Source organism: Genypterus blacodes, unplaced genomic scaffold (genome assembly GCF_046128005.1).
Source record: "Genypterus blacodes isolate CSIRO-AG114 ecotype Tasmania unplaced genomic scaffold, CSIRO-AGI_Gbla_v1 ptg000021l_1, whole genome shotgun sequence".
Taxonomy (NCBI): Eukaryota; Metazoa; Chordata; class Actinopteri; order Ophidiiformes; family Ophidiidae; genus Genypterus; species Genypterus blacodes.
Window position 1 is genome coordinate 4989209 of NW_027466834.1, and position 69931 is coordinate 5059139.

A 69931-nucleotide genomic window follows, 5' to 3' on the forward strand; every position below is an offset into this window, starting at 1 on the left:
CTGATCATCCATATCCAGGCAGCAAACTAATAACGTCTCTGAATAACACAAAAATATGCAGGGTCACCTGGCCTGGATGCATCTTTAGTTTACACACACACACACACATACACACACACGCACACGCACACGCACACACACACACACACACACACACACACACACACACACACACACACACACACACACCCTGTTCAATCCTAAGAGAAAGCCCAACCAGGACAGAACAGGAAGGAGGCACACACTCCGCGCCCCTTACTGTCCACACAATTGTGGCTGTCACATGCAGGCACACGGACACACACTAAGCCATACTCGTTAGAGAACGACCCAGTTATCTGAAATAGAAGGTTTTGTATGAGAGAACAATCATGAATTGCCAGTTTCAGACATTTGTCCGGTTGACTGTAGACGTTGCCGCCTTCCCTCTCTCCCTTGTACATCTCTCTCCACTCCTCTGTCTATCCTCAATCAAAAAGTCTAATGATTCGTACTGCAGGGAGACAGGCACCACTCTGACACACTGAGTCATTCTTTCAAAGTAACCCCTTGTTAATGTGTGCATGGACACACACACACACACACACACACACACACACACGCACACACACACACACACACACACACACACACATACACACACACACACACACACACACACACACACACAGGAGTTCACATTCATGTGCACAAACACAAACGGCATGCAAGTCTGCAGCCGAATTTCAGCTTGTATTTCTCTGCATTTCATACACCATTTTCACACACCGACTCAGACCTCGTCGGTAAATGTCGGCATCTCCCACACTCACTCACACACACCCCAGCATCCTGCCTATTGCCCCTAGCAACGCAGGCAGCTTGGAAACTTCTCAGCTCGAGTTCTAGCAATCACCACGGCGACAGCAGGATTAATGCCGTCGGTCCAGCAGCTCATCTCCCTTTGCCGTGCTCTGTAATCCCCATGGTAACATACCCGCGTCCTCATTGGAGACAGCAGTCCCTCCATGGTTGATTCGGTTGGTTCCGCCGGGCTCGAGTCCCCTCGGCTGTGTCACCGTATTATCCCGGCAGCAAATAGATCCTGTTAGAAACGCTGTCTCATCCTCGGAGCTAACATCTCCTCCTCAGCGCAGCTCCCTACCCACCCAGAGAGCCCAGCACACTGACACACACAGAGAGAGGGTCTCTGTGTGTGCATGAGTGTGTGTGTGTCCTCCCTCACTGACACACAGGCACATCGACACACAGAGGGGAGCCGGGGGAGAGAGGACAGTGCCCAAATCCCAGCGCTTCTCCTCTTTCCTCTTTCTGTTAGTGCGTGGTCTTCCTCCTCAAAGCACTGTGGATTCAGTGTAAAGTGTCCATGGAAGCTGCCCCCCCACCCCCCTCTCTCTCTCTCTCTCTCTCTCTCTCTCCTCTCTCTCTCTCTCTCTCCCTCTCTCTTTAGCTGCTCGTTCTCCCTCTCTTCTCTTCCAGTCCCCTTCTCTAACTCACTGCCTCAAGCTACATTTGTTCCCTTCCATGTGGCAAATGATTGCAGGTCTGTTTCAGTGCCCTCCTGCTTGTATTCTAGCTCTACTCTCACACTCCCCTCTCTCGCTAGTTGCCCACACACACACACACACACACACATACACATACACACACACTCTCGTATCTTTTTTCCTTCTCCTCTCCGTCACCTCCCTGTTCCCGCCCAAGCCCTAAGCTACAGGGTCAGACAGAATGTACATTTAGTGTCTCCCTCCCTCTCTCTCTCTCTCTCTCTCTCTCTCTCTCTCTCTCTCTCTCTCTGTCCATGTGTGTGAGAAAGAAATGGAGAAAGAAAGAAGGAGAGAAAGGGAAGAGAGGGAGCTCTTGGGCCACTATTGTCCTTACAAACAATAGTGGCTGTTAATCGCCTAGCAACCCGATCACCCTCTATTCTCCTAAAAGACAAGGCATGAGTCACCCTCTCAAAGACACACATACACACACACACACACACATACACTTTGCGCCAGAACCTACATATTCACACAGTGGGACAGGTGAGACTGCTGGCCGACACTGGATATGCATCTTTGTGTGTGAGTGTGTGCATGTGTGTGTGTGTGTGTGATATCCTGTCTTCTATGGATGAAACGTGGACACGTCGTCACCTCTGCTCCGAGCTGCATCTCGCCGTTGCCAAGGCAACAGTATCCATTAGGCGTGGTGCACAGAGCTCCTCCAAGCAACGAGGCCATTAAGAAGGGAAATAAATAAATAAAGTCTTTGCATTCCTTTGCCTGTTGACTTTCACAGCTGCAGCGATGTGAAAGGAGTCCAGCGGTGGCGTTCTGACTGCAGGGGTCAATAGCAATAAGATCTGGAGCCTCAGACGCTGTTTAATATTGTAGTGAAATGGAAACTCTTTCTCTCCTCTCCTCTCCTCTCCTCCCCTCTCCTCTCTCTCTCTCTCTCTCTCTCTCTCTCTCTCTCTCTCTCTCTCTCTCTCTCTTTCTTCCTTCTTTTGTCTGTCAAAATATTTTTAGCCAGGCTTCTCTCTACTGTCCCAGATAAGGTTTGCAAATGTGAAATTCAATTAAGCACATTGCCATTACCGCTGAGGATCCCTCATCAGCATTCCCATGAATATATAAGAAAGATATGAAAGCCTATCTCCCTGCAGTACATCATACTACAGTAGACACCAAATGCTCCAAGCATAAAATAAGATATGATCTGTCCACATATATATTCATGCATTAAATACAGATTGCACAAACTGACACACATCATCTTCTCTAACATAATTGTTTGTGATGATCTGCTTGTACAGGATAACGCACCTCCGGATCACTGGCCCTGGCTATTGACTGGTGCTGATGTGTTGTATGTGTGGGGACAGGGCAGCAGCATTGATCCCAGGCTGGACGACACAGACGTCTCGGTGCAGCCATGTATGGACCAGATCAATAGCGCTCAATTGGCAGCTTGCACACCCACTTTAGGCTCTGCATTACGCGCGTGCTGTTACAGAAGCAATGGTGGCCTCAAATTGTCTTTAAGGTTTTTTTTACACACACACGCATCAATGTTGTGGCGATTATGTCATTTTCATGGAGTAATTACACTTTCAAATGGCTGCCCCCTGTTTTGGATGGATTGGTACACGATGGCTATAAATAGAATACTTTACAGCTCTGTGTTTTTGTTTTCAATCTCTCTCAAGGGCATTTACATTTGTAACTGCAATTGCAGACGCACAGGTAGGATACAATCAGCAGCATGGAAATTGGAATTCATGTCGTATTCATAATCGCAACGCTAATTAAAATGTAATTAAAATGAACCTCTACAAACAGGGTTCATACTTATGTGTTTCACTCCAAAAGCACATTTAAGCACAAGATTTCCCTTGGGAGCAACGTTGCTCGGTCCACTTCACGTCAAACAATTCACCCATTACCATGAGCATCGTCATCAGACCATATGATTACATCACAACATGTGCAACACACACACAAACACACACTGAGTACATAAACTAGATTCAGGCTTACAAACACACACAGGCATATTAACACAGGATTTTCAACTCCTAATCCTCCCAAGCACACTTATTGATCATGTGAAGATTGGATAAGTGATTAGGTTACTATAGGATATGCAGTAGGAAGAGCTCAGATCTCATTATTCTAGGCTGCTCCCAGGTCAAAGGTCAGCACCTTTGACCTGGGAGCAGCCCTAGACCAAAGGTGTCCTCTTACTGTATATGTTGCCATATAAATAAACCCAGACCAGCTTTACCCCTCACAAATCCCAGCTTTGTACCATTCGTATTTTTGTTCCTCTTTCTCTTCATAATGTTAACTGAACATATGTTTTGTTTGTGTAGGGCAGGACTACGTTGTAATAATTGTAAAAACATGATTTTGGGATGAAGCAGGGTTGGAAATGTGCTTCTTCGTCTTCTTCTCACTGAACCTGGATGTGTTTGTGTCTGGCAAGGCCCAGTGACATACGGCTTCATACATCACCATCACACATTACTGCTGACAGTGAATGTTAACCTGTCAGCGAATCCCACACCCACACACACATGCACGCACGCACACACACACACACACACACACACACACACACACACACACACACACACACACACACACACACACACACACACACACACACACAACACGAACACACACCTCGTCCCTGCCCCCAACCCCTCCCAGTCTCTATTAAACCTGCACATAACCATACAGAGAGGGAGAGAATGGGTGGGTTGGGCATGGGGGTGATAACCATAACAATCACAGGACAATACTGCACAGTGCAGACCGCAATATACCGCACACTGCCCCTCAAAGCCATCCCGCCACCTCCCCATCCCCCTTCTCTCATTCCCCCTCCTCCTCCTCCTCCTCCTCCACCACACCTCCCTGTCACCTCGGCTGGATCCCCAAATGAATCCCCAGTGAGATTTTCTCTCACATTATGTGGGGACTGACACATCGCTGCTGCGTCTTAATTTATCATCTTAACATCTCCTGGCTGTAGCATCTTTCCTGTCTTTCTGAGTTCTATAGTCTTCAGCATGCTCTAACTTTCTATGTGTCGCGTACACGCCAAATGCACTGAGCACACACTGTATACGGAAGCCACATTGTTGGCAAATGTGGAAATAGAGTGTAATTTTCTCTAACTGTTTGTGTTTCTACTTAGGGCTGCAATTACACTAGAAAAAGCAGACATCCAATGGGCTGAGGTAATTATCTGCTGCTAAACACACTGCAACGTCACAGGGAGGCAAATGGAATTAATTGCAATGATTATCAATTACACTACATCACAGGAAGAAAAGGATCATTAAAGGTTTTATTCTTTGTTTCAGAGGCATTCCAGCTTCGTGCTACAACCTGATGCCTTTTTGTCTTTTAGTCTCTTATCCCATCTGCCACTGTAACTGTTCCAACACTCTGCTCTGTTTTTAGCTGTTGTTTGTTGTTGGTCTTTCCCCCCCTTATCGTAAATGGAAACAGTTACCTGATTCAGTAACATGTTGGCAGCACAATGGCATATCACACAAGTGATAGGGAGGGAAAGAAAGAGAGAGAAGTCATATTCATCGTGATTCACTGTGTGTGTCCAGGCGTCTGGCTGGGAATAGAGGGACTCATGAGTCAATGTGTGAACGTGTCAGAGTTACAACTAAATCAATGCCACTAGAGAGAGAACTGCTGTTTGCTCTCACACGCTGGATTGGGCCTTCTGCACTGCACGGACCGATATCATCGACTCAGGAGAGAGTCGGCGAGACACAACGTGCGCCTGTTAACACTCACTGTCAATACCATGGGTGGTCTGATGGAAAAAATGCAGTAAAGTGTCCTCAAATTATAATTTTGTTAATTTGGCATTCATTCCTTTTCCGTTTTGGCAGAATGAATTTATGCTTTGCACAGGGAGTGTTATCTTGTTTAACTGTTCTTTAAAATTATAAAAGGTTTTGTATGTGGAATTTAGAGCTGGTTTATTATTTGTTTTACTCGTTATACCCTGATTAAAGCATTCAAGAGAGCAAAAGAACAATCCACTAAATTAATATTGGCAGACCTATGCATATGTATCTGTGGGATTAAAGTGGTAAACCAGAGAGAGTCAATTACTGTCTAAATCAATTAGCCACATTATCATCAAATATTTAAAATCCTCATTGCTGCAGGAGACCTGAGGTAAACTGTGTTAAATGTGTTACTGTAATCCAGGAATTAGCCACATAGTGATATCTTACAAACTGTCATGCATACATCTTAGACGTGAGAGAGTTTAGTGTTTCTGGCACCCGCAAGAGATTTCAACAGAACTGGTCACTGCTATCGGGAGTCCAAATCATGGCCAAGGCTGAGATTTACTATGATGTATTAGAGTGTGACAACTACTTTAGCTGCTACTAGAGCCAAGGGTCCAGGCTATGTTTGAGAGAGCTGGGCTGATTATTGCCGGAGGGAATGTGTGTGACATCCAATCTAAAGTTCATTAAACAGCCATCCCAGGAAACATGCTGCACATGCACACTGATACAGACACACACGGGCGTGCGCCCTTTACAAGTATGCACATACTGTAGATATACATTTGCTATGGGAGGTTGCCCTCATTGGTCTGCAGTCCCGAATGCAGTTTAAGAGAGAGAGCCCTCGTCCTGCTCACTTCACCACAACTCAGAGGGAAAACATCTTATCTCACAGCTGCAGAGAGACAGAGAAGAGAGAGAGAGAGAGAGAGAGAGAGAGAGAGAGAGAGAGAGAGAGCGAGAGAGAGAGAGAGAGAGAGAGAGAGAGAGAGAGAGAGAGAGAGAGAGAAGGGGGAGAGAAAGTGATGCAAGCAGGGTTTGCAGGAGGACATAAGGGACAGAGTGTGTGTGTATGATAAAGAGAGAAAGCATATTTAATCAATCTCATTTCCATAACTTTCATCTCTGATGAAACAGCCATTGTGATCTCACTCATTATAAATGAGTTGGTTTACCAAGATTCTAGAAACACATTGACATCTGATTTACTACATTCACAGATGCTCATAAGAAGAAGAAAGATCCTATGGCAGCTCAGACGAGCATTGGTATTAAACATCTTCCTCTTGCAATCTATTTATTTTGTATTTTTTTGTATTTATATGTGTACAATGATATCATACAATAATATCTTTCTATATAAAACACATTTTTCTGAGATGGAATTGGTTTTATTTCTTGTGAGCCATGGAGTAAGTGTGCCCAATGCTGTGAAGTCACTCCAGAATGGTTTCCTAGCAACTGTTGTTAAGGGCAACCAACATTTTCTACAGACAGCACACTGAGCTTTGCAGTGAGGGGGAGAGACAGTCGTGGTGGTAGCATGATTGAATGTTGGCCACCGTTAAATTACCATGTGGTGTGTCTTTATGGCGTTAATACCACAGCCTCTACACATCCCAGACGCCAAATCCATCATCTGCCATTTTGTGTCATAAAAAAACCCATTCATGCACACACTACATATGAAATACGCAGTGTTTTCAGACCTAGATATATAAGTATGTCAAGTTTCTATTCTTTTGTTGTTGTTTTTTTAAATTATATATTATTTTTCAGACAAATGCTGTATAGTCAGGCTCAAACCCTTTCAACCCTGTGAGACAAAGCACAAGACTGGTGTAGAGCCAACACACATTCACACACTGCCCTCTACTGTTTAACCTACAACAAAGCAGGCAAGCTGCCACTTCATAAAAGACTTTAAGTTGATTTTATATTTTAATAACCAATATATAAAAATGCATACTGCTAAAGTCTCTGTCTTCATTTTTGATAACATGTGATCACCTTGCTTATTCATACAGAGAGATTCAGTATTTATGAATTATTAATTTAGTTTGATCTGACTGTAATTTGATTCTTATCTGAACTATCATGTGTGTATGTTTCATGCCTCCAGTAACTCTTAAAGCACTGAGGATACTGACATAATTTCTTTGAATAAAACCTGACAAAATTCAAAGCTGAAGGATTTAATAGGTTTCTCTTCTGTAAAATGGTATATACCGTGAAAAACATCCTTAAATATTGCTAATTCCAAATTGGTGACATCTATAAACCTTTGTAGACACATAGAAACATTAAATATACAGATATATGGTAATAATTGGGTGCAAATTGGAATAGATGGGGACCAGCATTTACAAATTTCCCTTTTATACATCATGTGAACAAATGAACAGAACAGCAGCCGGTAGGGAAAGCATGACAAAATAATTACTGAAGAAAGTGCTCTTTATTGCAATAGACTCATAACCACACATAACATAAAAGGTATGGAAAAACAGAGTGACCGATGAGTGATAACAGTAAACTAGAAACTAGGGATTGGACACAGACTTTGGACCCACCCAGAAGGTTATCAGGTTTGAACTGCCCTGCCTCTATAAAGGCTTCCGTGGGATGCCATGCAGGTTCAACTCTACACCGAGAAAGTAGGAAAACTGAATCTCCTGTACAAATGTAATAGTATATTGGGAACAAAAGCAATACACAGGTGCATATGATGAAGCTGTAATTTGCAGCTTCATCATATGAGTTACTGTAAAAAAACATCATTCATTCATTCATCATTTCACAAAGTTGAGTGCGTACACTTTTAACTGATGAAGCAATACTTACACAGGCTCAGGCTGGTGTGTGTCCTCTGGGGTTACACAAAATGCACTACAGCAACTCCGATATCAGTTTTTCAAAATCAGATTAACCACTTAGCCTATTTATACAGCCACAGCCCGAATCAACAAACGAACAGTAAACCCACAAACTGATTTCCGTGTGCGTGTGTGTGTGTGTGTGTATGTGTGTGCAAATGTGAAGTGACTCATGTAGAGTTGCCCTTTACAGTCACATGCTGAGGAGAGACATCTGCCGCTGACCTCCCTGCTCCATGACCTGCTGAATGACTGTAGGGGAGCATTTTGAATAAACAACTCTGCGCAGACTGAATAAGATGGGACACACTGATATACTCTGTGAATATCAAGCACCAGCATACTGTTCTTGAAATGGGGTTCCCCCCCTCCCCCCCACCCCCCCAGAAAAATCCCGTTTCCTGATTCAACAGTCTCCATCCCCCTCTTGAGGCAGACAAGAGAGGAAAATGTCCCATGCACACTGAACGCCTCACTTTGACACCAGTCCAGTGTTCAGACGACGCTAACTGCAGACATTGTGTTGAGCTAAACTGTACTCCTTATCTGACACACAACCAACACAACTGTACATAACATTTCTACACAAACTAGGAGTACTGTACTGCATTACTTATACTATTTTAATACTATTTTAAATTTGTTTTGTGGAAATGTGGTTTATTATTTCCTCTGGTTTCCATTTATTCATGTTAATGGGCCTTTATTCAACAAGCTCTTGTACTTTTCATTGGAGGGAGGAAAGAAATGAAGAGAAAAAATAAATGGCTGTTGCTAGGACAACCAAGGCCAAGCATTTCTGTTTGTGGAAGTGAGGGAACCTACAGAGAAAGTCTCTGTTATGCACGTGCTTAAAGCCTCTTTGCAACTCTATGTGGGGAAATTCTCACAAGAACATTCTAAATGTGACACCTAAATGTGATTTGCTTGCAATCAAACTACTGTTGCCTTTGCTTCATGTACTGTATCCGTTACTCATTATCAACCCTGTTGCTTTCCATTACAAATAGGATGTTGGTTTCAAAATGAATGCAGTTGTTGTCATTTCAGTCCTTCCTCTTTTCTATTCGAAAGAAGATTCTGACAAAACCATGACTATTTGACTCCAGCCAGAAAGCAAGATCAACACAGTGTGTTTTTTGTTTTCATCAATATGTATGTATTTTTATGCGGGTGTGCTCTCATGCCCGTCTGTCTGAGAGTGTACATGTGTGTCTGCGGCAATTAAAATGGCAGCTTGCAATTATTAGTGACTTTCCTGTTAATCCTGACGGACAGGGTGATCACGTGGGCAATTAAAACCCCTGTAGAGTGTGAGAGGTGAATATATGAATGTACACAACAAAGCTGCTTTTCATTTCATCCGTCTCATTTTTTGTCAGCTTCTCTCTCATTAGTTTGGCAAAAAGACATTTATTTTGGCTCACACAGTGGCACATGAGCCCAGTGAACGTCCACACTGATTTGTTGCTTAAAATACCACTAACAAGACGTCTCTTCATTATGACGAGGACCTGCTCGTTGGTAACTCACTCCATATGGAGGGGAATCAGGGCCCATGAGACAAACACACACACACACACAGACACAGGGGAGAGAAAGTGAACTAGGAGCAAACGTAGCCTGGTCTCACCACTCAGACATCTGCTCGGTCCCAGAGACAGATGGTGAACCAATCAGACCGCCTGGCGCCGCTGATGCCCCGCCCCAAAAACCTACATCCTGGCACACATCGCAGGTGGCGCCTGACTAATATGATGCTGCAACCACCTTGAAACATGATTTATATATTCATTACATTAAAAACTAGCCGGCCGCGCATCCCAACACGGCTTCATCTCACTATTCACAGTAAATGATTACTTCTTCTTGCAAAGAATTTATTGTGATTATATGCAAAAGAACAGGGGTCTCAGTGACTTCCTATGCCTGCAGGGAATGTTTTGCAATCTAGAGACTTGCTTCAGATTCAACAAAGATTAATTAAATGGGAATGCACAGCACTTACTGCATGTAGCTGGCAAAAACCCTCATCCATCTTGCCTGAAGATGTGTTTCCATTGTAGCTTGACCTTCAAAAAGAGGCAGCCATCACATAAAGGCCATATAGAAGCTTTACTGTAGGTAGGCTATAAATGACTTATGGGAATAGGAATCTCCTGAAGATGCTGTACAAATGTTTTGTCATCTTTCCATGACTGGACTAGCAGAGGTCACGTGTGTGTACGGGTAGTGTGTAAATGTGGGCGTGTGTGTGGGCGTTAAGAAAGGTGAGAAATGCGGCTTCGCTCACATGCGCTTCTGCTTCATCAATGAAATGGCCAATATGCTCAACTGCAAAGACACATCTCAGCACACTCTCATGAACTCACACATGCAACGCAAAGGCAGACAAATTCATGATTTCAGTGCGTGGTGATGCACTGAAAGACTGCAGATGTCAGAACGGAGACGGAGAGTTGTGATAAACAGCAAGAAGATGGAGCCAGAGAAAATGAATGTGTAGGAAGCGCTGGCAGATTTAGTTTGATGACCATCTGCTAGGGCACACACTCACACACATGCTACTCCTTAATGACTCTGTCATTAACCCCTTCATCACGTTACCTCCACAAGCTAAGCTGGGTTGATAAACTCGAAGCTCACCGCCAGTCGGGGCATTCGACACAAAGAAAGAAACTCCACTGAGACACTGTCGCACATTAACATGCAGGAAGGGTGAGCCCTGCGTTGTGGGCACACACACACACACACACACACACACACACACACACACACACACACACACACACACACACACACAGACACAATACACAGTGCATACACATTATGTATTCACACCTGAGACCCTCCCCTGGCTATACAAATACACAAACACACTTGAGCACAGGCGAGAGAGCAGATACTTGCAGTCAATTAGAACTGCGGCACCTTCACCTCAGCAGCTCATCAATAGTCCTTAAACAGGCTGCAGAGTAAACAGCTCACAAGATTTAATGCTGTGCTGCGGTTTAATGCATACTGTGTGTGATAAAGCCATGCCACAGACACACAGACACACAGACACACACACACACACACACACTCTCTAGCCCTCATACATTTATGCATTTGAGTCTGAGAAATGGAAACTATACCCCCCTCTGTCACTACTCTAAAAAGAAAGTGTAATTCTTAATTAATTAGGCAGAAACAAAACCTTTCTAATCTTGAATATTTAACTAAAGATATCATCAAATCCGCACGGGAATGGAATCAGCTGATCTAAGATTCTGATGATGAACTGTTGATGATGGTTATATCCAGGTTATATCCAGATCACAATGAGCTACATTGACAAGATGTACAACATAATATGTGTAATATACTACTCAACGTTTCAGGTTTCAAAAGTGCTCACCATGAGGCATGAAAAGACCTCTGTTTAAAGTATGAAAGTTGATTTGCAGATCACTTACAATCATCCACATTTCCCTGTACAGACACTGCATTGCTTGCAAGCTCAGTCAACATTAATGAAATCTTAATAATAATTGTTCATTGACAAGTGCTGGGTGAAGTGAATTCTTTCATTGTTGGAAGTGAATGTGTTCCCTTTGCCCTGCAGTAACTCACAGACATTCACACACATTGGTTCGCTGGCATCAGCAGTGCAGCTCCCAACATCACTCAAGCGTGACTGTACTGCAGGAGGGAGTCCAGCGTTGTGAAACAGCTTTAGAGAAATGACGAAGTGGAATCATTGTCGCTCCTTTTCATCACATAAACATGCATGAGGCAAATGAGCTACAGAAACTAGCAGAAATGCGAACAAGGTACACATTGTTTCAGGGTATAAATCCATTGGAATAGTGCAAAGGAACGTAACAACAAATGATACACAAAAAGTATATTCTGTATAAATCATATATTGAGGTGAATTACACTCCAGTTACCTTTTTCTCTCAGACACGTACACAAACACACACACACACATGCATGCACAATTTTATCTGCATGGCTGTTCCCCCCTCTGCCGTTGTTACTAGGCGCTGATCAATTATCTCAGTATGATGTCATTCTCTTAACCCTCCCCCAACACAGTTCAGTCCTCCCCATCCATAACAGCTGCTGCTCTGTTGTTTTGTGTATCAGACATCATTTACACCTGATCATATACAATTTCAATCATCCACCCACTGTCTGGACTTCTATACTGACATTCTTGAGTTTGGGGGTGAATACGACACAGACACACACACACACACACACACACATACACACACAGGCACTATGTATGACATCATTGAGGAGTGATTTGATTTACACTGACTGAATTACACTGATCACACCGAGTCATCTGGTCTCCATCCTCAGTGACAGGATAATTGAATGAGGGACGGTAATGAAGAGACGTGGTAGACAACATGAAGGACAATGTAAGGTCTTTGTTATGGGGTCACCTATAACTATAGTAGCTGTAGTCCGAGTATAAATAACCTTTCTATTCTGAAGTTGTCAACATTGCAGTTTGTTTGGCAGGGGAGTGATGGTGTAGCTTGGATGTGGACTGAGAAGAATACACACAGCATGGAATGAATGAATGCATGAATGTGTGGTGTGTGAGGTTCCAGATCACCGAGGAACAGTGAAGCAGCTGTATGACCATAATCCACTTTACTCCCGCGTGTGTGTCGAGATAATGACTGGCTCTGATGTTTATCAGCAGACAGCAACATTCATATTGTTCAACTGCGATTGAATTTGATGGCAAACTCCTTGACCATTTTCAGGATCTCAGGCGTCATTTGAATCGAAATAGTATTGACGAAAAATCACCAGAGTCTTCCTCTAACAAAGCTGTAAGGCAGACCCTTGTCAAGTCACTGTGGTAAAGATCCCAGCAGCCGAGCCAAAGTATACTGCAGGTGGAGACTGTCCTAATGATTTTAACCAATCTATTCCGATATCATATAACTCATGTCTCTGTGTGTCTTTGCTGGAGACAGACTTGTTATTGATCTCCACATCCTAAAAACAGAAGGCCTTTAGACCAATTACATTGATCTATCTATCTATCTATCTATCTATCTATCTATCTATCTATCTATCTATCTATCTATCTATCTATCTATCTATCTATCTATCTATCTATCTATCTATCTATTCCTGTGTGACTGTGACTGTGAGTATTTTCTTTGCTGTCAGTGCAAATTATGAAATGCAGCACCTGTAATTACTGCAGGAGATAATCACCTCGTCAAATATTAATATAGACAGAGCCTGGAAGCATAATCAATATTGATCTCGACACACACGGACAAGCACACACACTCTCATTAATAATTAAAATAGGTTCAAACTCTGAACCTGTCACTGTGAATACAGCCCAGGGCTGGGCTGGGCTCTGAAATGAGTAAGCAGGCAATGAAAGGACAATCACCACAGAGAGCAGAGTTCAGTTTTGTTATGACTTGACTGTGGTAAATCTCTCACCAAACACCAAAAAGACGATGTCCATTTTGAGCTATGTTTCTCTGAAAACAGCAACAACATTTGGTAGCTCTGGTTTGACAGTAAGCTGTTGTGTTGCACAGCTCTCCGGGTTGCTCAGGAACACTTGCCCTCTAAGCTCATGTAACATATGCACAGCTGTGTCAAATGATGTCAAGGGTCACATCTATTCTCCAAGCCATAAGTGGTCAGAAAATGACCTGAAAATGAATCCATTTTGGTGAGAATAAAGCTGAAGATGACATCAATTGTTCTAGGCAAAGTGGAAATAAAACCTTTTCTCCCCCAACGCTCTCCTCTTTTTCTCCTTTCCTCCCATTTCTGTTGTCGCTCACACTCTCCTTTACGCTTTCCTGCCTCTGCCGCTGTCCATCATCCCTTGCACTTTTTGTTCACCCTCCGTCCTCTTCTCCCTCCAGTCAGGCACATGGCCTATCGCCATAGTAACAGACAGCCATGACAGGTGGAGATAGCAGGTAGTGCGGCGATGCATGACTCCCTGTGGGACTGCAGAATGCCGACACTATAGAATGAGAATGAGCAGAACATGCTCGCCAATACGAAGTCACCCTGCGGACAGAGCATTCAGCCATTCAGTAAAGCTTATCATACAAGAGTCTGTGCCTTCTTCTCAGCGCTCCTCACGTGCAGCAAAGCCATGCTGCCATTGTTTTACTCTTCTTAATGGCTTGGGGGGGGGATTCTGTGGATTTAGGCATAATCATATGTTTCTATCTCATCGCTCTCTATGGCCAGACCTGAAGCCAAGCCAAACCAATCTGTTTCATGTCAGTGAGGGGTTGTGCTGTATACTAACAAGACCCTCTGCTACGGGCTGCAGCAAAACCGCTCTCCCCAATAAATCCATTCTGAATATTGAAGCGGAGAAGTGACCTTACGCATCCCCTAAGCAACCCATTCATATTGTATAAACCAGACACGCAAACAGATGTGCATGCTAAATGAAAAACACTAATACTGATATATGTTTGAAATAACACCTGCCTCCAGCGCACATACTGTATGCGGGCATATGTTGTGCACCCCACCCGCTTGCACTAGTCTGTGTGGGATTCCTCCTAAAGCGGAGCACTGCAGTGTGGTCTCGCTGTGCACGTGGGTGATTCAGACAAAAGCAAGAGGAGGATGTTTCCGTGTTGGATGTAAAAGACTCATGTTTCTGTGGGGTTTGAAGTGTTTACTGATTCTCACTAGAAAGTTAGTGGATGATTTCACATTGTTAAGTGTGTGAAGGGGAGGAGCAAACAAGCAGCATCCTTTTTTTTTTTAATGATCACAGTTCATGACATGCTTTAGAAGCTAGTCGTATGATATGAGGAGAAAGGTGAGACAGACAGTGAAGGAAGGAAACATGACGGCAGACAGAGACAGGATATAGACATTATTCTGTACTCCTCCAAGACTCACCATTAGCAAACACACGGCTGATTCAGGCATGAGTTGGACCGCCATGATGGGATCCTCTTACGGATTGTTGCCCCACGGATTGTCACGGGTATGTTAGATGGGTTCTTTCTCTTTCTCTCTCTGTTATCCTCTTCTTCCTGCTTCTTCACTCAGAAGGCAGCATTCCCTCTGTCCAAAAGAAGTCCTTCCTCCTCTCTCTCCCTCTATGTCTCTCAGTGCTGCTGACACCCTCCACAGTCTCTGAAGAGACTCCCCAGACTCTCTGTGACTCCGCTGAGAGTGGGAAGCCCTCCTCCTTTCGTCTCCTTTGATCTGAAAGGCAGTGCGGACCAGCCCCCCACCCCCCACTCCTCTTCTTCACTTTTGAAACACTGCCTGCAGACCCCACGCCCACCTCTTCCGACTCCCTGTGACTCTGGCACCCCCTGGTAAAATTCTCCCCTCCCTCTGTTGCAGCCTCCCTTCCCAGTCTCCTCGCGTTCACAACACAAAGCACAGCGCCAGGTTTTCAAATACTCTCCGGTCATGCACGTGGCTCTTCTCTCTGTCTGCTTTCTCCCAAGGCTGTCCCGCTCCAGAAGACGCAGCCCGCATCAGTAGTAGCACTCCTCCTCACTGTGGTGGGAAAGACAGAAGCTCACCTCACCTCTCCACTCAGAGATCCAGCGGAGAAAGCTTCCCCTTACAATAATCTCCTGCCTTGTTCTCAATTAGCTCAGCATCAGACGAGGGGAGAGAGAGAAAGAAATAAATGAAATAAGGACTGTATGAAAGACAGTTTCAGGAGGACATACAATGAGGTTAGGGCAGCTAGGAGGGGAGATAAAGAAAGAGATGTAGTGGAGAGAGCAGCCACTGGTAGCAGAGGTCCTCACTGTGCCGAGCATAAATGAGGATGGGTGGAGAAGAGGGAGGGGAGAGAGTAATGGAAACGGAGAGCGCAAGAGCAGACTGCGCCTATTGATGGCGTCTGGGAGCGCGTCAGAAACAGCAAAGGAGCATGGGATGTGAGTAAATGGACCCCGGCTCCCCTAATGAGAGGGGTGTTAGGGTGTGGCACACACACACACGCTGACATCTCCTACAGCCGTTGTGTGCTCAGGCACCTGCGCTCCAGACTGAGAAGCATGAGGCATTAAAAATTCAAATGGAAACAGCCTCAGTGGCTTTTGGCTAACATGTGACTGGCAGACAAATAGAAAGGAGACATGCAGACTACCGAGATTATAATAATGCTGTCATGTGTTGTAGCAGTAGTGATGTGTGGTGCAGGACTTCATGAGATGAAGTATACTGACACACATTTCAGCTTTTCCACCTGCTATTGGCTACAGTTACATTACTGTTAACTACCAATGTACTGCATCACAAAACAGCACTGCAGCTAACAGACTAATCTGGATATTTTTGGAGTCATGGAAGCATATTTTCTAAGAATTTGCATCCAATAATACATTATTGATTTTTAATAAGAATGACAGCAAAGGTTTACAACTACAGATTGCTATATGATTCGGACATTCATGTGTTAAATCTATGCATATGTCTGCCCCCTGTGTGTGTGTTGTGTGTTGTCATAAGCGCACGATATATTTGCCATATTTAAGGAAGTAGACAGCAACTACCAGCGGAGTCTCCGCCTCTTAAGCGCAGACATTCTCAAACACAGGAAGAGAATCCTACTGTCCCAAGCTGTGCCGTTTCGTTTCCATTTTTCGATTACTTTCTTCTCGATCGTGGACACAGTTTGGTGAGTAGCAGTTGGAAGACTTTAGATGGCGAATTTGCTTTTTTGTTTAAAACTTTTTGTAACGGAGTAAAGAGAAGAGAAACTAAATCTTGCACGTAAACTGGTCGTGATCGTCAGTGCGCTAGTGGACACATCACCAGCCACCGCCGTGTATGAACGCGCGTCACAAGCAATAGGGCTCTCGTTGTGCAGTGTTGTAAGTATTTTCATCCTTTTTTTTGCCAGATTGAACCGTTGCGCTGCCTAATTACAACAAGAAATGGCGCTGGAGAGCCACGAAGTTGTGCCCATTGAAGAGAACAGCATGGAGAAGCTGCGGTGCGGCTATGGAGGCTTTGGGTCTGTTTTTAAGGCCAAACACAAAGTTCTACAGACTGACGTGGCTATTAAATTTCTTCATTCTGGGTATGGCTCAATTCATACATACTGTTCTGTAACTTTTTACTCCCTCTTAAAAATCATATTCATTCATTTCTTTTTAAATGTTGCTTCATTACAGCTCTGCTAACCGCGAAGCATCTCCGCTGTTAAGAGAAGCAATCCGCATGAAGAGATTTACCTGTCCTTTTGTGGTGCTGATTTATGGAATGTATGAGGGCTGTCCTCCAGGCACTTCCTCAGTACAACTGGGAATAGTCATGGAGTTTATGCAGAGAGGCTCCATAGAGTCACTGCAGCATGACCTTAAGGGCCCTCCGCCCTGGCCCCTGGCCTTCCGTTTTGCCCGTGATATCGCTACAGGTATGAATTATCTCCATGAAGGGGGGTTTCTGCACCAGGACCTGAAGCCCAGCAATGTGCTGCTGGATCAAGACTTCAATGCGAAGGTAGAAGGCTATCAAAACAACCATTTAAAGTTAATACATAATTGATCAAATTAATTGTAATTGATCTCTCTCTCTTTTGTACCTATGGCGTGTTTTTGATTTTACTCTGCAGATAGCAGACTTTGGTCTGTGTCGGGCTTCCTGCAGTGTTATTGTGAACAGCGGCATGGAAACACAAGAGCTGACAGGAGGCACAAGCACTTTCATGCCGCCCGAGGCTTTTGAAAAATCCTACAAACCTGTCCGTGCCTTTGACATATACAGGTTAGCACTTAAATGAACTAAATACAAACGCTGCCAGAAACGTAAAGTATTGAAATACATCACATCTTGTGTTTTTCAGCTATGGTATCCTTCTCTGGTACATATTAGTGGCTGAAGAGCTCTATCCAGGTAATAACATTAATCATGGTTTACTTCTTCTATGGTGCTTGCTGTCCTGCTGTTTTCCACCAGATCTCTGAAGACACTCAATTACATTCTGCCTTAGATTACATGTTGTTTTGCTTGCACCGTATTTGTGATAAGAATTGTTACCTCATTAATTGCTACCCAACTAAACTAAACTAATGATGTAGTTAGAGTGACTTCAATGCATATACTTTTGACAATTTTACAAGACAAAAACAGTGTAAAGTTGCATTTGTATAGTGAAATAGTAATATGTCAAATCAGACATTAAGGCATTGGGCAGACACTTTTACACAAAGCGACGTACATTTGAATGCAACACAAGCAGTCCTTGATCACTGCTGACACCTGCAGCAAAAAACCTGCCTCAGCTGTACCACAGCTGCAAGATTAAGTGAGGTTACACTACAACACTGGACTTCTGCAGACTCTATAACCCCTTGATGCAGCAATGTTAAAGCTCACCTGTATTTTTTGGCTTGTTATTTATGCTTATAACTCTTTAACACGTCACAGAAACATAGCAAAGCTCACAATTATTCTAGAATTCACCATGAGATTCTATGTGATCAAAGGAATCCTTATAAATGAAAATACAGGTACAAATCTACCCTTAATTTTATTATTCATATTATTTATTAATATTTTATTGGGGTTTTACTAAATTGTGGTCATTTGCTGTGAGTTGGTGGTGTAAACTATTCAGCAAGGCTAAAATACGTTCTCTCAGTCATATATTTACCAAAACAAAGCTCAAATATATATTGAGTTAATTTTCACAGGAAGACCACCAGTGCTTTTCACAGGCCTCAGAGCCAGTGTTGCCAACTTCTCACTCATTTGCATAATTAGAAATGGCATGTAATTGTAATGGACGGAGTCTTCCCATTGGTCAGGAGCACTCCTGGCGTCGTGTTTCCTTGACGGAAGCAAGGTATCCATCTGAAGCTTAGAAGCTCTACTATTGGATAAAACCGCTGTCTATCAAATAGGAGTAGGTGGGACGGAGTAGTATTTACTCGAAGTGATTGGTTGTTCTCCTTTGGCGTCAGAGGTTTCCGAGTTGAATGACGTTGCTTCCTACTTTATATTACGTGAAAGCGCTCCCATCTTTGTGGTGGTCGTTTTAGGACCTTATATGCTTCTGAATGCCGGTAAGATTGATAATTTATTCGATATTATGGCGGAGTTCTGGCTAAGAAAATGATACTACGGTTTGTGAAAATTGAAATGCCCAGCTGGGCAGAAAGCTGATTTCTGGTGTGAAACCAAACACTACTTAGCCTGATTGCTGTTGTGAAATATAATGTTGAAAGGCTTTTATGGCTGTTTTATGGAAGTTTGTTGTGTGTTGTCATAGCAAGGGAAGAAAAGTGGTGGATATTAAAACTTTTTGTGCATTATTGTGGCACTAATCGATTATTTGAAATAGATATTGAGGTGGTACATCTCTGTCCCACTAGAGGGCGATGGGGAGCATTATATTTTCATTTACACATGGTGGAATATCATGGTGAAGATCTGGAACTACAGTCTACAGTTACTCTATAAAAAGTAATTATTGAGATATTTGATGTATATTGTTGTCTTTTTGTTTTTAATGGTATTAATTTGTCAAAAAAAATGACAACAGAGGTGTTTGAGCACAGTGGTGACCTCGATTTTCCCTCTCTCCCTGCTTGATCACTGAATCATGTGTGGGTAGAGCAGGGGAGGTTTGCCTATTCACCACCAATGGATGATTATATGTGTGTATCAATGTCATCACTCTCTGACAAGCAGATGTCGAAGACAACTTTGTTAGATGCGTGGTGACCGTTGACAAGAGCAGACCCGATGTTAAGAAAATTGACCAGAATGCAGCGGAGGGGTTAAAAGATCTTGTTGACCTGATGCAAAAATGCTGGCACGAGGAGCCCAAACACAGGCCTGGATTTAAAGGTAGCCGTCTGTTTAATTGCAGTCTTACACACATTGAAACATTTGCTACACTGTGGGGTTCAGCACCTAGAATGGGCTCGTGTGCTTTTAGCATCCATATTGTTTTTAAAAGTAAATTGATTTCCATGTCTTTGCATTGACTCTCCAGCCACAAACTTTGATCAATGTTTCAGACTTCCTTAAGGACACTCAGAGCCTGTTCAGCAAGCACGAGACAAAAATGCATGATGCCATCGGGGAAGTTAGGAAAAAAACGGTACAATCATTGGCATTTCAGTTTTCTGAACCACTTTCAATACGTTCCTTTCTCAAACATTCAGCCAAAAACGCTCTTTCTCCCTCAGGATCCCACAATGATTTCCAAGCCAAACACAAATCCGCCACCTGATCCACCAAGTGTTCACCTTCCGCCATCAGGTACATGTTCTACTATCTTCAAGTCTGTGTGTGTGTGTGTGTGTGTGTGTAATCTGATCGCGTCTTTCCAGATATCTTTAATACGAGAGCACTGCTAAGTGTTATGAGCACATTCTCTTCTCTGCAACCATGGTAGTTGTTTTACACATAGATATTCTTTTGAGCTTTCTGTTCCCGAGTTTACGCCCTCAACATTGTCTTCGCGCTTGGTTTATTTTCAGACCCTCATAAGTGACAGCAGCGCTCTGTGTATTAGAGATACCTATCTGACACCATATATCTGTATGTCATTGAATATTACCTTACTTTCCACAATATGACATAATGAAAGGATATACATTTCTTCTTTTCTCCTTCACCAGAGGATACAGTGGATCTTACCCGAATTCAAACAGGTTCCTCCAAAAAGGTTAAGCCTAATGCACTAATATCTATTTATCAACTAATACATTTTTTGATGTGAATAGTTGTAATAGCTTAATTGTATTGGTGCGGGAAGGGAAACAATTGCTGTAACTACTCACAGGAAACATTCAGCATTTATTTTTTTGTCCAATTTAAAAAAGAATATTTGTATCAACAGGAATGTGTCCCCCCAATCTCTGGAAAAATGAGTAACGCAAAAAAAGGTGAGTATATTTTGTTGTGTTAACTACAGTGACACAGATACGAAACTGAATTCATTGTAGTTGTGTGATTCTTTTTGCTGTCTAAACAAAAAAGAAACACATATTTTGTTTTTCATTCGAAAACAGCAGAGTTTGTGGAGGACAAAATGGACGTATTAGTTTGCCAGATGTCCCGGGTAATGATCATAGTAGATGCACTTAAACGCAGGATGAGCGGTGAAGACTACGACAAGATTCGAGCTGCGGAGCCAGATCAGGAGAAAGTGAGAACACTTTATCGGATGTGTCTTCGCACAGAAATGGACAAAGCAGCCTTCTACGACGTCCTCATGAAACATCAGAAAGAGCTAATGGAAAGTCTTAGCTAGGAGGTAGGATTTTCTCTTATTCAAGCAGTAAAACATGAAACGTGATTCGTTATAGATTATTCATGTTTTTATTTGGGCTTCTCATCCTCAGGTGACTGCTTCAGGATGTTCAGAACAACACAGCTGCCAGCCGACGGCTATTTCATGCACTGATCATGATCGGTGCTGTCGACGAGTATTGATTTCTTACATTGTGATTACTATTTTTTCTATCTTTTGTCCCAAATTTGCGTAATGGATGTGTTTGCTCAAGTGGATGCAGGAGAGGAGAGGAGAGAAGAGAAGAGAGCGAGAGAGAGAGAGAGAGAGAGAGAGAGAGAGCGCAACCTTGTTTTGCTGTGGTGAAACAGAGAGGGGGGGGTAAGAGGCTTTTCTGGTTCAATCCCTCGGTAACTGTCACAGGCAGTCAGTCAGTCAGTCACCTGCAGATGATGTTGTCGAGGCAACAAAGTTACTCTTGTTTTGATTTAACGTGCAGTTTTGCTGTTTTTTTTGTATGCTGCAATTATCAAATTACCACCACATACTCTATATAGTAATATAATACAATACAAAGTACTATTAAATATATTCAACAATGTTCAAAATTGTGTGTGTATGTGGGGTTTGTCTTACAATATGAGGACACACAACAATGTGGGACATGTGTGGGAGAAATATTTGTTCACACTATTTTCAATAAATAAAGTAATCTAGAAGTCTACACATTGTTGCCTTTCATTTTAGAAATTGAGATTTCTCCTTACAACCGACACACGTGTACACACAAGCAAACAATTACACACTGGTCTCTGTCTTAAAAAGAGTGTAGGCTAACAGCAAACGGTATTCTGGGATTTGATCTTTTTCTCGGGCACAGCACTGTCTCCTTGAGCACTGCAAAAACACATACGTTCACACCATGGTAATCCTCAGAGGGGGAAAGTGTGTTTAAGTGTCATCCTGACCCCTCCTTCTCTCTCTCTCTCTCTCTCTCTCTCTCTCTCTCTCTCCCTCTCTCCAACCTACCACCTCACTCCACCCAACAAGCCCGTCTCACCCCACCCCGTCCTGTATTAATGCTTCCAATCCTCTTTGTGGGAGAGTGACGTCTGCTACTGTCAGAAACAGAGTTAAGCTCGGCAAGCGGCAGGAGAGCTCCCAGCCTGAGGGATGAAGCAAGCAGCGCTGCTTTTTGGGCCTCAGAGGGGACACACACATCTCTGCAATCAACACCTGACTCTCTTCGCTCAGACGGATGCACGAGCAGGGGCTGGGGTATTTTAATTCAGGGATATTTTGAATTAGGTCGTTCAAAGATAGGCGACTTCATTCACAGCTAAAAACTGTGTCCCCCTGCCTAAGGGCCTAAAACTCCAAGGATGATGAAAGAACAACTGGGAAGCAAACTTTCCTCCAGGCAAACAATGAGGAATGTTTTAACGCTGATGATTGCACCTTTTTAAAACCTCGGAAATACTTTTTTTTAACCCGGTGAAACCATTAAGCTGTGACAGGAAAGATGAGCTTGTAAAAACTTAGTCTTGGCTAATTATTGCCTTGGAGACAAAACAGATGACAAGACAGCTTCTCCCCATGACAGGTGTGTCTGAAGGGTGTTTGTGTGAACATGTGCTCAAAGCATTTGATGTGAGCGATTACAGCCTGTGTGTCTGTCAAGAAACTCTGTCCGCTGCAAGGGTGTGATTGTGTATGTGTTTATGACAGCAGTCAAAAGTGCTTGAGGTGTGTGAGCGAGGTGGCGAGGCCCTGTAGCGATTTGAACTCTGGATTTCATAGAGATGGAGGGTCATGGTCATGACCGGTTTGGGGATGGGGACAGGGACAATTATCAGATTGACTACCGGAGGATTGTTGGGGACATGGAACCAGCACGGCCACCTCTCCGAGATGGGGAACAACCCCACCCGTACGGAGCATATGCCCACCCAACTCCTCATGGAAATGGACGGGGGCACGAGACGGCGGCACAACGATACAGCGCCACACGTATCCAAGCCGGATATGAACCAGAGAGGTCAGTCTCTGTCAAACTGCTCCGGCTGTGAGGTCATGGCCTAAACATCACCCCAGATCATCCATTAGGTAGTATGTGTCTGTCGTGATAAAACTTGTAAGTCCCTCCAATAGTCACTGAGGTATTGTCATGTCCTGGTGAGCTTCTAGCTAGCTGTGAGCCCGTCAATCAGCTTCCTGGGCAGCCAAATCCTCTTACCTGCTAAGCTCCATGTATGGAAGGAGTTTCCATTGAAGAAAAGGGATAACTGTTAGCGTTTCCTGCCTCGGCATCAACATTTTTAATCGGATCTTGTTGTTTGTATAGGAAAAATGGGCTCAGAGAAAGTGGAGCAAGACAACACAGCACCTCTATGACACACACTTTACAGTAAATGGTTGATCAGATATGGTTACCAAGTTCTCAAACTGGGCCACGAGCAGTTAGCTGTGCTGCATTAACCAATGCGTTCATATTTCAGCATGGCCGACTACTTGATCAGTGGAGGCACAGGTTATGTTCCTGAAGATGGACTAACTGCACAACAGCTCTTTGCTATCGGCGATGGACTCACATACAAGTAAGAAATGCTAATAATGTACAAATGTATTTTTTATATTGTAACACACAGGTGTACATATAGAAGTACACGTAGAGACACACAGAGTTATGCAACATCTCCCATGAGATAAGTGATTTCAGCAATGACACATCTGCTGGGATTTTATGTGGAGGATTATTATTCATAAAAGTAGTTAATGCCGACTTTGTGATTACACAGACATCTTCCATTAAATTGGTGTGTGTGTGTGTGTGTGTGTGAGTGTGTGTGTGTGTGTTTGTCAGTGTATTAATGGGCGTCAGTGTACTTTGTTTAATGGAGAATATATGCAAGCTTTATCAGCTTGCAGGGGATGAAAGAGAGAAGGCTTTGCAGATTATTCCAGATCACTGTTGGTTTGTAAAAAAAAAATTGGGATATGTACAGTCCACATAAACCACTACAGCAACACAAGATTTGTTTTCAATCATCTGTTTTATTCACTTTGTGCTTTTCTATTCCCCAAGCATGATGTTGTCATGTCTGTGTGTTTTTCTCTACCTTCTCAGTGACTTTGTGATCCTCCCTGGTTTCATAGATTTTACTTGTGATGAGGTGGTGAGTATCACACACACACACACACACACACACACACACACACACACACACACACACACACACACAGACAGACAGACAGACAGACAGACAGACAGACAGACAGACAGACAGACAGACACACACACACACACTCTATTACTCTTGTGGCTGTGGAAAAGGGTGTGTGTGTAGCTGGTGTTTATCAGTGTCTGGGCTCAGTTCTCTTGGTTTGGGTGCAAGGCCTCCCCAATAAATCTTTACTTTATATAAAATATTGACACTCATATTGTCCTTGTATGTTCATATTTCCCAGCCCTGACAACCAATACAAAGCAAAGACAGTATAGGCTTACATGCTCTCCTTATACGCAAAGCTTTACCATGTTGCTATGTTGTCAAGTGAAGGGTGCTGGAGCACAGAGTTGTTTATTTGACTTGCTTTGTTTTCCTCTTGGTAAGCTCTGCTGGGACTTTAATTTCTCAGTCACATGGGCAATATTGGTGGAGAGCAGGTGTTCCAAACAGACACACACGCATGTCGTCTCATGCAGAGCACAGGATACCATCAAATGAGCTTGGATTTTAAACAAACAATCTGCAAAAGACGGTTCTAAATGCATAACCATTGAGTTTGCAGCGTGTGTGTATTAGCTGCCTGATATACTTTGTGCACCTTTTACTTTACACATCCACACTGCAGTGATAAGAAGGGGAACCATACTACCTTTTCCCCCTCATCATCTTCTTTTTGGATTTATTTTATCTGGTGCTACAAAATGATGAAATGTTGTGTCTGTCCCTACACTCTTTTGCCAGGATCTAACCTCTGCACTGACGAGGAAGATCACCCTGAAGACACCTCTTATTTCATCTCCCATGAATACAGTCACAGAGTCCTCGATGGCCATCGCCATGGCAGTGAGTACAAGCACGTCGCAGCCTGGAGCTAACCTCCTCCCTGGCTCTTTACTTTGTCTGTTATCTTGCTAGTGTTGACATTTCTTATCATTGTCAGTATTTAGTTTGGGGTGGCTTGGTGACCTTTTCAGTGTTAGCTCTGTGAATGCTCAGCTCTTCAGCCTCTGACTGGTTGCTTTTGGTTTCAGTTGATGGGTGGAATTGGAATAATTCACCATAACTGTAATGCTGAATTCCAGGCTAATGAAGTGCGTAAAGTCAAGGTAAGAGGGATAAAGTCATCAAAACATCAACTTACAATTGAAATGAAAAAAAAAATCTGTGCTCATATCACACCCCAGACCCCTGACCACACAACCTTTGTGATTTCATTTGCAGAAATTTGAGCAGGGCTTCATTACAGATCCGGTGGTAATGAGTCCACATCACACAGTGGGCGACGTGTTTGAGGCCAAGGTGCGACACGGCTTCTCTGGGATTCCCATTACAGAGACTGGCAAGATGGGCAGCAAGCTGGTGGGCATCGTCACCTCCCGAGATATAGACTTTCTCTCTGAAAAGGACCATGACAGACCCCTGGAGGAGGTGTGTGTATGATTCATGTGTTTATGTTTGCGCAGCATTGACAAATATTAGCTGTGCAGTGAATGTATGATGTAAGACTATTTTGTCCAGTGTTTGAAGCTATTCCACCTCCGTTTGTTCCAGGCAATGACAAAAAGGGAAGATTTAGTTGTCGCACCCGCTGATGTCACACTTAAAGAGGCTAACGATATCCTGCAACGCGGCAAAAAAGGTAAGACTGTAGAGTATATTTAATCAAATACATAATCTGGCTTCATTCTCCTTCTCTGAGCGTCCTATTTCACACTCCCTTATGTTGCTCTTTAGGTAAGCTCCCCATAGTGAATGACAGTGATGAGCTGGTTGCCATCATTGCCAGGACTGACCTGAAGAAGAATAGAGATTACCCGCTTGCTTCCAAGGACTCCCGCAAACAGCTGCTGTGTGGAGCTGCCATTGGCACCAGGGAGGATGACAAATACAGACTGGACATCCTCGTACAAGCGGGGGTGGATTTGGTAGTGCTGGTAGGTTTTGGCAATGATGAGATTAAGCTTTTATATGGAGGAGCCATAATGACACTCATCCTACCATCTAATTGTGTGTGTGTGTGTGTGTGTGTGTGTGTGTGTGTGTGTGTGTGTGTGTGTGTGTGTGTGTGTGACTGTCATGAACCTTTAATAATGTTGCTGGTTCATCTCTCACTAATTATATCTCACATTTGATTCTAGGATTCCTCTCAAGGAAACTCTGTGTATCAAATAAATATGATAAACTACATCAAACAGAAATACCCCGAACTTCAAATAGTCGGGGGAAATGGTAAGCTCACCTTGTTCCCTCCACCGAAGAGCTTATGGTGTCATGTTTGTCTGTTTGTGTGATTGTTTGGATATGATTCAGGGAATAATCCGTAAACTGTATGACTGATGGTTCTGCTGTAGTAAACACCTTTACCTTTGGGCCCATAACAGTGTGTTGTAGAATCCAAAGGATCTCATGAATGAATTTGTGTACTGTTGGACATGTTGGGTAGACTACAAAAAAGAAAAAGAAAACACAGAAAAATCAACTCATCTAAAGATATTTGTCCATAATTTTGGAGGCAGACATGGTAGAATTAAAGAATGTTGATTTATCAGTGTTAAATGTCATATTTTGAGGAACGTTTGACCTTGGTGGAGGTATACTCTGTGTGCCTGTAGTTTCTCTGTGTTTAACCTCTGAATTTGTGTTGTTGAAACTCCTCACCTTAACATTCACACAGCACTTTCCCTGCGCCTCTGTCTCTCTCTAAGTGGTGACGGCCGCCCAGGCTAAGAACCTGATCGACGCTGGCGTGGATGCACTGAGGGTGGGCATGGGCTGTGGATCTATGTGTATCACCCAGGAAGGTGAGGTGAAGAGAAACACGCTAAAGGCTCCGTTACTTACCAATAAATCCAAAATATCACATTCTGAGGGGTTGACAGAAATATGTGTCAGACCAGACAGTTTTATCCAAAGCAATGTACATGAGATTTGAATACATCGAAAACAAAAATCTAGTCCAAGAATACAGTCTGGCTAGAGGTTCAGGGCCTTGTTGTGTTGGCGGCACCAAGCACCGTTTGTTGGCAGAGCGGAATCAGCGTGAAAGAGCATAATCAGATAAGTGGGTGCCAAACTGGACGCTGCTTTGTAGGCTGGCATCAAGGACTTGAATCAGGACACCCACATTCCTGGCAGAATTTGTAGGATCGATTTGAGAGGAGTCAAGCTGGATGCTGATTGGTGGTTGTATGTAGGTATTGGCTGGGAGGTCAGTTTTTGATACATGGAGCTGAAAGTGCAAGTCCTTCACCCAGGCTGAAGTATTAATGAGACATGTTGATATCCATGATGAGCTTGTACAGACTTCTGGCATATTGTCTTGTTCCCCAGTGATGGCATGTGGACGGCCCCAGGGAACATCCGTGTACAAAGTTGCTGAGTATGCTCGACGTTTTGGAGTGCCAGTTATCGCCGATGGAGACATCCAGACTGTCGGACATGTGGTGAAAGCTCTGGCCCTCGGAGCATCTACAGGTCGGAAAAATCCCAGCCAGATCTGTTTTACACATCAGCATTCATTTTTGCTCATTTGCTGCTTTTGTCTTTTTGTAGCCCTCTGCACTTTGCTTTTGTCATCACTTCATCTATAACACATAACTTAAACCCTTTTTTTACCTTTGACATTTTGTGTCCAAAGTTATGATGGGGTCTTTGCTCGCAGCAACCACCGATGCTCCGGGAGAGTATTTCTTTTCCGATGGCGTACGTTTGAAAAAATACAGAGGAATGGGCTCCTTGGATGCCATGGAGCAAAACAGTAGTGAGAAACGCTACTTCAGGTATAGAAGAAGAGAGGCTTGTGTGTGTGTGTGTATGTGTGCTGTGTAGACACATATACTTGAAAATGTGACAGTCACAGGATCTGATTGTGGCATACTTCTTTCTTGTGCGTGAATGTGCATAAATGTGTGTGTGTGTGTGTCCAGTGAGGGTGATAAAGTGAAAGTGTCTCAGGGCGTCTCAGGCTCAGTACAAGATAAAGGATCCATCCAAAAGTTTGTTCCTTACCTCATTGCCGGTATGCAACACAGCTGCCAGGACATAGGAGCGAAGAGTCTGTCCATTTTGAGGTGAGTGTGTGTGTGTGTGTGTGTGTGTGTGTGTGTGTGTGATTTCAACTATTGCATGTGCATAAGGCCTATGGCTAGACGGAGCTGTGTGTCTCTGCTGCAGATCGATGATGTACTCCGGAGAGCTGAAGTTTGAAAAGAGAACTATGTCTGCTCAAATGGAGGGCGGAGTCCACGGTCTCCATTCGTAAGTCTGACCCTTGATCCGGTTTATGGTGACGTCTGCTTATTTTCCCTGTGATGTAATATCCTCTATAAACAACCTTTGTGGTATTTTTAGTAACTCTCATCATTTGTGCAACTTTCATCTCTGAACATGAGGCATTATTTGTAATGTCTCCCAGTGTGTGTGTTGTGTGTTTAGGCTGCATCTCAATTCAGTCCCTTTATCACAAACCTTTTTTTTTTTAACAATCGAAGGAAAAATCTATTTATCTGTTGTAAGCTGCGTCAAATTTTCTTCTTTCTTCCTTTCCTTACTCATGCTCTCCTGTTAGCTATTCATATGTGCCATGTAAGTACAGCCATCCTGTTATCTCACCTTCATCCTCTTCTTTTTTGGCTCTCTGTCTTTGATTGTTTTTGTTACGACAACAGACAATCTGCATCTGTTGTGTCTTGTGTTCCTTCTCCAACTGCAGTCACGAGAAACGACTTTACTGAGACAGGAGGAAGAGGAAACGCTCGATCGGGGCCTAATGTCCCGACGCCAGCAGCCACAAGCAGATGCACCGGACGAATGTGATCAAGCTACAAATACAAAGCTGTTGTGACTGTGGAACAAATCCGTGCTCTGCAGTCTGGCGCTACTCTTCAATCTGTCTCCCACTTAGTGCTCGTTTCATACCCGATACCTTCGAGGACTGATGAAGCAACACACTTGAATCTGGAGTAAGTAGAGTTCAAAAGATAGCTGCACAGATACAAAATACAACATTGATGGCTGCTTCATGAACTCTGAAGCTGCCTTTCCTCCTCCGTCATCAAGGTGTAGCGGGGTTAATGCAATGAACAAGTTTGCTGATCCCTCTCTGCTTAACATGGGCTGACAAACAAACACTAACAACTGTAGGACGACCTTACTCCCTGCTGATCTAATTAGAGACCTGTGACTTTATGTAGCACTCTGTGAGGGGAGAAATGAATTCTTATATAAATACAGTATATCTATGAGATATATATAAATGAATATATATATACATATCCAGACAATCAGATTTCTTTATGAAACTTCAGAGCAGCAAAATCCCTCCACTGGATCAGGTAATAGTCAGTTACACGCTAAAATATATATTTATGTTGTAATATTCACCCTGTAAGTCTTGATGCTTTGGTCACTTCTGTATTCCAATCTGAGTCTCAGTTGTAATGAGCTCTGCGGATGTGTTGCACTAATACAGGAAGAACTAAAGCAGAGGGTCAGCCTTAATCCACATACGTTAACGGAGCGGGAGCACCTTATAGAAACAATTAAGTATAATCTCATTCCAGGCTGATTTGAGTAGAGATCACAACGTTAATGTTGTATTTTGTGACAGGATGAATGTATGATGAGGTGAATGAAAATTAGTTGGTTTTTAACTGCATATCTATTTGGAATCATTCCTTGTATTTCTAGCTTAGCATAATTTCTTACACCCTCTATTCAAATACCAATGAATCCACCCCTGACTTGATTTATCTTGAGATCTTCCATATTTCCATTTTGAAGACTCATCATTATTATCATGGCTATAAAATGTGCATCTCACATAATACAGGAAGTGATTTGTTGTATCATCAGGCTCAGTATTTGAAAAATTACATAGCGAGTCAGTGGAATAGGTTAGATTCAGTTTATTTGTTTGGAGAGTCATAGTTTGAAGGACTTTTGAGTTGATATATTGGGTTTGAATATGATTTGCATTACTTGCTGGGAAGCTTTCAATATCTGCGGTACTGAAGCAATATATAAATATTTATTTGTGATACATGATGGATCATAACAGGTGTTTGCTGATTACAGTAAATGGACTTTGTATTGTTGGACGACACTATTTCACTGTTACACAGTTACATTTTGGGGGTTTACACTTGAAAATAATGTCTCTATATACACTAAGGCTTAGAATTATACTTGCTGTAAATGTTGTTGCATGAATAAAGATAATTTTTGACATTATGTAATATGTTTTGTCATATTACCATGTACTGCAGATTTAAGAACAACACTTGGTTACGATCCTGGTTTCTTCGCTTCATTACAAGTTAGACCAATAGATGGCAGTATAGTCAAAATTGTGGACATTCACTTCATCATTCAGCTTCCCTCCTTTCTCAAAAATGTATGGTAACCAGAACACTGCTCAGGTTTGGCTTGCATCAATCAAAGTTGTAGTCATATTTCAAATTTGAGCATTAACCTTTCAACCTTTCAAAGCTTCAACTGAGGTTGGTGCTTTATGTAATACGAGCAGGAGATGTAAAGACATGGCTGACAAACATCTAGGATCCTTCTTTCTCTAAGCTATCAAGAGGGATGCTTCTTTATATACAGCCTTCCTTGAACGGGTCCTTCTTTCTGCAGTATTTGCTTAAATATCAAAATTGGAATGTGTTATATATACAAATATTAAAACCAAAATGATTGCCACCTCAAATATCAGCTTGAGTTAAATCTGACAACAACATTTGTACACTTTATCAACAGCAGTGTATGGATCTTGATATTCATTCCTATCTAGAATGAGCATGTAATTAAATGTTAATGATAACCTAAGAACATACACAACTTTCAACCACAAGGCTGCCATAATATTATAAAATTGAAAACACTCATTGAACTCTCCTGCAAAAGGGAGAGCATAGTGAATAATGTGATGATTTTGAGATCATCCTTTCACCTCTAAATTTGAATATTAATAATTTCCACTATACAGCATTAGAAGACAATAAGTTAGTTTTACATTGTGTGAAATCAATTTACATTCGTTCCATAAATAATTTTCATCTCAATAACTACAATGATTTACGTAAAGTTCTTAACATTCTACCACAATTGATCCTTTACAACATCCTACAGTTCAATGGTGTCACTGCAAACACTCAGAGCATCAATTTGTCTGCACACACTGACAAACTCTGCCTGCACGGCCAGGTCCCATTCCAGCTGTTTGCTTTCACTCAGTTGCTTAGTCGCTGCCAGTCTGCCAGATTCCTGTTTATCCTGGGAGGCTGCGCTCAGGGTTCGGTATCGCCTGTGATAAGGCAGGTGGGGGATTGCCCGTGGGAGGCTGCTCGGAGCAAAGTTTTGCCCTTTGTGTGCCCAGGGATGTGAGCGCATCTTTCCTGTCTCTCTGATATTGCAGCAGAGGCCCTGGGATGAGCTACTCAGAGATGCACGGCACAGCAAACCAGAGTTACTCCCAACCGAGTCCCATTGTTCCGGTGAGGTTGGCTGCTTCTTGTGGCATGACAAAGAACCACATGGCTGGGAAGGTCTTGAACCGTTTTCTTGATCTACGTCGCCACAGGAAGAGGTTCGGTACAGGACATCTTCCACTGAGCTTGGACACTGCTTTGATGTAATTTGGCTAGGGGAGGTCAAAGAGTGGCTGGAGGACGCGTGGGGCAGTCTTGGCAAACCAAAGAGACTGTGAGAGAACAGAGATTCACTGAACAAGGCTTGGTCGATGCTGCGAGACAAATCTATGGGAGACGGGGGCCGTAGGTCGCCAGTAGAGTCTGTCTCCAGACCCAGGCTGTCCTGTGGAGATAGCTGACATTCCAATTGACTTTTTTGCTTATGTGGTGGGCTTGGGGGTATGGGGAGAGGGAGAATGTGGGCCCTTGTTTGCTTGGAATTGAAAACAAAGTCTATTCCTTTTCTAGGGGGTTCTGTCATTGAAGAAAGGGGAAGATCCTGTGTGTGTCCCTTACTGATGATCTCACAAACCACAATTTTTTCCTGCTTGCCCTGCGACCAGGAATAGTGAGAGGAGAGGACGGGAGAGTGGAGACTTCCCTGGGAGGGCAGGTTGACTCCCTGTGAAGGGGAGGAGCTGGTGAGGCGAGACCAAGATCCTGGGCGGGGATGAGTTATGGTCCTGATTGTGTTGCCCTGGCAGAATATAGGGTATGCGCCAATGAGAGACAAACATAGACACACCCCGACCTCACAGAGCCTGCAGCCCACCTGGTAGCTCCACCAGGGCCAAGGCTGGAACCCAAAGCCATCAACCCCACCCAGGCCAAGGGCATGCAGTATCCCATAGAGCTGTAGCCCTCCACACCCCAACAGAAACAATGAAGCAGCTATTCCAGCACCTGCTGCCCTTCCCCAGTCCTCCACTTTGACGAATGGGCAACGTGCTGGTGGTGTCACTCCAGGGGATCCTCCATTCTCCTCACTGTCGTTCAGCCTGTAGATATGCTTAGTGTCGACTCGTATAAAACAGTAGAAAATTAGGTAGGCGCATGAGAGAAATATTGAAAGGCACACAAATGAGGCCTGAGGGAATACAATGATGAAGACAGGGAGATTGCGTGTGAGTTGAAGAAGGCCAACACATCCCAGAGAGACTCCAAAATGCACCAGACATACACAAAGTAACAGGCTTGGTCTGGGCAAGACTGAGAATGAGGTGGAAATAGCAAGCGGGAGTGAAAGACGCATGCGTGAGCGTAGGGAAAGAAGGTGGAAGGCAAGAGAGAAAGCTGTGATTAAGCAGGGGAGAGGGAGCTCAGAGAGGAGCAGAGAGCACACAGGAGGGAGACGATCTTGGTGATTATAGGCATCGTACAGCAAGAAGAAAGCTTGGGTCCCTGTAAAAGCCATGAGGAACAGGTGGAGCAGGGTGAAATATGGGGCTCCCGGAGGACAACGCAAAGGCAGGCCTAACAGGCCGACCACAGAGATCAGGCCAAAAACAATAAAGACAGACCCCAGCCCATAGATGTGGGCTTCCCAAGCTAATCCCCATGTGGCAAGGGCAGAATTCCAATCAGGATACAGAGGGACGAAAAGTGGCGGGCTTAGAGCCAGAGATGGCAGCAGAGGCTCATTGGGTGTGAGGTCATCTGGGTATATGGGGGTCCAGGATTGGTTGTTTTTGCAGGGTGAAGCAGAGGTGTCCATGTTACCATCGAGGGACGGTCTGCTACCGACCTTTGACACCTGCAAACTGTCCTCTCTCAACCCATCTGTAAAATAAAGACCATAAAATACATCACACATCTTTAAAAGAGGAACATGTATGTATATAAAATCCTCATATTTTATGTTATACACTGCAAACTGTTGTTCCAAAAACAGTCTTAGGCAATGTTGATAGTGATGACATTCATTGTGTTTTGGAAACAGCAAAGGCTTGACCAAAGAGTACATTGTGCCCCGATAGGATACTTTGTAAATGAGAGCAAAAGAAAGATCTGCTATGTGTCAAGTTGATCCATAATAAAACAGAGCAGGCTGGTAACTGGGATTCTCTATCTAGGTCACACAGAGAGAGAGGGAGCAGGAGTGTGTGTGTGTGTGTGTGTGTGTGTGTGTGTGTGTGTGTGTGTGTGTGTGTGTGTGTGTGTGAGAGAGAGAGAGAGAGCGAGCATGAGACTAGTTTTGATCAGCCCGTATTGACCTGAATGGTGCCCTCATTTTACCTGACTATTAATAACCATGGTCAAGTGCAGAGACAGTTACAGTAATGTGTAGCTCTCCAATCTGTGTGAGCGTGTAGTCAATAAATAATGCACACATCATATTCTGTCGGTGAAACAGCATTCGGAGCAACAACGTGGCTGCTCTATGGAAGCAAAGTTCCATCAGGGGACTTAAATGGACTATGTTGGATCTATAAATGGAATGCGGCCTATTTCAGCTATTCCAGAAGTACTTGTGTCAATGCATAAACAGCAAACACACACTTTCATTTTCACTGTGCTTGCTATTAACACCAATAATATTTGTTTTTAAAAGAACCTCTGCAGATGAGCACATCCAATTTATAAAGCAAAAATTTGGTTTTCACGAAATGTTGTGAAGTTACTCAACAAATTGTGCTTTCTGATAGTGAAGACATTTCTAACACAGCTCTGTCAAAGACGCCCTTCCTCCACCCTTGGACACACAAATCATTTACTTTGACAAGTGAGTGTCATCATGTATGTGTGTGTAGAGTATATACGTGCAGGTGTTCACCATATTAGGTCATGGTACAGAGGTCATTGGAAACAGTGAACTTTGCCTAACGCACACACACACACACACACAGACAGACACACACACACACACACACACACACACACACACACACACACACACACAGACACTGCAGTGGGGAGTAAGTGTTCCTTTTCTGAATTAAAGGAGAGATTGAGTGGAGCCCAGGGGAAGAATCCATGATGAAACGATTCACAGAGCAAGAGATGGAGAAAGAGGAAGGTGAGGGTGAGGATGTAAACCATCCTGTGAATGTAAAACAAGTGTGTCTGCCGGGAGAATGCAGATCAAAAACTCTGCAGAGATTTGGACATAAAGTCTGGCATTTTCCTGTCCAATTTAAAAAGCTGGATTAACTAAACCGAAACAACAATAACATTCCTTATCACAATCAACTTTGTATTCAACATTTGCAACAATCCAATACAAGTGTCAAGAAAATGAATGGGACCAACCTTTATCTCTCTGTATGCTGACATCTTCCTGGAGCAAAATACAATCTGTAACATCATTTAGTCCATCGCCAGTGTCTTTCAATAGGATTGTCCCTTCCTTTATCTGCCCGGTTGTGGACCTGGAACCTATAGTCTCTCCCTGGCTGTCAATGGTGAACAGTAGCGTAGGATGCTGGGGATTGGGCTCAGATCCAGCCGACAGCCCTACGGTGGTCTCCAGGTCTGGACTCTCTGGTGGAAGTGAACCAGAGAAAGGAAAATGTAACTGGCTGTCTGTAGTCTCATTCTGCCTGGCTTCAGTCTGTGGATGAAGTATAGAGACGCTGCTATCAGCTGCTTTATACACGAGTGCTTGTTCCTGGCTGGTTTGTGATGGAAATCCAGGTGATGATTCTGTGATTCTGGAACTCCCCTTGGAACCTGGAACATCTGTAGCGCTCTGCGTGGGTCCGGTTATTACAAGCACCTTTTTATTCAAAAACAAAAGAGATGTCTCCGAGCTCTCCTGCGTATCAGCATATTCACCAATAACCCCTTGTCTGTCTATTTCCTCGGATGATGAGTCAATACTCTTGAGTACAAACAGAGGAATTCTTGGTGTTAAAGAGGGCTGGTAAGATCTTTGTGAAGGCTGTGCAGTGTCTCCTTGTGGTGTTTCCTCTGTGCCATGAAGTGACAGAGGCAAGGAGAGGGGGAGAAGTAGATAAAGATTCCACAAACAGAGCATGATGGGTTTCTGCGAACTCCAATTGCAAAGTCACATGCTGCGTCCATTCACATGTCTGACAGATCTCTCAAATCCCAGGGGATCTCATGCTTAACACGCCTGGAAAAAATAACACGTCACATTAATACCCCTATTAGTGGCACCAGTGAGGATGTAAGTGTATAGGAAAAGCATTCCAGTCAGGTTGAAGCCTAGAAAAACATATCTGATCTTGATTTGCTTTTACACACACAGACACTGAGCACAGTTTAGAAAAACAAGGCAAACAAAGTCTTATTTCTATTCTCTCTGTTCTGTTTCTTCTGGTCTGTCTCATTTTCTGGGCTCTTACCTCATCTGTGTCCCGCTCTGCTGCAGCCTCTTTAAACATATATGCTGCTCTGTGTTGCAGCATGCCTGCAGTCTCTCTGCGTAGCACTCTGTGTCCTCTCATACTCACTGTGCTAGTCGCCTTTTCTCTCCATCAGACAGCCGACACATGGGACAGACCCCACCTCCTCCAGAAAACCCCCCCGCTGTCCCACACTCTGCTGAAACACAGTTCTGCTCGTGAGTGTTTGTCTGTGTGCAGGATCCTCCTCTAACTGCAAACCTCACTGGGCTTCTTCTCTGTTTCACAACAGCACATCCTCCTATTCTGATTACATTGTCCCATTCCGAGAAGAGAGAAGAGAAGAGAAGAGAAGAGAAGAGAAGAGAAGAGAAGAGAAGAGAAGAGAAGAGAAGAGAAGAGAAGAGAAGAGAAGAGAAGAGAAGAGAAGAGAAGAGAAGAGAAGAGAAGAGAAGAGAAGAGCAGAGAAGAGAAGCAGGCATTACCCTGCACTTACTAAGCCACTGTTACAGATCAATAAATGGCACTGAGTGAAATTTACAGCTGATGCGGAAGCTTCCCTCTTAAATCAAATCAGTCATTCACTTTGAAACACTCCCTTAAAAGTGCTGTGTGTATAATTGATGGACGCGATCAGCTCATGTAGTGCAATGTTTGTGGATCTGTAGATCTGTAGATGCTTTGTTTTACAGAAGAATTCTTGATCTGAAGTCCTTGAATACCACTCACTGGGTCTTTTAGGCACGTCAGTTATTTTAGGTTCTCTGTGTTTCTCTATTCTCTTTACTATCAGACTCTCCGCTCACGTGTGTTGTTTTACCCCGTGGGGGAAATCCAGTAGCCTCGGCCTAATTTAATTCCCTTGGCTGTCTCTAAAATAGACACTGATCCACATACCTTGAGATGCATTTAGAGTTTGAGGCACGGTCACACTGTATGTGCCTTCTATGATATAATGATACAATCTAATCTCCACATGGAGCATTCGGTCAAAGAATGCACTCTTCTGAAACTTCTCTTAAATCATTTAACAAACACAGATCAAACTTTGTAAGCATATCTGAAGAAATCAAATTTGCAAGTTAAGAGTGTGTGTCTTTATGCCAATGAAGTGAATGGTGAGTTGCAAATACTTTCTTCCATTTCCTTTGCCAGGTTGCATTCTCATTAATACACATCAACACAGAATAAGGAGGCAGTCAAAGTTACAGTACACTCAGTTAATGACGAGGAGAGGAACTTCCAGAGGGGCGGGAATAACGCGCCATCAGATATGGGCACAGGAAATCTCCAAGCCAGCCGTAAATAAAAGGCCTGAACAAACAATGGTAGGCCAAACATATGAGCTCAGTGGGTGACATGGACAAATTACTGCCGCCTCACACATGCTATGAAAGTCATTGGGCAACTCATTTTCTGTTTGGACAGGTCATCCTCCAACAAGTCAGAGTCAGCATGGACCGGGGTCAAGCTGGGAAGATGGACAATCAGGATAAAACACATAAACAAAGCAGCACAAGAGCAAAAAATAAATAGTATAAAGAGGAAAATACAGAATTATGTAAAAGAATTAAGTAAAGTAAAACATCTGCATCTACTTTATAGCTCCTTTTAGCTTCACCAGCACCCTGGACCTGTTATGTTAGTATTCATGCTGCTTGATGTATGTTATGTAATGTGTTTGACTAGGTGATTCACTATCATTGATCTACTTCAAACGTCAAGTCAATTTGAACATCGATTACACAAGGTAGCAGAATTTGGAATTTGGAATTTGAAAACAGCTCTGTGAAGGTTAGATATATAGCCTATCGTTTGTTGAGGGTTTGTTGTGTCCCAGGAATGGGACACAACAATATATGACATATGTACTTCCATAAAAAAATAAATAATAATAATGGTAATAATTAATAATAAAATAGTTTCACAGGGACGCTGGGTTGTAGATAATAATTTACATGTAATGTAATTCCAAACCAGTAGGGGCCAGCAAACTGCTAGTTTCACATCTAGACTCGGAAATTAAAAGAAGAGGAAGAACATTTGGTCGCAGTCAAATCAACTTTCCTTTGACAGTTGGACACTGTGACCCGAATGACTGAGAACCTTCACAGACAACAGCTGATCCCGCCCTGGAGCCTGTAAGGATCCGTGTCATATAGAGTGGAGCATCATCCGCGGCTGACTCCGACAGTGTCCACAGGTTCGTCATTAACCAGAAACACACATTACGATTGTGAGACACAAGTGTAAATTAGCTTTTCTGCCGCGACCTTCTAGCGCCGTCTACAATTATTAACTAGAAGTCTTCAGTAATAGGTTTGTAATTCTGAAGTTGTTGGTAACTTTAGGGAGCTAGAAGTTGGATTGGTGTGTTTCCGATTGTTGATCAACGTCATTTATTCGCCATGATAAAGTAAGTAGGCATTAAGCTACACCCTGATTTTCCTGAACAATCTGTCTGCCGGGCAGACTGACGGTACTTTGCTCTCTACTGACCCCTGGTATCAAAGACGAGTACAGCTTTACTACGCCTATTTACAATACTGTCACCAAAAATAAGTAACGATTCTTTATTCCGCTTTAAGTGCTGTGTTATATAACATCCAGCTCGAAGCCCCTGATGTTTAAGGTAAATGTAGTGGTATTTCACCTAACAGTAGCAAACAGTAGTGTTTAACTATCCTTTCCAGTAAAACTCGCCAAAATAAAAAGGCTTCACACTGATGCCAGAAATTAACTTTCACTATTATCAGCATAACAGTTTTAGTCTCCTCATTTCACCCTTAAATCCCATTGTTTGCTATTTTCTGCAGATCCTCTTTCCCTTTCTGTCGCCCAGCGGGTCCCATGAAATCAGTGTCGATGCTGGCCAGGGCAGCCTTGAGCCGAGGCATAACTGCCCAGAAGCTCGGTGAGAATGTCACCCTCTATGTGAACAACTCTGTGTCTCCTGCCTCGGAACGGAAACACTCCTCTGTTGACTCTAAACCTCTTCTGTTGATGCTGCCGTGGTTGGGCTCAAGACCCCAAGCACTGGCTAAATATTGTGACATTTACTTCCGCTCTGGCTTTGACGTGCTTGTCGTGGAGAGTCAGGTAAGGAGAGCAAGTTATTTTACGTGTCTTCATCCTTCAGTAAAGCCTTAACAACATGATGTCTTTATTATTGCTTGGATCAAATCAAAATCACAATGTTTTACCAAATAAGCACAATACCTTATTTGGCAATGTCGCACATTTTCATTCGTTGAACCGAATTCTTTATCCATCCAATGCAGTTGGAATAACATTCATTTCAAAATGGGATTCATTATTTATGACATGTTATTATTCTAACACAAGTTGATGACTTTTTCTGTCTCCCACCAGGCAAAAGAATTCCTGTGGCCAAAGTGGAGTTTGGATCGCGGTAGAAGCTTATTGGAATTGCTGGAGAGTGAACACTTTGTGTCACGTCCGCTGTTGGTTCACGCCTTCTCCATTGGCGGCTACACGTTTGCCCAGCTGCTGGTCCACGTCTCCCAGGACACACAGAAGTATCAGGGGCTCACACAGAGGATCAGAGGCCAAGTCTATGACAGCTTGGTGATCGGTTCTATTGATAGGATGGCAGTAGGTTTGTTAAATGTTTTCACATCTTCATTTGGATTATTCAGTTGGTTTACATTTTAAGATATGTCAACTTTATTCTGTTTAAATAAGTAAGTGTGGATCTCTGTCTCTTTATCTCTGCCCAGGTCTAGGTAAGACCCTGATTCCTCAGTGGGAGAGTGTTGTGAAACATGCAAGTCTTCTATACTTTGGCATCTTCAAACACCAAACAGTGCATTACTTTAACACAGCCATCGATGTATTCTGGAAGACTCCTGTCACTGCACCCGCGCTCTTCTTCTATTGTGAGAATGATGCTTTGAGCGACGCAGCGGTTCTGGAAGACATCGTTGACTTATGGCAGAATAGTGGGATTGACACCACAGCAAAGAAGTGGAAGGAATCCACACATGCAGGTCACCTGAAGAGGCACCCGCAAGAGTATCTGGACACACTAAACACGTTTCTACATAAAATCCATATGAGCCCTCTGAAGGCCAAGATGTGAACCACATGCCGTTTGACTTTGCCTGTTCTGTTCATGGACACAGAAGCGTACACATGCACACCTACAGTGCCTCACAATAGCAGTGTTATGTAACTTACATTGAGGAGAAAATACCTTAATTTAATGTGTCACACTAATTATAGATTTAAAGAAGTAATATCTAAATGTTATTTTGCGCCACTTTTACTTCTCTTGGTCATTGTTTAACACAAAGATAGACTTTGTTACAGTTTATGAAATATTTAGCATTTGTTCTTGTCAAAGTTCTCTTGTAAAATTATCTATTTTAAACTTATACATCTGTCAATCTTCCTTTTTTCCAATTGGTCATAGTCTACTGTCTCATCATTGTCTACACACATAAATTATTATTATTAAAACATTGTGAGTGTTGAAGTAACTCTTCTCCTAGTTACTTCGTTTCCTAGTCCTTTATCATTGATGTGTTTGGGAAACAAAGCAGCAGTTTGTGTCACATTTAATTTAATTTAATTAATTAATTGACTAAACTTGATGTATGAGTAATGAGTATGAGTAACTCAGGGAAAAGAATCCTTGCATCTTCAACCATCATGAATACATTGAACATTTGGGTGGTGTTTATATGTATGCATGTGCTCTATTTAGTCAGTTGTTGAATGTTGCAAAAAATCATATTCCATGGCTGAGGAAAGTGGATGTTGTGTCAAACATAGTGCATACATACATTGTTATGTGTATGGCTAGTGTATGCTGTCTGCAGAAGGGACATTTTCACTGTTTAGCGAACCTCTACTAAGTGTTTTTTTGCATTGGTTAACATGAACATCCATGTACTGTAATGACAACTCAAAAATAAAACTACTAAAACGTATGATTCTACAAGAGTTTGTGTTGTCACAGCTGGAAAGGAAAACTACAATGTCTCTATTGTAATATTCAGTTTTCTCTAAAAGACCTACCGAATAAAAGTAAAGTCCTGTCAAAATGTCAAAAAGTTACAATTAGAACACTGGAAACATTAAAACTACATTAAAACACTGAAAACATAAACATGTCCAGATTCATCCGGGCCAGTAGGTGGCGATATGCACTTTTTATGTTTTTTTTTTTTTTTTTACGTCATCATAGGGGCGGGGCGGCTCTCTGACAGTTTCCGGTAATTTTTCCAGCATGGTTGCTCTCACGTAAACACGCGACTAGTTGCTCCTTTCAAGAATCGAATGAAATTCTTTTCCAACACGCACTCATGTTATTGCGTTTTCTTGTGATATCTGAACACGAACCTTCACAGCTGTTCCTCTAACAGTTTCGACCTCAGTTGGTGAGGCAGTGGGCATTAGCATTAGCTAGCATGCCAGCGCAGACCATATTCGTCGGCTCCTTGCCAGCTTCAGCTTCAAATCAACGCCTGGAGGAGATTTTCTCCGAAGTTGGTCCGGTTAAACAGTGTTTCGTGGTCAAGGAGAAAGGTGAGACTATTACTGACAGCGTAGGCGGTAAATGTGGTAAATGTTGTACTGTATTGGCTGAAATAACCCACCGTTGTTTACGAACCAGGCGCAGAAAAATGCCGGGGCTTTGGATATGTCACCTTCGCCATGGAGGAGGACGCACAGCGAGCCATGAGCGACATAAAGGAGTACGACGGACAGAGGATATCTCTGTCGGTGGCCAAGAAGAAGATGAAAGACAAGAAGAAAGCAGGTGCGTGTTCAGGCTTGATTTCCCAAACACTTGCAGTAGAGAGCTCATACGGAGTGCATTACCTCATGTCTACCTTCCAGCACCCACAGAGTCTGCAGCAGCACCCACAGAGTCTGCAGCAGCAGCACCCACAGAGCCTGCAGCAGCACCCAAGCAGCAGACCGAGCAGAAATCTAAAGGACTTCGGAAAAACACGCTGAAGGCTCGACTCATCATCAGGAACCTCAGTTTTAAGGTGTGACATGTAGGGGCAAAATCATGAGCATGAATACCCAGACTCTAAAATCTGATTGCATGCTGTAGCTTTAATCCCTTGGATAGGAGCCCGAACAGAAAGATTTGTCCTCTTTAGTTAACCTACAAATTAAGAGATATGCTGGTGATTCCATCCACAAAGTGTTTAGGCAAACTTGCTTTCTGATCTAAAGCACAATAATATCTTATCTTGTAGTGTTCAGAAGATGAGCTGAAGCAAACTCTGTCCAAGTTTGGAACAGTTCTGGAGGCCAAAATTCCTCTTAAACCCGGTAAGGTTTACTGTTTTATCTGTTTTAACATTCAGGTGAACCAAACAATGTTTTGAATTGTGGATTGGCTCATTCCTATTTTGTCTTTGCACAGATGGGAAGATGCGAGGATTTGCGTTTGCCCAGTTTAAAACTGTCGCCGAAGCCGGAAAGGCGCTAAACGCCTTGAACCTGAAGGAGATAAAAGGTTAGTGAGTGAGACGTTGGCGTGAGAAGCGCCGCTGATTGTCGGTGTCTGGCTTAACGGCAGCGACCGTCGTTCAGTTTGTAGAATGTGACTGCGAGGTGAGTGTTTGAAGGCTGTTTTCTGTTCATCAACAGGTCGACAGGTCGCGATCGACTGGGCCGTACCGAAGGACAAGTTTGTTGCCACACAACCGTCTACTAGTGCAGGTAACATCTACATAAGATACATCGTCTAAACCAGCGCTGCTCATTAACCAGAAGGAGACCCTTATATTCTACGTTTTTGCCTCCAAAGACTCACATAAGTCCCATGTAGAACTGAGACAAACGGAGCGGTGCATCATGAGGCAGGAGATGAGATCCAAAATGAGTTGGCAGTAAAAGTTCAGTGAAATCATCATCATCATCATCATCATCAATACAGTTTTGTTTTCCCCAACAGTAATTAAGAACACAGAGAAAGAGAGTGCAAACCAGCCACCCACCCAAAGTGACTCTGAGGAAGAGGAGGAGGAGGAGGAGGAGAAACAAGAAGCACGTCCGAAGAAAAAGTGAGGAGCTGAAATCTCTCTGCCTCCGTTCAGCTGTTGTATTTGTGACAGAATGGCTGGTAGACTGATGGTGAACTGTTTCACACAGAGTCATTTCAAAGCCAGCCGTGCAGCAGAAGGTGTTAGATGATGAAGATGATAGCGACGCTCAAGACAGTGGGGAGGAGGAGGAGGACGACAAAGAGGAGGAAGAGGATGATGCGTCTCAGGAGGGAGAGGATGATGACAAAAATAGTCTTGATTCAAATGATGACGACGACGACAACGACGATGAGGACGACGACGATGATGATGAGGATGATGAGGACGACGACGACGACGACGAGGAGAATGAAAAACTGGGTATAATTTTCTACGATTTCAATGAATGTACTTCTTTGTTATGTGTTAAAAGTTAGTTACATAGTTTGGTCTGCTACTTTTTATTTAGAGAGGAAGAAATCCTTGAAGAACTTACCGTCAGACGTGAATGAGGGCAGAACGATCTTCATCAGGTTGGTAGTTCTCCTGCTTTTGTTTACCTCCAGCTCCTGTGTTTCTACTCGATTCTTCCTCATTGCTGTGTTTGTGTGTGCCCCCCCCCCCCCCCCCGCTCATTAAGGAACCTGTCCTTTGACACTGAGGAAGAAGGCCTTGAGGAGGTTCTTCTGCGCTATGGAGAAGTTAACTACATAAAGGTTGTTCTCCACCCGGACACGGACCACTCTAAAGGTCGGTAACGGTGCTTCCGTCAAAACGCACATTCCCGTCTTCGTGTAGGGATTCATCGTGAGTTTTTTGTTCCCCTCTCCCAGGTTGTGCATTTGCTCAGTTTAAGACGAAAGAGGCAGCGGACAAGTGCATGGCTGCCTCAGAGGACGAGAGCGAGGTAAAATGCCGTCCAACACGCCTGAGGCTTTACGTGCCGTAATTTGCAGTTCTTCTAACCTCGGGTGTTTGATGTAGGATGGAGGCATCCGCGTGGACGGGAGGAAGCTGTTGATCGTGGCAGCAGTGACCAGGGACGACGCTGCCAAGCTGAAGATTAAGAAAACAGCGAAAGTAGAGACGGGCACCAGGAACCTGTACCTGGCCAGAGAGGGCTGTGAGTAAAACCAGAACATTCTCTATCTGTCTGATACGTACATTACAGCATCTGGCTAGTTTGGTTCTCACAGTCCCTTCCTAAGTCAGTCTTTCCATTTCATCCTCTTCCGGCTCCACTCAGTGATCCGCGCAGGAACCAAGGCAGCGGAGGGCGTACCTGAGGCGGACATGACCAAGAGGACCAGAGTAAGTTCCTCCCTCGGCAACGCGTTCGGCTGCACAAGGTGGAAAAGAAAGATTTCCCAATGATGACGCCCTCCTGTGTTCTGCTTTGCTCCCTCTTAGTTCGAAGAGATGAAGAGGACTAAGCTCCGGGACATCGGCGTGTTTGTGTCCAAGACGCGTTTGTGTGTCCATAACCTGCCCAAGTCGGTGGACAATAAGAAACTGAAAGCTCTCTGCCTTCAAGCAGTGAAAGGAAGCAAAGGAGTCTTTGTCACCGAGGTGAGACGCAAACTGAGACGCACCTCGCCCCCCCGGACTTGATTTTCCTCTGCACTTTGTTGGAAAGACGTGGCAGTGTTCATGGGCTGTGCCAGCTTGCCTCTCTTTGGCCATTAGGGGGCGACGTTGGTCTTTTTCTCTGCAGAGGCCTCACCGCTTTGTGCATATCTGCTCTTTCCCTTTGTAGTGCAGGGTGATGTATGACAGGAAGCCGCAGAAGGGTCAGGCGATGGGACAGTCGCTAGGTTACGGCTTTGTCCAATTCCGCGATCATGAACATGCGCTCGGCACACTTCGCTTCCTCAACAATAACCCCGACATCTTCGGCTCACACAAGGTAAATGTCTGCATTGCTTTAGTCACTGCAGTTATTGAGTTATTTGTTTTTACTGTTTTTTGCGTCCTTGATTTAGAAAATGTACATTTTATCTTTCCTGGGGATCAGACAGTTTTGAGTGGCTGATATATTTCTCTTCCTTACTTGTCATCCTGCAGAGGCCGATAGTTGAATTCTCCCTGGAGGATTCAAGGAAACTTAAAATAAAAGAAATGCGACACCAAAACAACAAGGTGCGTGCCTACTTATTGATTGTGTTTGTCTTAAACTATTGTTGCTTTTGTTTTTTGAATGGAAATCAATCTCGTGCGCATGCTTTCCCAGAATTTCTCCCAAAATAGGCCTTCAAAAGGAATGAGCCCTCAATCTCAGGCACCTGCAGCTGAAAAAGGCCCAAACAAAGGAGGAATGAAACCATCATCCTCATTCCAGCCTGCAAGACAGGAGAGAGGTATGCATGCTTACTCTCCATTTAGTTTTTTGGTGTTTATTTCCTAAAGTGAGCGCATACTGTATAAGGAAGTTTAATTGGATCGCAATGTTATATTTCTTTTTTCTGTTGTACATTAACATACTGGCCTTTCTCTTGACTCTTCTGTGTTCTCTGCAGCTCCTCCTCAGGCCCAGAAGTCAGGCAGAAACTTCTCCGGCTTCCAGACCAACCCTGAAGTGGAACATGTAGATTTGAAAGACGGAAAGAAACGCAGAAAGGTTCTGCCTCTGCCGACCCACCGAGGCCCCAAGATCAGGTGGAATAATATTTCATGTCCTAGCCTTGTTTAATTTCCACTGTGCATAAGCCAGTCAATCAATGCATGAATCATTTTGAAAAGCAAACTAAATGTAAAACAGTTTGAAATAATCTGACGAGGACAAACTCATCAACAACAAAGTAGTTTCCCCTACACAGTAAGAATTGTTGTAACCCGACTCCAGCTGTTACTGGCGTTACTGCCGTCTTCTGGTAACCCATCATTTACAAACCCACCACAGCACTAGCGTGCAGGTGTTCCAGGCTTCATTTGCACATTGTGACCTCATGCCTTTTACAGGATGCGTGATAAAGGAAAGCAGCAAGCGCCGCCGCCCAAGAAGCCAAGGAACGCTTACAGCAGGAAGGATCGGCAGAGACAGCAGAAGCCCAAACAGCACCGAGCCCAGGTACATACGTGTTCAATGGCAACAGATTTTTTGGGACTAACACCAGCTGTTAAATTTACCAAATGGAATTCAAGAGAAGCATTTGGCAAATTTAACAGCTGTTTTTTAGGTATGAAGAGAATGAGAATGTAATGAAGCTTGTGTACTTGGTAGAGTAGCCTCCAGTATTGTTTCACTTTAGGTTTTCATATTTTATGTTTTTATGATAACCCTTTCTACTACAACTTCCAAAAACCAAACACAATGCTTTGGAGTTGTATTTCCAGAGACTGCAGCGCACACACAATCGGAAATCACAATGTCTTGACAGGCAGAGTAATACAGAGGATGTAAGATTAAATGCACGCAAAGGTTTTTATTTTGTGTTGTTTTTTTTACCCAGAATGTTAAAGCAGCAAAGGGGCACCGGGGTGGCGATCGCTTCGACAGCCTGGTGGAGCAGTACAAGAAGAAACTGATGGGCAACGGCGACAAGAACGCCGCTCTCAAAAGAAACAAGTGGTTCGATAGTTAACTTTGTGTGTGTGTGAGTGTGTGAGAGAGTGAGTGACGATGGAAGTGTGTGGAAGAGCAGCATTTACAATAAGGACACAGTGTAAACAACAGGTGGCAGCAAATAGTTCCATATTTAACATACTGAGGTCTCTGAATCGTTAGTACAGTGGTGCTAAATATTTTTGTATGAGAGTTTGTTAAATGTTAATTTCCTGAGTTTATCTTATTGTTTAAGATTATGCTGTTAATTATTTTGCGGGAATAAATTCCATATTTTCATGATGTGGTTTCCTGTAAATGTGTTTTTAATTAAAAAAAACAAATTAACTACAAAACAATTCAACTTGTGTTTTGTGTAATAAATGGAAAACATCTCATGTGTGTCTGTCACTTTGTTATGTCGGTGACATTGCATCAATTTTATACAGCTTATAAGTTAATCATAAACCGATGACACCATGTAAACACAGGTGTTCAAATCCGTCATCCCACACAGATAACATATTAACCTGAGCTACGTGCATTTTGTAGCTTTAAGCCATTGCGCAACACTTACAAGCACATATTTCCAAAATATTTTATTAAAATACATGTATACATATTTGCAATCCACAGGTTACAAAAATGTTGGCCGCTGTACAAAAATACACTATATGGAACGGATATAAATATTGTGAAAGTGTTGCACTTTACCCTTCCTGGTTCCCTCTGTCCCACGCTTTGCCTTTGACATTTCTTTGAGTTTGTCTGACTGACATCAAATTCCATGAATGAACATGCAGCCCCTCACCTTGGCTCTATCTCTGTTCTCTTGGTATTGTGCCAGCCAACGAGGAGCTGAAATGTTCCTGGTATTTGTATAAATATTGCTATGGAAAATACCAAAAAAAAAAAAATATATATAAATAAATATAAATTCAAGTACATATCCTTCAACTTTGCAAGAATTAACACTGGTCAATGGTGTCAGGGTGCAAACTCTGTTTGCTTAGCACATCTGGGTTTCAGACCAGTGACAATATCAGATTTTCTGATGCCAGGGTGTCAACACGTCTCCAGGTTATCCAGTTTCTTCAGTAACTGCTTGAGGAACTCGTTCAGTCCTGAGAGAGCCTCTCTGCTCACGGTGTGAATGAACTCTTTTTGGCTCTGCAGCTGTGTCAGGCGGCCCTGCACTGGGGGCTTTGAGAGCAGCTCGCTGCAGTGACGCAGCCTCCAGTTCTTCAGGTACCCTGCCAATGAAGAGACTTCCTGCTTCACCTGGGAGAGCCCCTCGAGGCTGTCTGAGATCAGGCTCTCATAACCCTCCAGGACCGCCACTATGGAGGAAAGTCCACCCAGATCATCAGCAGGTGGACTGATAGTCACGCCAGCAGGTACCTGCAGCCAGAGGGAGAGAGAGAGAGAGATTACTAATAATTCCAAAAAAATCAACCAGTGTGATCGTTCCAGATTCTCTACAGGTTGTGTAACTGTACAAATATCTAATTATTACCTGAAGGTATGTGTCTATCTTCCACACCAGCTGTTCAGCTGCCCTCTTGACTTTTGATCTCATGATCACTGTGTCTCCTGACAGAGGAGCTGCAGTGCTCAGACTGATAATCTGCAGCAGAGAGAACATGGCCAGGACCAGGATGTTGACCATATTAGTACTGTATCTCTGGATGTGCATAATTCCAAATAGCCCTGGTATCCCTGGGAGAAAGAAGACATTAGAAATGATCAGAGATTATGTAACACAAGTTATTTTTCCTGTTATGTTATCTTGCTATTTAGTTTCCCCTGAGCCTGTGTCATCACCCTAAAATATCCACCATGACTTCATAGCCGCATTTCATCATTTTCATCATTTCATCACCTTTTTCTAGCAACTTACACTGTATGTTTGTTCATGCCAGTAAATACTTGTGCAAAGGACATCTGTGAAGTTCTGTGTAATCAGTACAAAGATCGATGAGTTTGGCTAACACTAACTGGTCTGCTGCGCTTCACACTTCTGTTTAAGGCTGTTTAAGGAATAGACTAATGCTTCTATGACTTAATAAAGTAATACAAAGATGACACAAAATCAAAACAAACATCACCACAAGCACAGCTGAAATGGAGAGAGTCCTGATGTGAATATAATCATGAGATGGTGAAACAAATCAAAGTCAACTAAAGGTGCAGGACAGTGAGATAGAGAGTAGAAGTGACCTTACCTCTGCTGATCTGTGAGTGTGTGCCCCTGTTAGGCTCCATCAGGACATCTTATAGTAGAGGGCTGTTGACTCACCGCTTACTCACTTCTCTCCGACCCCCCCCCCCCCCCCCCCCCGCCCCCCCATCCACCCCCTCAATTACCTCTCCCCCACCTCACCCACACCAAATCCTCTTGTCTAGTATATAGATTGATCAAGTCAGTTTATTTAGTGTACACAATGACACACACAAGTTACAGAGAGCAAGTAAAAACAAACAACAAACATGTTTATGTGTTTTTATTTGACCTCAGCACGCATTAAACTCTGTCTGAAACCATATTTTTTGATGCATTAATGGAAATAATCCTCATCCTCATTCCCCCTGCCAAGGCTGTGTTTTAGCCTCAGTTTGTGTGTGTGTGACAGCAACAGTTCATTGACAGATGTTTATGAGATTTTGTGGCAATGTCGCTGGAGAGGACCATTCAGACTGCTTGTCCCACGTTAGCACTAGGTTACCACTAGATGGTAACAGAGATAAAGGACAGTACAGCTGGCCTTCCAACCAAATCATTCGTTACCGGAGGATCAAGATCGCTTAGATCTGGAGCGGGTTGTCAGCAAATACATTTACAAACAGGAATATTAATATTAATATTAATTTGGGCAGTAGTTGAGCAGCTAACGTAGCTACAAATATACAACTATATCCGTCATCTCGAAGTACAGAAGTACAAACCATTTTAATGTACTGCTGCAGAGGCCCATCCAGAACAGTTCTGCCATTATCAAATCATTAATTTCCATTACTAATTTATAAAACAACAATTCATGAATAATACAACATACAGCGATAGCACTCAAGTTACTATAGATTGATTTCAACTGGATCTATTATCACTATTCAACCAATACGCAACACAGTGTGTATCTGTTCATCACATCTGAAAGTGTGAATCAAACATATAAATTAAGGCTTCTAATTAAGGGATCTAATCCTCTAAAAAGAAATCTATATCTCAGTGACATTATAATAAATAGTCACATAATGTATGAACTTTAAAATGCAGATAAATGATCACAGCTGTGCGACACAGTTACAGGCCTAGAGTTTTATCAATATGCTAAATAAATTCTCTGCCATTTAAATTGCTCTTCTTGGATAAGTGTTTCATTTTTCATACAAATTTTTTTGGAGCTGGCTCCTGTTGTTGCTCTGCTACGAAAGGAGGCAGAGTGGAGGCGCTTCACACATTTTTACTACTCTGAGGAGAGAAGAGGTCAGAGATGCCACATGTCTTTCTGGAAGAGGGAGGTCTGCGTCCACAGAGACGAAAACAGGAGCGTAATGGCCCCTCATGGTCATTTACAGTAAAGACTCAATAGTGTTCTGTTAACATTACCTCCTTCACAGGCTCATACATGCATCAGTGCACACGCATACAATGGCCTCATGAAGTTGGTACCAGATGTCGAACACGATTAAAGAGAATTGTGATAAGATGTTGGGAAAATCAAAAAAGGGCTGGATTCTGGGAAACATGGATGACAGCCCAGCTGAATTTTCAACTGGAACGGGAAGTGTATTTGTCATGAGGTAAATTACATAAATGAAGTTTCCAAGTGTTATTAATAGTTTCAGAAGTGTGTTTTCACCAGAAACAGCAAGTTTCTTTTTTCATCACACACAGAAACAATTTCCCTGACATCTGGGATGAATCAAAGCTTCCTGTTGCTCCAGTTTTGCCTGCCAGTATGTGAAATCACAGGACACATGATTGCAAACGTTTTTAACAGTCGGACCACAATTCAACGTTTTTCTTCATTCTACCAATTACTAAGGTCCTAGTTGTTATCCATTATAGAGAGTTTTCGCTGTGTTGGATCAGCAAAAATCACACAAACACACAAAGAGAGCGAGTGACTCAAAAGTGTTTCTTCCCTGCCAGACAGGGAGGTTAGGTTCGTTTATGAAACTGCTTGTTTGATCCACACTGCTCAGCATGAACAAATGACCAAAGATACACATTGGAGCTTTAATGGATCATTTTGAAACAGCTTGTTGTGATAAACTATTTGAGCTTTATGAGATGTTGGGTGGTTTTACTTTTGGAGACCCAGACCTGCTGAATCAGGACAACACAAGGACAAGAGGGTGTCACCTCCTGGAGCCTGATGGAATGCTGCAAAGCCTCATTCATAATTCATGAGGACTTTGAGTCACGTGACTTATGGGATATACGTATGACACATGCGTCACATCCACAGCAGGAATGAAATTGTATGAAATGATATGAGCACATGAACACCACACATTTACAGAAGATAGACACATTACAGACATATCTATTAATGATTTCATAGCAGAATGGATTTAATGATCTTAGCAGTTACTGACATCATCCTGCCTGCTGAGCCTTGTTTAACAAGGGATCATGTTTCTTGTCCAGGGGCAGCACGGAAACCAGGAATTCTACTCAGCAAGACACTGAGTGACTCACAGGAATGACGGGAATTCAAATGCAGTGAGCCTAGATGTGCTGCCATTCCGGAAGGTGCTCCGCTCTAACCCCCGACCCCGAGTAATGTTAACACTATTAAAACGCAACTGAAAAGGCCTGAACCAGCTTTTTACGCGCTACGGGGATGCAGAGGGATAACACAGCGCCAATCAAAGGGCTTGGAGCTCCATGGTAGCCGAAATGGAAACATGTGATCCATGACAAAACACACAATACAGAGCAAATTCCTCACTTTCATGGCAAAGTTGAAATATTTCAGGTTTCGTTTCACTGCAGCTTCTCCAGCTGTGGTAATATGAGGAATCTTCTTTATTTCAGTGAGTATTGAATAGCACGTTTTCAGCGCACACACTTCTGCTGTGTAAGGTCTAAGATTGCATTTAAAGTAAATATGTCCTCAGTATACACTTGCCTTTGTATTTTGATTCTAGATACATGATTTAACCCTTTGGTGACTGTGCCAATAGTTTTGGATTGCGTATGAAAGCACAAACTCTTGCCTTCATATCATCTTGGAAATCGTCTTACGTACGAGATGAGATGCTGCTGCTTCATGACTCATGTCACATGCTCGGATTTTGACATAAACAATGACTTGGAGCGTCAGTGGCCACAGCAGAGGCCCCCTGAAGCTTTGCTGATTATTTATTTCAACATTTGGCCTGTTTGCACTGGTTTTTGTACCATGTTCTTGGTTTATTCATTTAGATTTTATATCTTCACAATAGTTAATAGACTGAGACATTATGGATACTTTCACAACCAAAATATTATTATTTTGTAAGATTTTTGAACATTTGTGACCATTGTGTCACTGGCTTTGTGTTTCTGGTGTGTGTGTGTGAGTGTGTGTGTGTGTGAGTGAGTGAGGGGAGGTTAATTGAATGTATTGTTTTCTATATGAGATATTATTTTATCTGCTTATACTTGGTGGTACGTGGTTTGATGGCCGTCACAGGGGTCACACAAACAGCTGAGGCACGACAACAACCAACATTATTTAGAAAGAAGAGGTCCTGAGTGACAAGTGAAACCATATTCATAAGGAATACACTCTTTATTGTACATATACAAGCTTTATGGAGGGGAAACTTCAAGCATTTACAGTAATACCAGTAAAGTATATAGTCTCAGTGACATTCCTGTCATCATGTACAGTGTAATAATGAATAAGGTGATTCAAGACTGAGCATGAGGTCAACTGACAAGCAGATGAAGACAAATCCCTCTTCTGAAACCAGGTGTCGTTCCCTGAGGTCGATACGTCACAGCCATGTCTGTGGAGAAGCAGTTAGTGAGCATCTACTGGAGGGCTGAACACACACGTTATGTGAAGGATAAAACAAAACACAAACACAGAACACTGGAGGATTTGGGATACTCTACCAAAAAGAATGAAGGAACTGATCAGTCAAGATAATTATATTAGAGTCAGTAACAGTAATTGGCACCAGAACATAACAGAGACTCTCTGTCTCGTTCTGTGTGTGTGTGTGTGTGTGTGTGTGTGTGTGTGTGTGAGAGAGAGAGAGAGAGAGAGAGAAAGAGAGAGAGAGAGAGAGAGAGAGAGTGAGAGAGAGAGAGACAGACAGAGAGATAGCTACATAGAGAGATGTGTGTGTGTGTGTGTGTGTGTGTGTGTGTGAGAGAGAGAGAGACCTTTACAGGATGGAAAATTTCCTTAATGATGTACAAAATTGGCTAAACGTTCATCTGTTCACTCAGCTTGTTATTTTTTCCTGTTTTGCACAATACACAAAAAAACATGTTGGAATCCTGTGCAAATCGGAAATGACTGGTTCTGAGACATTCCTGGTTTTATGAGAGTAGATGTATTCACAGGAGCTGAGTGTTTTTTCTTCTTCTTCTTCTTCTTCTTCTTCTTCTTTTTCTTCTTCTTCTTCTTCTTCTAAATAACTGTCGTATCGTTTCACTCACTCATGACACATTGTTTTGATACCACAAGAACAGCATCATCAAGACCAAAATAGCCAAACGTGTCTTTGAGAGATTTGGTCAAAAATCCTGTAGCAATGCTGCCCCCTACCGGACAAAATATTCCGTGCATGCCACGGAACAATCTCATCCAAATCAAATTGATTGGTGCAAAGGTTTTCCACACTGACTGACGAGAATCAGAAACCTGCAGTGTGTTCGTTTCATTTGAGCCTCCTAATGAAAGAACTCTTTCAACCTCACATGCAGGCTGAATTCAGTTCATTTGCCGGTTTGAGTAGAAAAGCAGCAGTGATCTAGATTCCTGGATTAGAAACACTGAGGAACTGGGAGATATGACATTTCAGTGATATTCATTTGTTGAGAAAAGACTGCAAAGCTAGAAAACAGTGCCAAGACACAAGACACACACAAAGACACCATTACAGGAAACTATACAGGACACAATATTACACTAAATGACACTATATATCACTGTTATCTCTGTTTCCTGGGGGTTCACAGTTGTATGTACTCACACTTCAGCTATTAACTAATTGAGATCGACCATCACACTGTATAAATTGACCCCAAAGGTCAAAGAAGACTTTTGTTGAGATGGTCTTGGATGGAAGGATCCACCGCAGATGCTTTTTGGGGTAAGGGCTTCCTGGATAGACATTTGACAGCAAGCCCAGACCGCAAAAAGACCTGAAGAGAACCAGAATGTTCATCTGAAAGCAGACACACAGTAGCTCCAGCATCTGAAACACACAATCACAGATCCATGAGGCTTAAACATGAATTTGCAGGCAAAGTCAGTAAAATATTTGGACTAAATCTTTATACTGCTGGGTGTAAAATGTTTTCAAATGTAGCAACACAGGCCTGAAGAAGTTAGGTTTGTGTATGGGAACCTTCATGAAAATGGTCAATCATCAGAAATCAAAGAATATGTATGAGTCTTACATACATGCTGTAGTCAATCCTCTTCTCGGAGTTTTACATTCACAGTGTAAGTATGATTAACAATGTACTTGATTTTGACTAACTGATGTATTCTGTGTGTGAAAGGGCAGCATACACACACCATGCATGGTGGCAGACTGATGATCACGTGCATCAGTCTCTAATCATTTGCCTAATAATAATTAGTGATCATTTAAACCAGCAGTTGGATGGGAGAAGTAAATCACACACATAAGTCACACACACACACACACAAAACTTCCTCAAGCCATCCTCATCAACTTAGCATTATTAATTATTTAATTCCGTACTCCTAATTGGACAGGAAAAAAACAATCCAGGATTCCCCCCATAGGATAATAATCACTTGCAGCCCGGAATGATTGTGGTAAGACTCGTGTAATACTGATTTGTGCTTCCAGTAAATTCCTCTCCATCTGTGGTTCTCCTTCGTGCTCCTGGAGTGCTACAGTGTCCCAGCACTCCCTGCTCCTCAAACACATTAGATCAGCTCAATCTGTGTTTTCACTTCATCAAGAGCTTCGGACTTGAGAACCAACTCCTCTACACAGTTTGCTTTCATCACACCCTGACATTGAATGCATGTCAGAAGCGCAATTATTGATCGCTGCACCTCAAATACAGATGAAATCATAGTGGTGTGTCATTTTAGTGCAATTTAAAGCCAAAATATGATTAGTAACTTAAAAGTCTATGATGGGATGTGATTTCCCAGAGCATGGTGGGATATCCCATGTGTTTCGAATGTAAGAAATGAATCAAGTGCAGTTAGTCAATATGGAAAGGTGTGAGAATAAATACAATTTATATGAAAAGGTCGAGGGCCATAGAAGAGGCTTGTGAGGACGTCTTTGCTCTCACATCCGCCATGATGCCACTGATGACAATACAGATGATGTGGAACATAAATACTATTAAGATATAAATACAATTATGCATTTAGATATGAGGATATACGTTTTACGATATTTTCCCCAGCACATCTTAACCAAGAGACAGACGGCTGAAAACACAATACACATAACATAACACAGACAGGTCAGATAGCAAAACTTAAATATTTAAACTGTTGAGGTTATAATGGATTGGAAGTATAACATGCGCACAAACACACACACACACACACACACACACACACACACACACACACACACACACACACACACACACACACACACACACACACACACACACAACCAGAGGATAGACGCAGAATCTCTTGGGTTACTCTGTGAGCTGCTATTGCCAAACGATGATGGTACAGGCGGCAGTGCGGACCTGAGGGAGCACACCACACTTGATGAGCTTCATGTGAGCTGTCCGTGGTTCTGAAAACCCCTCACACACACACACACACACGCGCGCGCACGCACGCACGCACACACACACACACACACACACACACACACACACACACACACGCCACCCCTGCCGGTAAACGCCCTAAATCCCACCCGACCCAACGCACCCCCCCCCTTCACGACACTCTGCGTGTGTGTGTGTGAGAGAGAGAGAGAGAGAGAGAGAGAGAGAGAGAGAGAGAGAGAGAGAGAGAGAGAGAGAGAGAGAGAGAGAGAGAGAGAGAGAGAGCAGCAGCATCGTCTTATTGAACGCAACATGCATCCGTTACGGGTTTTTGTTGCGTTTAGTGGGCTTCACAGTCCATTTACGCTGCCTGCGCGCGCGTCACCTGGCCATCTTACTTCCCTCTGAAACATAACCTTCCCTCTGAGACGGCTGAGCAAAAACACACATGGCCAATAACACACCCGACACACACACACACTGGATTATGAACTTTTACTGTGGGAGTTATACCACGGCCGAATTCCCAAAGTTTGGGAAAAATAGGAGTAGGAATTGCCACGCATCACCACCATTTGGCTGCTGTGGCTGCGCGCGGCGGGCAGGTCGCCGAGCCGCGAGCGATCATGACGCGCGCGGTCAAGAGATACAATAACGAGATTCCCGGTCGCAGCCACAAAGATCCCGATCGTCAATTTACAACATCTGCATCACGAAAACAGGATCGAGTGAGAATAAATTGCAATAATATTGTATATAATGCTTTTGGTTGCGATGACATGTGAAGATGAGGGAGAATGGAGAAGGTGCTCGTTACCTCTGTGCGTAGATGCGAGCGCTCGGAATTGGTCGAGATTGTTAAATAAAAGCCCTAAGAGGGAGAGAACAGAAACATAAAATGCAAGTAAAACAGATTATAATCACAAATAAAGCTAATGACAGAGAGACAGCCAGCACCATAGTGTTCTACGCAGGGAAAACAACACAATACGAGCGCACAACCAAAGAGCACACGGAGAACAAACAGCACACATCATCAAATCTACACAGATAAATGTTGTCGAAAATGTTATTCCATAAGACTATTCACTGGAAGGCATCATCCCACAGACGCGCTGTGGATGTGGAGAGAAAAAGCAGTCATATACACACCTCCCTTACTACCGCTGATGCTCGAAGGGTTGGGGCGACGTGATGCCACTGTAAACATTTTCATTTCTGCATTTAATTCACGTCTATTTTCGATGCATTCTGAGGAATATACTTCCATTTTGTACTCGTTTCCATCCTTTCTGTAGGAAATACTGCAAAAGCCCCAAATGGAAGCCACTCAATTCCTCCAGTCTGCGATTGACCCGCATTGACGTCATTGCGTCATTAGGTCTCCCCTGGAAACACGGGGCTCCCAAAAATAGCAACACATTAATTCAGCCTGCGCTGGGGTTGGCTTGGCGGGGGTGACTATTTGTATCAATCCATAACCCCTCCTCTGATTCTAAGCAATACCACAGTTCTCTCTCTCTCTCTCTCTCTCTCTCTCTCTCTCTCTCTCTCTCTCTCTCTCTCTCAAGGACGAGATGATCACGACTCAGGGCTATTTTTGGAAAGAGAAAGAGAGAGAGAGAGAGAGAGAGAGAGAGATAGAGGTGGTGGGGGTGGGGGTGGGGCTGGGAGGGAGAGGAGGATGGTGGTGGTAGTGGTGGTGTTGGTTGGGGTTTGGGGGGGGGGGGGGGGGGGGATAGTTGGGTGTGACAAGAGATATCCGCACCCACCCTGCTCACCTCTCTGCTGGCTGTGCCCATGAAACAGAAACAGCACCACAAGGATAAAAATAGCCAAAAAAAACAAAACGGTTATAATGTCCAGCCGGCAAAGGCAAAAAAGACCCTAAACCCAGATAACTAGCATCAAACACTGACCCCCCCTCTCCCCCTCCCCCTCCCCCACCCACATCCACAGCCCATCACTGTAAGGCAAGACATTCATTCATCCATCCACCCATTCAGTCATCCGTTCACTGATTTGACCGGGATTAGAGTGCCAGAGAGGCCCACTCCGCTGGCTGCAAGGTCAGTTTATACTCCTGCAGAACCCAGTTACAAATATGCTGGATGGCCACTGAAATGTGTCTCTGGAAGCCCCAAATCCTTCAACATTCACAGAGCGGATAGAGGAGTGAAGCATACAACCGTCCTCTTGTTTTGTTGTATCCATTAATTCAGCCGTATCACAAAATGATAAGCGTGAAGACAAATGTGGCAAACGGTTGACAATGACATTTGTTTACGATGCACAGGCGTTCTTTTAATATATGATTGATAACGACACTTCACGAAACAAATGCTATTCAAATCAAATCATCAATCAGAATCAAACTTAAAAACAGAATAATGGTAAATACGGTTCAATCAATGTTAGGTATTTTTGTCTAAATGTGGAACATCATGTATAAAGGCCTTATTGTCCAATGCAAGTAGTGTCATTATGCTGCTCTATGTTGATAAACTATGAGCCCTCAAGTGTTGTTCTTAAACTACTGATGCCATCTACTGGTTATTTAAGAGACCTGCGCACAAAGGAATGAAATAAATAAATAACTAAAAAGTTGCATCATCCTTGAGACAACGCGGGTAAGAGCCTTTCTTTGGCCCCCTTAACCTGGTGGTGCAGTTTGGTATTACACATCTGCTCCATTTGGGTAAACGGTGGGTTTTGAAAGATAATCTGCATCCCTCTGCTGTATCTACAATCGCCCAGCCAATCAATTAATGGATATTATTACTTTCAATATCTATGTTTTCTATTATAATATGTAGACGGATCATTGTTGCATCTTTTAAATGTTAAGCAAACATCAGCAGACATATAAGAGAAGAGAGGGATTTGAGAGTATTTTGACACCAGTGCAATGGCTTTTATCCCCAGCAGGTGGCAGGAGGGAGCCCTGTCTGGGCGCAAACCTGTTGCAGTGCAGCTCATGTAAACCTTTTTAGTATGAAGTTGTCAAACAGGAGCCCATCAAGCTGTAAATAACGTCTTTCTTAGATATGCAGGCTCGTTTATCTGCTTTAGACGTCTCTGGCAAACTGAGCACTGCGGCCCATAAAGCAGGGTCGGTCCTCTCTCTCTCTCTCTCTCTCTCTCTCTCTCTCTCTGTGTAAGAGGAAAGAGGAGGATTTGAAATGATTCTCTTCACTCATTTACATTTGAACACCCACATTCCATAAGCAATTGCCCACACAGTAATTACAACTTTCACCATGAATACAAGATCTATAAGTCACATAAGTCTAATCTTTCCAGCTCATCTCTCACTGATGTTTGTCTATTCTTATCCCAGCTCTGGGGACTCATCATGAGCCGAGCAGGGAGAGAAACTCTAGATGTTTTGGTATATTACAGTGCTGATTGAAACCAAAATTGCCCGTCTTGGTGATCAATTTCGTAGGCTTTTAGTGTGTTTTTAATTGCACCACTTTGTGCCCATATGGTTCAAATATAACACAGTAGGGTACCTTGGGAGACATCAGTGGAATCGCCTTGGGAGAAAATAACAGCGGCAATATCTATCCCCAGCCACAGAAATTAAGAGCAGACGCTGGCATCCATTACTGCTCCTGACGGTAAGCAGTTTAGCTCAGCCTGCTGTAAATCACCACCACTGGAGACGCACGCTCTGCACTGACTTTATGTGTGGTTTTATCTGCACATATTCCTGATTTATCAGCTGTTCCTTTTTGGCAAGGGATAATGGTACCACAGCTTCACCTGGTGGAGCGCCCCTGCACTAAAGAATTTATTGATTTTTTCACTAGAGCAAGCTATTCTTTGCATACAGTAGGAGGTTTTGATGTTTGTCCTGCACTGAAAGGGTGTGTGTCTCTTTAACAGCTTTGTAAAGGCACTGCGGGGAGACATAGACTAGTTCATTTTCAATTAGCTAGAGACTCACATTAACTGAAGATATTAAAGAGGAGAGTAATGCTGTTGTACAAGCCAATAGTCTGTGAAGGCTGGATTCTGCTGAGCCTGCGTTGTGTACACGCAACGCACAGACACTAACACACACAAACCCGCGTACACATTTGCTTAGCTCAGTGCTCCTCAACACCATTTCCCCCAATCCATGTTCAGTTGGGGACACACTTGTCATGCAGTCAAAAGCATTTATTGTCGAAGCGGCTGTGCAGTTGTACATGTTCTGCTCACTGGGTTGCTCCCTGCAGGATTCCAGGCAGCGTGCTGAGGATTCCATGGGGAACACCATCAACCCCCCAACGGCATCTAAGAAAACCCAACACTTCATCTGGATGTGAGATACGGAGGACTTCATTCCGCAGACCAACCTGCAGAGTCATACGATGGCTTGTATGTTGGATAGAAATGAACAAAACCCGGGATGGTTGAAGGAGCAGCAGCAGCTCGATAGCGATCGCAGTGTGTGGCAGGTAGAAGCAGCAGGGACTAACATGGAGCTGGAGGCTTAAATGGTCCATCCTGCTGAGATGTTTGGGCAGCGATTAACCACAAAGTACAACAAATGCATTGAAAGATTTTGTACTGTAAAATGTGCTGCATGAATCATATATTTGATCCATACATCTTATATGATTCCGAGTGTTGTATTGTCTCGTCTCTATGTGTAGCTGATCCTCGATGCTCTTTCAGATGGGAATACCACCGAGTCTCATAAAGAATTGAATTTCCCCGAGGCCAAGTACTCAGGGTGAGAGTGTCCAGGCAGGGAAAGGGAGACTTTGATATACTGTACTTTTGATTCCTTGTTTCTGCAAAAAGGAGCACCATAAACAATTAAAGGGTCTGCAGTAGCATTCAAACTACACCCAGCAGCTGCAGATTGTCTCGACACGAGGCTGGACTTGTATCATTGTGTGGATTTTAATGTCCACTTGAATACATTTGTTCAGCATTTATGAAAGTTTACTGGTCAAGCCAAGTTTATTTATATGGCACATTTTATATTTCGTATGACATAAACTCAATATGCTTCAAGATAAAAAGCAGCAGTAAAATAAAGAAAAGGCATAAAAAGAACAGGTAATACATATAAGATAAGAACTTAGGAAATAATAATAGTTATACACTTTTGTAGCATTTTGGCTATAAAGTGTCCCAGAATGACAGCAGTAAAAGAAGTAGTATAATCGTTGAAGAAATTAAAACAAGTGAAATGTATTTACTGGTGTTTTCAGGGTTAGATGCACACTTGTTTTTGTTTGGAGGCAACTTCACCAAAGTATCGAGTTGTTATGAGCAGGTCAGCCAGGGGGAGAGAATCCGCTAGAATGGACGCCAGGTTCCATTAATTACCTGAAGTGAGGAGTTGAAATGAGTTGATTGTTCTGGGAGGGAATTAGCAGGAAAGCTATTGAGCGCTGCAGAAGGTGGACATCTTAACAGCATCACTCCAGTAATTAATCGACACAAGTAACACAGGCTTTGTAAGGCTTGAATTATCTGCAGTACCTACCTGCTGAGTAGGACTGGAAAACCATGGAGCCACCGGGGGAGAGTAACTCATACCTCAGCAATAATACAGAAATATCATATATCATCACTGGTATAAGCATTCAGAGTCCCACTGTTTGGCAAATATTGATAAAGTTGCATCATTCAGAGGAGAGAGAATGAAGTTCTTTGTCACGGCGTGGATGGAATGATTTTATATTCTGCAGTGATGGATGATGAAATACTGGCCTAAAAAAACAAAAGTGAACAAACAAAACAAAACAGCACACTCGGCTGGAATGCTCAAAGGACAGTCAGTGGAGAGGGAAAAATGAGATTGATATTCTATCAACAGAGTTTGTTTGTTTGGCTGTAAATCTATTGAGAATATGCCCACATATATTAATAGAGGGGAAAACTCTATTAGAGCTATTTTTCTTGAGGATTTCTGTCAGGGTTATTGCTCCCCAGAAATTACTCCCTGATGTTTTATTTCTTTATAAAAAACTCAAATCTTACTACTTGTTTTATCCTTACTTTGGTGTGTGTACAGGTCACAATTCAAGTCAAAACACTACCAGCTGCGCAGAAGTGCAGGTATAAGTGCCATATGTTATATAGCTCTAGTTTTTCACTTAGCTTTCCTTTCTGGCTTCTCATCCACACACACACACACACACACACACACACCTACACACACACACACACACACATACACACACACACACACACACACACACACACACACACACACACACACACACACACACACACACACACACACACACACACACACACACACACACATGTCAAGCATCACAGCAGTCACCTGGCCTGGACTGCCTGGAGACAAAATGTCAATGTGATCCACTCATTCTCCACCTTTTCAGCAGGGAATCGGAAGTGATATGTGTGTGCTTTTGTGTGTGTGTGTGCTTGTGTGTGTGTGTGCATGGGGTGTTTAAGTGAACCACCAGCAGGAGTCCTATCCCCGTTATCAGCCCCCCCCCCCCCCACCCCCCCCTCCCCGGAGACATGGAAGGACGCCGGAGAGCAGCTTCCAGCAGGATTTATTCTACATGTGTCACACGTGTGCTTGGCCAGTCTTTTCCTGCAGTAGCAGCTTTGGACCTGTGTGAGGCAGCAGAGATGCAGCCCTCTGTGCGGCGCCTCCACCGTGGCATGGAGACGATGGTGCACTGCTGCAGCACTGACACACGTGCAAACATGTAAACATGCATATGCGCACACACCAAAGGAGTCACAGGGCCGAAACAAACCGGACACTGACGTAGAGAAGAAAGGGGACGTGACACGTGGAGATGGTGCATGAAACGTGTGGAGGAAGAGAAGGAGGAGGATGAGGAGGAGGAGGAGGAGGAGATGACGTGGTGGGAGTTATTATACATTTTTTTTGTCTTGTATGCAGCAAAGGTATTTGCTCCCACACCAGTCGGCCGAGTGTGTTTGTGACGTCATTTTAGGAAAGCAGGGGCGTGTAGTTCAGGAACACAAACTGGGGCTCGGAACTTATTGACGCGAGACCGAGTGGCCGTGTCACACAGCATTAAAGTCCTTCTGTCCTTGAGGAGAACATGGAAAGACCCAACCACCCTTGTGACCCGAAGTAACGGCTGGACTCCTTCACTACTGGTTACAACAACACAGACTTTTCCATTTCAGGCTAAATAAGTGACAGGCCACACACACACACCGTTACTTGCTACCACAGGTGGTACGGAACCGCGCATTTTGGACACACACACGTGTATGCACACAAAAGAAGGGCGCACAATCAAGGACACCTGCAGCCTCGACAGCTGACACTAAAATAATAAATATTAAATGCTAATTTGGGTGTGCTAAATATGCAGCATGCTAATTAAGCAAAGCAGCAGCCAGAATGTTTTAACTGTCAGGCTTATTGGGTTTCTGGGCTTAGCAACCTCATAAATATATTCAAGAGGCAACATTAAGTGGTCCACTCAAGGTCTGCTGAAAATCCACTCAACGGTCAGCATGGTGTGTGTGTGTGTGTGAGTGTGTAAATGAATAAAATCTACCTTTACTGACCACTAAACTAAACGGTGTCATTTCTAAAACTACTTCTGCTGAGACGCTGATTAATAGTTCACGGTTGGTGATGTTAACTTTGGGTGCTTGTTTGAGAGTGTGTGTGTGTGTGTGTATGGGTGCATGGTTTGATTGCCCATATGCGTGTACATTTATGTGCATGCGTAAATCTCACAGCAGAGCTCAACTATGAAAGGCTGATTCACGGCGGCGTTCAGAGGCCATTTTGTCCCATGTGCTTACAAACAGGGACACCACACACACACACACACACACACACACCCTAGCACAATGATCCTACAGCGGTTTGTGTTTGTGATGCCTGTGTATGTGTTTGTGTGTTTGTGTGTGTGTGTGTGTGTGTGTGTGTGTGTGTGTGTGTGTGTAGCCTTTTTTTTAAAGCTGAAATTGCGACATGGTTCTTCACAGGAGCTCAGGAATAAGCGTGCTGCAATCCGACTGTGAGCAGCTGGCTGGCAGTGCAGCCTGTTGTTCTGGCTTGTGGGTTGTAAAGTGGCTTATCATCCTCCCTCCCAGTCTCTGTCACACACACCTCAGGTCAAACCTGTGCCTAAACTCCTGAGATTTGTGCCGGCAACCCATTTTAGTCACCGGTAAGAGCCTGAGCAGAAACACTGGAAAGAGAAAACAAACTTGACCTTCTTCATCAGCTTATCATTCAGATTTGCCTCTCTCTCTCTCTCTCTCTCTCTCTCTCAGTTTGTGTTGTGTGTTTGTGTGGGTGGGTGTGTGAGGCTCGCCAGGTCATATAAAGTGGACTTGGCTTGTATGCTGGAAATTTCTGGCTGCAGTTTCGCATGAGTAGCTGATAAATGTTTGACAGTCACGCAGCCGATTAGAAAAGTAAGACTGAAACTCTTCAGAGCCTCTAACATGCTGTGTGTGTGTGTGTGTGTGTGTGTGTGTGTGTGTGTGTGTGTGTGTGTGTGTGTGTGTGTGTGTGATTTTGGCAGGAATAACAGAGAGAAATAAACATGCTGCTGCGAATTGAATTGAAACTCCATTACTTCATTGTACTTTAACGTTATTACCAAATTTTTACTTACTCTGACGCAGTTACGTAACTCCTACAATGTCTGTGTCGTACTGCACTTTTTAATCCTTCTGTTAACCCCAGAAAGCCAATCCAAGTACCGAATCTGGAGTATCGATCACAGTTTTGGCTCAACTGCAGCCGAAGAAAATATCGTTATAATATCATTATCACTATTATTGACGCTATTAAGAATTTATGCATTTTTGATTTTTAACAAGGCAAAACGACAGATGCAGATATCTGAATCCATTACATCCTCAGTGTGATACTTACACATTAAACAGTCTTATCACATACACACACACACATACATCCCTGAGCCGCAGCATCACAGGATGTCAACAGATGATGTAGGAAAATGTGCCTGTGTGCTGTGGGAACCCTGATGGGACTGGGAATGGAACTACAGACGGTGCTTAATTCAACGTGGCACATTCATTTACACAAAATAAATGGCTATTACTCACGTGTACACAGGCTTTAAAAACTCGCCACAGGATATATGAAGAAGCTGGCGGGCTGAGATAGAATACAACATGGACGTGTGAGCACATAGCCCAGGTTCATTCTCAATGATATCAGCCAGTGAAGGGGAGGAAGTCCCAGTTGATTAAATTCACTCCCCAGTCTGACTATAAAACATGTCTTCATAAAAAGGATATATTTATATTCAGTTACTGTGCACACACGCAGCCCTCCGTTAGACGCTTGTCCCCCCTATTTCCTGTGTTTACTAATGTGCTGTGATACGGGTTATTTCTTGGTGCAAATATGGATCAAAAGCAATAAGCTGCTGGACAGGTGATGGTGAAATCTCCGTCTTTACTCATAAGGCTTCATGTGCCGCGTTTTACGGGCGCACATGAAGCACACGTTTGTAAATATTACATCTTCCACCCTTTCGGATTAAGATTTAGCCGTCACATTAAGGGTTTAGTTTTAACATTTAAGTAAAGAGATATTTGCAAACCGCAGGAACATTCATTCTTCTGAAAGCCGGCCTATTTCAGCATAACTTGACAAATTTCACCACTTTAAAAAGAAGCACTGGCATCAATCTCGCATGGGAGCATTGAACTGCGGGAGATTTCTTCTGACTTTGAGAAACGCTTTAGTAACAACTAAAGTAGGAACTGTTGTTCTTGCAGCTATTCCAGCTCTGATTTAACATGTTTTAATGTTACTTTACGTGACCTCTGGTTGTCTTCGGCTTCCCACGTTTGTGTGCTACAGCAACCGTCAGTGAGCCTGTGAAACATATCATTTTCCCTTCCTAGAGAAAGACTGGGTACAGTTATAGAAGCGCAAAAAATATATATGTGGACAGTGACTCACCGTTCTGAATCTAAGGTGAGTGTATTGGAAGTTGACTCTCAAAAGGCGCAGAGGCAAAAATGGGAACAGCAACACATCTTGTCTGTTTTCTGACTTTGTGTTCATCATGCCTGAGCAGCAATTGAGGCACCTGGAAGTGGACTTTCCTGATTAAATAAAGGTTTAGAGAGAGAGAGAGAGAGAGAGAGAGAGAGAGAGAGAGAGAGAGAGGACGCTGCATCCGTGTAAACCACCTAAGATGGGAATGATCTCCGATATCTGTACAATGTCCTGACACTAATAGACACAGATCCGGATATTGATAAGTGCTTCCCTTCAGAGGTCGAGATTTAACTGTTAGAGGTCAGTTTAATCAGCATTCTATTCCCAAACAAAACAGTTATTCATTCTAACGACTTGAAGGATAGAGCAGAGATGTATCTCTCTCTCTCTCTCTCTCTCTCTCTCACACACACACACACATACACACACACTCGTCACTCATCTCTCGTCTCTCGTCTCTCTCCCTCTCTTTTTTTCTGCCTTAACCTTACTCAATTCATTTGGCCTAATCCCCTGTTCAGTGCGGAGAGGTGTTTTATTCAGTGCCTGTCAGCAGTTTGAAACGACGGGCTCATATCAATTCATGGCATTGTGTTGTACAATTACACTGACAAATGCTTGAGTGATTTTCTTGGCGGTGTTTCATTAAAAAAGGAGAAAAAAGAAACAGCGAGAGAATAAAACTGATTTGGCCCCCCCCCCTTTCTTTATCCACTGCAAGGTCCTCTCATAAATATTGTAATTGTCCGCTGATAGAAAGAGAAAAGGCAGGCGGAGATATTTTCAGTTTTTCTGGTGAGTACACGAAGCCCTAACTTGTCTGCAAGCTGAGTCGGGGCGATAATAAGGGAATATCTAAACGGTATCTTGGCCATTATGCCATCACACAAAGGGAAGACAGTACAGTGTGTAAAACATGCAGATTTGGCTGCTGCAGCTCCACCAGGAGAATAATAGTTTTGCGGCGGTTTATGACGTATTTAATCTAAAAACTGTCTATGACAAACAAAAACTGTTCGCAGGCCTCCTGTAGAACCTGCTGGATAGTGCAGCCTACAGCAGTGTGAGTGTGTGTGTGTGTGTGAGAGAGAGTGTTTCTATTATAAGCCTCATTTGGAGACAAATTTTTGACTACACATCATTTGACTGGGGACAGCTTGTCTGACTCGGGCCAAATTTGATGGTCTTATTTGGTGTCACTGCAGTTGGATTCAGCAAAAGTTAAAATGGATTCTGTCTTTATTGGAGTTGAGGTAAGGGGAAGACTCCGGATAACGAATGTAAGCCAGGGTGTGTGTGTGTGTGGTTGTGCGTCTGGCTACTGGCAGCAAATGTGAAAGAAATGAAATAGTGTAGTGAGTTGCAGGGCAATCCTAAAGATAACACAGAGTGGCAGTCAGCAGAAAGGTGCTGGGCTTCACGTCACCTTTAAATCACGTTTTATGGGAGCTGTTACTCAGAGTGCAGGTGAAGTGCAATACCTATGTGGAATGTTCACAAACATGCTGGCACGAGTGTAAACAGGCCAACCGGTGAGTTGTGTGCAAAGGCAATTATGCTATTTAGGTTTCCGTGTTGTTGTTGTTATGGAAATCAAAGCTCAACCCACCGATTAATTAAGATGATTAAGAGAGTTATTGTGGGTTCAGCTGATTAGCTGGATCGCCGGCTCCAGTCAGCCCCTGCGAGCTGAACTTCGACGCCATTAGTGAATTGGCGGGCCAACGTGCAACACACAGTGACAGACAATAGAGCGACAAACACAGGAGGACAAATTTGGACGGACAGGCAGGCAGGCGGACACACAAACACAACCATACAAACATTACTTCTCACACAAATGAGCTGCCTGGTGATGTGGCAGAGACAAATACTACACAAGCGGCAGCTCCTTTTGGTTAAATCAAGATACGCAGTGTACTGAATCAACCGTGGGTGTGTTTCTCACTCTGGAAATGGTGACTTATTTTTGTTCCCAGTACGACAGCGACAACCTGTTAGAACAACAAAGTCAAGGATTGTCGATGGTACGCTTTGAAAACTACATCCTTGATATGCACATAAATCCCTCCTAGCTGAAGGAGTTTTTATATTGTGTTGTATTCTATCATGCAAGGGTGATTGATAAGTTCTGAGCCAGGCACGTATGAAATTGGCCTAGGGGCTGTAATATTCTTTTGTGTGGAAGAACATCAACAGCATTCATTTGAGCGACATTGTTATAAGTTATAAGTTCTCGAGGTACCCAAGGCTCTGCCAGGTGCTCGAGATGAGTGATGTGCCGGCATGAGCATCAGTTATCACCACGGCTGCTGACCATGACTGTGGATTTCCACTAGTTCAGCACACTGCCAAATACTGATCTGATTTACCCCCCTCAGACTCTCACCTGCTCCCAAACGCGGAAAATTCTTCAGTTGGAACTCAGATGATTACATCATAATAGTTGGGATGGGTTTTTCTTTTTAAATCCCTGCAGCATTGTTGTTTAAAAGTCTCTGAGTTCAATCTACCTATGCTAGTTCAGAACTTATCAATCAACCTCATACTGTATTTATTTCTCACTCAGTGTCTTCGATCTATCCACGTCACTCCGTGCATTCTGCTGGCGTACTGGCTCCACTTTATTGCCGTGTTGTCTTTTTTTACAGACTATTTCACACTACTTGGGTCTGAAAACCTCTTAAAAGCACAATGTGGTGTATTTTTGATGCAAGAGTGTAAGGAGGCCTATGAGGGCCATTTTGTGGCAGATAAACCCTCTTCAGGATCACTGCACATGCAGCTGCTATTTCTTAAAACTGTCCAAATCTCATAGTAAAACCTTGCGCCTTATTGTGTGTATCCTCATATTATTTGAGTTTCTGCTCAGTGCTCAGCAGCCAGTAAGTTCCTGCGGTTATTACAGAAAAAATGACTATCTATATCTACCTAGCTACCTACCTACCTACCTACCTACCTATCTACCTATCTACCTATCTATCTATCTATCTATCTATCTATCTATCTATCTATCTATCTATCTATCTATCTATCTATCTATCTATCTATCTCCTGCATGGTTTATAATATGGTCAACTAATTGCTTTGTATCAATCCAATTAGTGATTTATAAGTGAATGACATAAACCAAAGGAGCATTGATAGAGTAAGTGAGTGCACATGGTGGTTAAGAGTCTGGTTATAATTGAGTCATTTGAAGGTTTCAAATTATCTCAAGTCATCTCCTTTCCTCTCGTCTGCATTTCCAAACCTCTTTGTGCATCTTCTCGTCTCCTTATTAGGTTCTTATCCACGCTGGGTTGTTATTTTCAGGTGGTTCCGGGGGTGAAAAACGTCTGCTGCTTGGATGTAGTGAATCACCCACTTGGGAAATGAAAAAGAGATGAGAGCGAGAGAGAGAGAGAAAGAGATATGAGAGCAAGAGACGGCCCATAAAGGTAAACTGGGCAAACAGCCAGACGTTTAAAGTCTTCCTTTATAGGGAAAAAGCTTCATCAGATAAACAGGTGTGCTGATGTCGAATGCCAATAAGCGCGACTCCCAACTGGAGAGATTTACAGACACAAGCCGCTCACTTACAGCACTGTTTGACCTTCAGGAAGAGACTGACACTGTGTTAAAGCTGCCCCAGTTTGTTTCATTTGGCCGTAATTGGCTTAATGACCATGAGACCATAATGGAGGAGAAAAGTTTCCTCTAAAAGCAGACTTGCTCATTTCGGGCATGCTGACCCGAACAGAAGGGGGGGGGGGGGGGGTTCACTCAGTGGGCAAGGATGGAAAAGTGTGTTGCTTTTTGTTTGTTTGGGACAACAGGGGAAAAAAAAGCAATTTTCTCTCATGGGCCTGAGCAGTTTTCTAAACACATTTGGAGTGTTTTTCTCAAGTGGTTTAGCAGTAATCTGTGTGTGTGTGTGTGGTTGTGTGTCACTGCTACATTTTGTTGATGATGCTGTCACTACTGTTGGCGTCTCAGATGCGTCCCA

The 69931-nt window shown here is 43.2% G+C and overlaps 6 protein-coding genes across 13 annotated transcripts; 4 read left to right on the plus strand and 2 right to left on the minus strand.

The window, feature by feature from the left end:
* Positions 1-16775: 16775 nt before the first annotated feature.
* Positions 16776-22169, plus strand: LOC142992240 (receptor-interacting serine/threonine-protein kinase 3-like). Of its 3 annotated transcripts, none has more exons than XM_076142604.1 (12): positions 16776-16873; positions 17099-17278; positions 17373-17700; positions 17813-17964; positions 18044-18093; positions 19894-20052; positions 20226-20308; positions 20397-20469; positions 20832-20878; positions 21053-21098; positions 21225-21469; positions 21558-22169. In XM_076142604.1, exons 2-11 carry the CDS (start codon positions 17133-17135, stop codon positions 21464-21466), a joined length of 1326 nt encoding a protein of 441 aa, XP_075998719.1. In that variant the 5' UTR covers positions 16776-16873; positions 17099-17132; the 3' UTR covers positions 21467-21469; positions 21558-22169. The 3 variants fall into 3 exon arrangements, with proteins under 3 accessions (XP_075998719.1, XP_075998720.1, XP_075998721.1); XM_076142605.1 differs by having other exon boundaries at positions 21228-21469; XM_076142606.1 differs by lacking the exon at positions 21558-22169 and having other exon boundaries at positions 21053-21102; positions 21228-21449.
* A 1078-nt stretch (positions 22170-23247) lies between these two features.
* impdh1a (IMP (inosine 5'-monophosphate) dehydrogenase 1a) lies at positions 23248-29490 on the plus strand. 6 transcript variants are annotated; one of them, XM_076142324.1, is made up of 16 exons: positions 23248-23483; positions 23944-24042; positions 24573-24621; positions 25417-25518; positions 25707-25781; positions 25897-26103; positions 26227-26314; positions 26410-26609; positions 26814-26904; positions 27381-27476; positions 28006-28149; positions 28313-28454; positions 28602-28745; positions 28849-28932; positions 29243-29259; positions 29387-29490. In XM_076142324.1, the coding sequence occupies exons 1-16, from the start codon at positions 23248-23250 to the stop codon at positions 29488-29490; spliced, it is 1878 nt and encodes a 625-aa protein (XP_075998439.1). The 6 variants fall into 6 exon arrangements, with proteins under 6 accessions (XP_075998439.1, XP_075998444.1, XP_075998440.1 ...); XM_076142329.1 differs by lacking the exon at positions 29243-29259 and having other exon boundaries at positions 23425-23483; positions 29387-29408; XM_076142325.1 differs by lacking the exons at positions 23248-23483; positions 29243-29259 and having other exon boundaries at positions 23945-24042; positions 27381-27562; positions 27978-28149; positions 29387-29408.
* Positions 29491-30577: 1087 nt separating this feature from the next.
* On the minus strand, positions 30578-36591 carry prrt4a (proline rich transmembrane protein 4a). Its single transcript, XM_076142352.1, has 3 exons — positions 36455-36591; positions 35397-36222; positions 30578-33926 (listed from the first exon to the last, which is right to left on the minus strand). Exons 2-3 carry the CDS (start codon positions 36121-36123, stop codon positions 31801-31803), a joined length of 2853 nt encoding a protein of 950 aa, XP_075998467.1. The 5' UTR covers positions 36124-36222; positions 36455-36591; the 3' UTR covers positions 30578-31800.
* A 1848-nt stretch (positions 36592-38439) lies between these two features.
* On the plus strand, positions 38440-41306 carry LOC142992242 (transmembrane protein 53). Its single transcript, XM_076142610.1, has 4 exons — positions 38440-38657; positions 39271-39553; positions 39827-40073; positions 40195-41306. Exons 2-4 carry the CDS (start codon positions 39305-39307, stop codon positions 40554-40556), a joined length of 858 nt encoding a protein of 285 aa, XP_075998725.1. The 5' UTR covers positions 38440-38657; positions 39271-39304; the 3' UTR covers positions 40557-41306.
* Positions 41307-41685: 379 nt separating this feature from the next.
* On the plus strand, positions 41686-47295 carry rbm28 (RNA binding motif protein 28). Its single transcript, XM_076142320.1, has 20 exons — positions 41686-42007; positions 42096-42242; positions 42323-42477; positions 42694-42769; positions 42864-42956; positions 43091-43162; positions 43398-43506; positions 43595-43848; positions 43937-44000; positions 44108-44217; positions 44301-44374; positions 44452-44590; positions 44714-44778; positions 44878-45036; positions 45224-45373; positions 45532-45606; positions 45698-45824; positions 45984-46122; positions 46426-46534; positions 46917-47295. The coding sequence occupies exons 1-20, from the start codon at positions 41890-41892 to the stop codon at positions 47046-47048; spliced, it is 2367 nt and encodes a 788-aa protein (XP_075998435.1). The 5' UTR covers positions 41686-41889; the 3' UTR covers positions 47049-47295.
* Positions 47296-47601: 306 nt separating this feature from the next.
* Positions 47602-49307, minus strand: LOC142992051 (leptin-like). Its single transcript, XM_076142321.1, has 3 exons — positions 49234-49307; positions 48525-48727; positions 47602-48409 (listed from the first exon to the last, which is right to left on the minus strand). The coding sequence occupies exons 1-3, from the start codon at positions 49271-49273 to the stop codon at positions 48074-48076; spliced, it is 579 nt and encodes a 192-aa protein (XP_075998436.1). The 5' UTR covers positions 49274-49307; the 3' UTR covers positions 47602-48073.
* Between the last annotated feature and the right edge of the window lie 20624 nt (positions 49308-69931).

Excerpts from the sequence above, each read along its gene's own strand:
- LOC142992240 (XM_076142604.1), top strand. The coding sequence starts at position 17,133 with ATGGCGCTGGAGAGCCACGAAGTTGTGCCCATTGAAGAGAACAGCATG. Across the intron at positions 17,279-17,372 it reads ATTAAATTTCTTCATTCTGG|CTCTGCTAACCGCGAAGCAT; the intron begins GTATGGCTCAAT and ends GCTTCATTACAG. Across the intron at positions 20,053-20,225 it reads ACACAGGCCTGGATTTAAAG|ACTTCCTTAAGGACACTCAG; the intron begins GTAGCCGTCTGT and ends TCAATGTTTCAG.
- impdh1a (XM_076142324.1), top strand. The coding sequence starts at position 23,248 with ATGGAGGGTCATGGTCATGACCGGTTTGGGGATGGGGACAGGGACAAT. Across the intron at positions 25,519-25,706 it reads CGATGGCCATCGCCATGGCA|TTGATGGGTGGAATTGGAAT; the intron begins GTGAGTACAAGC and ends TTTTGGTTTCAG. Across the intron at positions 28,150-28,312 it reads GGCCCTCGGAGCATCTACAG|TTATGATGGGGTCTTTGCTC; the intron begins GTCGGAAAAATC and ends TTGTGTCCAAAG.
- prrt4a (XM_076142352.1), bottom strand. The coding sequence starts at position 36,123 with ATGCTCTGTTTGTGGAATCTTTATCTACTTCTCCCCCTCTCCTTGCCT. Across the intron at positions 33,927-35,396 it reads CAGCATACAGAGAGATAAAG|ATGGGTTGAGAGAGGACAGT; the intron begins GTTGGTCCCATT and ends TTTATTTTACAG.
- LOC142992242 (XM_076142610.1), top strand. The coding sequence starts at position 39,305 with ATGAAATCAGTGTCGATGCTGGCCAGGGCAGCCTTGAGCCGAGGCATA. Across the intron at positions 39,554-39,826 it reads TGCTTGTCGTGGAGAGTCAG|GCAAAAGAATTCCTGTGGCC; the intron begins GTAAGGAGAGCA and ends GTCTCCCACCAG. Across the intron at positions 40,074-40,194 it reads TATTGATAGGATGGCAGTAG|GTCTAGGTAAGACCCTGATT; the intron begins GTTTGTTAAATG and ends ATCTCTGCCCAG.
- rbm28 (XM_076142320.1), top strand. The coding sequence starts at position 41,890 with ATGCCAGCGCAGACCATATTCGTCGGCTCCTTGCCAGCTTCAGCTTCA. Across the intron at positions 44,375-44,451 it reads CCTCAGAGGACGAGAGCGAG|GATGGAGGCATCCGCGTGGA; the intron begins GTAAAATGCCGT and ends TGTTTGATGTAG. Across the intron at positions 45,374-45,531 it reads ACATCTTCGGCTCACACAAG|AGGCCGATAGTTGAATTCTC; the intron begins GTAAATGTCTGC and ends GTCATCCTGCAG.
- LOC142992051 (XM_076142321.1), bottom strand. The coding sequence starts at position 49,273 with ATGGAGCCTAACAGGGGCACACACTCACAGATCAGCAGAG. Across the intron at positions 48,728-49,233 it reads ACACTCACAGATCAGCAGAG|GGATACCAGGGCTATTTGGA; the intron begins GTAAGGTCACTT and ends TCTTTCTCCCAG. Across the intron at positions 48,410-48,524 it reads AGATAGACACATACCTTCAG|GTACCTGCTGGCGTGACTAT; the intron begins GTAATAATTAGA and ends CTCTGGCTGCAG.